The following is a 72,089-nucleotide window of genomic DNA, read 5'->3' as shown; positions in this document are numbered from 1 at the left end:
TAAATTACAGAAGTGACTCTAAACTTGCACTTTTCCTTCTTCACAGTAAGGCCTGAACGGGCCAGCCTACCCAACACCTCTCTACGAATTCTGTCATGTTCATCCAAAGTGCTACTGTGAACCAAAATGTCGTCTTGGAAGAATAAGACTCCCAAAGCCCCTTCCAAAACCTTCCTCATAATGCGTTGGAAACAGGCGGCCGCAGAGGCCAGCCCAAAGGGCATCCTAGGAAATTGGTAGGCTCCCAACGGCGTCACAAATTATGTGAGATGTCTGGAATCTGGGTGCAAAACAATTTGATGGTAGGCCGAGGACAAGTCTAGCACACTGAATACTTTAGAAACACCCAGACCTGACAATTCTTCCGAAATATTGGGTAAGGGTTGGTGATAAACCCATATATGCCTATTAAGGTCTCTAAGGTCCACACACATACGGATTTGTCTTCCATTGTCTTTTGGCGCTAAAACAATGGGAGCCACCCTTTCGGAGGACTCTATCTCCTCAATCACACCGGCGTTCAAGAGCTTGTTCAGCTCCGCCCTGAGGAGTTCTAACATCACTTGGAACTCTCCTCACCTTATGCACAGAAGGAATGGCAGTCTTCTTCAGAATAATTTTGTGCTCAAAATTGGACAAGCAACCGAATTACTCACTAAACACAGCAGGGAACTCCTTAAGAATAACAGTCAAAACGGGGAGCACCCTGTCTTCCATTCCAGCATTTGTGACCCCAAGGCATCATGGTAAATGCAGTCATTAGCACGAATTTGAATATAGTTTTGAAAGTTTTTCACCATAAGTTGGTGCGGCAAGTGCCGTATCTTCGGACATGTGTTTCTGGCTATTTGGCCGTCATCAGCGAAGAGCAACGCGTAGCTGCCGTGGTTGCTTGAAATGCCGCCTTGAAAGTATTCACAGGTTTAAGTACCACTCAAGAAGGCGCACAGGTGCTTCACCCGAGCTCGTCAGCTCAGAGGCTCACGGGAGCCTTAATTACAACAGTCAGTTTTGACTGTAACTCCTTAAGAATCTCGAGGTCCTCATTACTATAATTTACCACCATAACCTGGCACTTAGCGTTGGGGTCCAATTTAATTCCCATATCCTGTTGGTGATGCCAACCAAGTAGATTATTTCCTCGTTTTGCTACATAAACTTTTCCCACAGTTGCCTTACCCTGGAATTGAATGTGCATGACCTTGTTCCGAACCACTTCTATCTTGATGCCCCCATAACTGACAGGGTTGATATCAGGCTCGGTTAAGGAGTGAAAGTCCTCCCCAAAAATTGCCCGCCAATTCTTGTCCCCTACCATGGTATATGGAGATCCTGAGTCAGCTAACACCGTAACTGCTTTCCCATCAAGCTTAATAGTACACTCAGGCATGACAACAGGCCCAACATCTACCATTCCAACATTGCCCCCAATATGGTTAACATCAGGTTAAATACATAAGATCATTTTGTTAACACTCTGTGACAGAATCTATGTTACATTTGTCCCTATTGCAGACCTTGGCATAGTGACCCTTTTACCTGCACTTCCTGATGTGGGAATTGCGTGCAAAACAATTTGGACTGTTCGATGTGTGTCCAGAATTGCCACAGTGATAGCAATGCTGAAGTCTGGGTTCTTTGTTTTTCTCTTGAATAGTTACTGGTGTTTTACTGTCACTGTTGACTCTCAACTTCTTCCCGAAGTTGTGGTGCTTGTACCATGTACAAATTGTCCTCCCCACGGTCATTCATCGCCTTAATCCAACTGTTGGTGCTCTCCATTCCTTCAACAATGGCAATGGCTTCTCTCAAATCAGGGTTTTTCGTCAACAATTTTTCCTGAACTCTTTTGTTGTTCGTACAATGGACTAATTGGTCACAAATAAGGGAGTCCGTGATATCGCCAAAATCACACGTGCGTGCCAACTTGCATAAGACAGCGACATAGTTTCCCACACTTTCTGATTTCCCATGGGATCTCACAAAAAACTTGTCTTTCCAGAACAACATTGAGTTTGGATTCAAAATGTGCCGCAAAAATTGCTACTGACATTTCATAAATGTCTCTGGGTTCCCCTTCCGCCCCTCCAATAGGTAGGGTCTCAAGACTATCGTAAATATTCCTGCCTTCAATTCCCAAATTGTGTAATAAGACTGCTTGTTTCCTGGCTGGAGAGAACTACCCCCCCGCCCCATTGCTATCAGGTAGGAATCAAAAAGATTCTTCCAACGTTTCCACGGAAGAATCGGGTCCCCTTTATCTGATAAAAAGGGAGGTGGTTGAGACATCGTGTGGGTAGCCATAATGAGTTTACAATGAAATAGGCAATAACCTGTTGAAGTAATGGAAATGGACAGTGTATTTTCAGTAAGGACTTATAATATGTAAGTTGGTGAGAACCTTGCAGAATACAATGGTAGAAATAGAGATGAGCGTCTTGCAAAAAACTTCAATGTAGAAGGAAATCTTGGTACAAAATTGTAACCTCCGTGTGTATATCACACACGAATGTATGGCAAAAATCTGTATAGAGTTTGCGGTCTAGTTGTTAAGGGGAAACTACATACAACGTCGCCTCCGTGCACACGTGCTCGTATAGAGTCAGTAGGAGCGCGTTACTAGGGCCGCACATGCAGCTCCTTGCGGCCACACAGAACCAGCACGTTGCTGAGGCGGCGTACACCGCTCCTTGCGCAGAACCAGTTGGAGTGCGTCAGCAAGGCCGCGCGTGCAGCCTCTCGCGCTGGCAACTGAAACCGGCCAGAAGTCGAAAGAAAGGAAAAAAAACTGTCTCACGAAACCTGAAGCACCGGGAACAGCTTCAAGGAATCCCGAACCCCGGAACCGCCTGTATACTCTACCTCCACCCCAGTGGAGGTCGCTGTTGAACCACCTCCGCACACGTTGCTGCCGATGTCTCCGCTCCTGTGAGTAGGGCCAAGAAAGGGCTTCCCAGCTCCAATCGGGTCAGAATCACACAGCTGGGCGCCTAGGAACCGGCGGCTCCATCGGAGGGCAGAGAAGTGGAGGAAAATGTGTGGGTTCTGGGGTGGTGACACCTCGTTGCCAGTGTTAAGCTCAGACACAGGAAATATAGTAAAATGAGCTTTATTAATTCACCACCAACCCACACCGATGCATCGGCTCCTGTTCCCACCAACCGTCCAGTCTCTCTCCCCAGATTCCAAGCTCGAGTCATCTCACCTGGAACCTATGTGACAGATTCCAGACTGTGCCCAACATTCTTAGGTAGCCACAACAGTTCTCCAATACATGGACCAGTTTCAAGGGGAAGTTAAACCGAACTAGTCGCAGAAAGAACTTCCCATTGGCCTAGGTTGAATGCTTTTTCAGCATCCAACATAATTATGGCTGCCTTGGTTTCATTATTCAAGAAATAATCAATGGCCTGGAGTAAACAATTTGTGTCAGATGTGATATTCCTTCCAAGAAGGAAACCAGACTTATCTGGATGGATCACTGTTTGGGCCAGGAGAATTAGCCTAGAGGTTAAAATCTTTGAGAGCATTTTATAATTGCTGTTTAGGAGGCTAATAGGACGATAAGATCCTGGTCTTTTGGCCAGCTATCCTATTTTTAGAAGGCTGACAATCACTGCTTCCGTAAAAGAGCTTGGTATTGTTGCACCTTCCAGTATTTCAATAAAGAGTATAACTAGACATTTTGCAATTAGGGCCTTATTTACTTTGTAAATTTCAATGGGCAGCCCGTTACTCCTGCAGGCATTCCCGTTTGGAGATGATTTAATCGTGTCCTGTACTTCTAAAGTAATTGTTATGTTTACTATAGAATGAAGCTCATTACTAACCGTTGGTAATCTTAGAGTTCAAATACTCCAACTGTTCAAGAGGGGTCTGACATATAGTAGTATATAGATTGGTATGATGCTCGAGAAATACCCTGCTGATTTCCTCTGGTTGAGTCACTGTGCTACGTCCTGCCTTTGTTAAATATTGAATTAATTAATGGATTGTTTCTACTTTTCTTGACCGACCAAACTAAAATCCTCCCTATGCGCTTGTTTTCCTCATAGTACCTTTGAAAGCATGTATTATGATTTGTACGTTCTTGAGACGTATAATATTCTTTTAGCGCCTGTCTTGCTTACAGTAGCCTGGCACCCAACTTATGGGTATAGAGTAACATGTGGACCGCAGCCCCATGGTCTACTTCCTGCTGCTCCCCATATCGCGACTAGAGGTGCAGCTACTATTCCTGGCAAAATAAAAACTCCTCAAAGGATCCACATGATTGTCAGCCGGCTGGGATCGACTAGTAATTACTTCTTAAGTACCCTTCATGTCCTATCCTGCTCCCTTTTTGTGACCATTTTATCGAGTACAGGGACCAAGTGGTTGGAAAAATAATTAGTCCGTATTATAGGGTCTATCCTTGACATTTGTGTGGATATGAGAAAAGTCAATCCAAGATGCTGAATTAAATCGCTTGGAGAAGCAAGTGAATTCTCGTGCAGATGGATGTTCCTGATGCGATGGGTCGACTAGTGCTAAGTCCCTTACAATTTTGACTAGGAAGCTAGCTACTGTGGGTTTATTCTTAGTCTTGGTTCTGCAGGGAGACTTACTATTGACATCCTACAAAATATTAAAATCCCCCCCCCATCACAAAGAAGCCCTGCAATGTAGACAAGAGATCATAAACGTCGCAGAGAGAATTTGCATCATCTTCGACTGGCCCTTTAAAGCTAAGTGAAAGTGTTGATACTCAATCCATAAGCTGATTAGACTATATCTCACTTTGTTGTCACGAATCACCTGTTGTACTTGAGACCCCACCCTGTGTGAAATCAGAGCGGCCATGCCATGTACCGCTGCATTGGCCTAGGCAAAGTATGCACGGAAAATGAAATTGGGTAGCGTAGGGTCTTTAGCAAGGGCTTTGAGGTGTTTTTCCTGAAGCAGGGTCATTTGAGCACCCGACTCCTTAAGCCACTGGAGTGCTGATCTGAGCTTAGTTTTATCATTCCCTCCATTAATATTGCAGGAAGCAGTCTTTATCATTTGAGTACTCATCTTAGCAGAGGCTTCCATTCATGTGAGTGCGCCGTGCCACAATCAGTTCAGGTTCTTATCCATGACTTAGCCTTGCTGCCCGAGATTTCATTTTGGATCCAAAGCTTAACCTTTCTATCTGCCTTTTTTTTTTAATTATGCGACCCACCCTTAGCCCCCACCTTTGGTGCCCCTGGAGCCTCACCCATCATGGGCCCTCTCCCCAACACCACTACACCCCTCTAGTGCCTCTACCCCCTTTCCAAACTCCGCCCCCCCCACCCCAGTGCCCACCCCCTTGAATAATCGCCCTGAGGTGGCACTTGTTAACCTGCATTAGAGGAGCAGAATTAGCAAGGCTATATACATAGACAATCTTCCACCTATGCAAGAGACTGAGAGAAAAAACAGGCAAACACAAAAGAAAATTGAAAAAAGGAAAGTCCCTTAGTGAGCATTCCAGTAGGGTTCTCATAGACCTTTAAGTCAAAGCATGCTGTTGCAAGGTGGTGTTCGCCCCCTTCATCATCCTTCATATTCTGGAGGAACCTCTTTGCCTGGTCCACTGAATGAAATGTGTGCTTGCCCTTTGAAGAAAACCTTCAATTTGGATTGCTGGTCTGGGCCAGCCGGTGCACTCTGCCTTCTGAAGCTGTCAAAGAGGCCAATAAAATCTTTGCGTCATCGTGCTGCTGACATGTCCGAGAATTCACAGAATTTGAAATTATCTGAAGTAGCAAACTTTTTCATTCTAATAGCTTGAGTTAAAATCTGTTCGGGTATTTCAGGATCAAAGAAGTTGACCAGGATAGTTTAAGGGTATTTTGCATTTGTAGTCCTGATGGGTGGGACACGATGTGCTCACATATTTGTCAGATCAGAAGCAGCTAGCGTTTGGTTGGGGAGGACGCATTTATTCATCAGGTCAGAGATTAGTTTAGTTACTGTTCCTCCTACTCCTGGTCCTCAGGAATGCTCACAAATCAAAGATTTGTGCACCAAGACCTGTTCTCAACATCATTGAGCTTCATCTGTAGATCCTATAGCTCCACCTGAATTTTAGAGGATACTGAGCCCTGGTTGCTAGTTGAGTCCTCCAGGTCACTGACTTTGTTCAACCTGAGAGACCCAGGAGGCAAGCTGTTAGATATTAGTATTGATTTGCATCAAGTGTTCATTAGTTTTCCTATGGGCCTCTCCTTGTGATAGTCTCAAATCCTGCAGCTCTTTTAGGATCTGATTGTGTTTTTGATTGATGGACCAGATGGAGAGGCCTGGGTGATTAACCCTTCCTAGCTTGGGTTAGGCTCATTCCTGTTTGACTATCAATCGTATCCATACTTCCACTTGTCATCATAGTGGTTGCGGTACAGCCTGGAGGACGGGACTATAAGATGTTTCACTGGGGCTTGGCTGCAATGCTTCATCCTGCCCTGCTATAGATGTGAACATATCTATCCCGAACCCCCTTAATGGTTCTTTGGAGTTGCCCTTCCTGAACAATAGGTAAGTTAGCCTAGCATTGGAGAACTCTTTGGAGCACTCTTTGGAACCGTGAGGAAAGGACTCTGGGAAGCCCTCTCTTTGTGGTTCCTGTGTTGTCCTCTGGCTGCCTACTTGAGAGAGGAGGAGGGGTGCCTTCTCCCGCTACCTCTGTTTGAACAGAGATGATCGCTGAAGGCCTTGGCTCTAGGGCACTTCTTGTCCTCCTATCCAGGAGGCCTGATGCAGCTCCTTAACTGCCTGGACCTTAAACCTTAAGTTTCCAGCAGCACGTCGTCTCTGGATCTTGCTAGGTCTAACCATTTTTCTTGGGATGCACTTTCTCCTTGAGCCGTCTCAGGAGATCCACTTCATCTGCTATCCGATGAGCTTCTCGCTTCCTTGCTTTCCCTGCTTGGATGTACTTAGGGGGACTCTGAAGATTTCAAAGCAGGACCGCAAGCTGCATTCATGCTACATCAACCGCACCTCCTGATCTACTTCCCTGTAGAGGGACCTAGAGTCCTCTCCTCAAGTTGCTTCAACCCCCCAATGATTGCAGCAAGCTATAGTGGGTTATGTCAGTGTATGCGCTTATATATGTGGCCTGGTTTATATGCTACATGGAAAGCCGTATGATAGTCTGATATAGTGGGTGCTGAATATGATAAAGACCTGGAGACTTGCTGAACTCTTCAATTAGATGGCTCCTTCTGCATTCAACCATTCTGCCACTGCTATTCAGGCAGGCTCCTTGAGTGCAGCTGTGCCCCCTGCTCTCCTCTAAAAGCCTGGTAAACTTTCTGTGGGTCAGGGAGTGGGTACTAGAGGCATCAGAAGTGGGAGGAGAAATGTCTATTGATGCAAGAAAGATTATAGTGTGTAGCTCCTATTTTATATAAAGCTCCTGCAGGCTGTATGGTGAAATATTGAAAATCCTGAATGAAGCAAACAGCAAGTTAGCACATCAGTCGACTGACTAGCAGACTAGCAGGGCAAGGGCCACTATTGCCTATACTATTTCATAAATGCCGGCAGCAGTAAAATAACAGCGGAGAGCAGCATAAAGAGGAAGGAAGGCAAGGCAAGGCGTTCTGGCTCCTTCTTAGTCAAGCCTTTAATGAGCGCTCATACCGCTTACCGAGTACCGCGCACCGTGCTACAGTCATGGAAGTGGTAATGTTACCTACTGGCCCAGATTTGGTGTCAACCATTCCTCGCAGCCTCTCCTTGAATCCTCCCTGGAATGCGATGAGTGATATGTAGGAGGAGCGGGGCAAAGCCGTCAATGCCCACCGCTGTCAGGTGGTCGATGCTGTGAGGGCACTCTCCCCTGAAGTGCTCGTCCTCTGATGTAGTCCGATATCAGGGGTCTGAAAGGCGCCTCAACCCTGCTTCAGCGTTTCTTATTGATCTTTGTTTGCCTTCCGCCGCAACTGCCAAATCGCGTTCCCGTACTGCACCTCTTCGCTGAGTTTGTCGCTGTGTTCAGCACCTATCGCCGATCTTGCAAAGTGTACGTGACGCTGCTTCACTGAGAAGATTCAGCCATGTGGCTTAGCGGGAGCTCCGTGACATAGGAGATCCCAAACTGTCTTATTGTCATTGATATATAGAACCATAAGCCAGACCTCAAGTAAATACAAGACTTGGATCACTTTTAGGGAGCGTGAGTATGTCACTGCTTGGCTTTAAAGACATTTTTTAGATGGAGCCTACAGTGCAAGCTGTCTGGTTGCAAAAAAACATATTATGGGCTTGCCAAAACATAGACGGGCTTGCAGCCTGCCCATTGCTTACCATCGGTTTGCTTTACTGTCAGTCGTATTTGCCTGCTTCTGAAATTATGGCTTGCAGATTCCTGACAAATCTCCACAAAACTTTCCAAAAAACTGTTGCTGTTTTATAATTAGTTTGTGCAAGGAAAGTTTTGGGGTGAATTGTCAAGAGGGGGCTGAGAAAAAAGGGGGTGGGGTCCAAAACTTGTTTTCCACATTCATTTTTACATAGGAACTTTAAACACTGCTACAACCCAGACCGCTGATAGAATTTACGCCAAGTTTGGCAGAAAGTTAGATCCTGGCCCAGAATGGTCCAAGAATTGTTATTTTTCACACCACTGAGATCTGATTGGCTGCTACTACCTCAACCAGGAAGAGGTAGCAGACATTTTAGGACTTCTAAGAGAGAAACACATAAAGACATAGGAGGCAGGATCAATCAATCAATCACGTAATTTATAAAGCACGCTACTCACCCGTCAGGGTCTCAAGGCGCTGGGGGGGGGAGCTACTGGTCGAATAGCCATGTTTTGAGGCGTTTTCTGAAAGTCAGGAGGTCCTGGGTCTGGCGTTGGTGGAGCGGTAGGGAGTTCCAGGTCTTGGCGGCGAGGTGAGAGAAGGATCTTCTTCCAGCGGTGGTGCGGCGAATGCGGGGGACGGAGGCGAGGACGAGGCTGGCAGACGGGAGTGTGGAAGATGAGTCTATCATTGAGGTAGGCCGGACCTGTGTTGTGGAGGGCTTTGTGTGCGTAGGTGAGTAGTTTGAAGGTAATCCTCTTTGATACGGGTAGTCAGTGTAGGTCTTTGAGGTGGGCAGAGATGGGGTTGCGGCGTGGGATGTCGAGGATGAGTCGGGCAGAGGCGTTTTGGATATGTTGCATTTTCGTTTGTTTTTTGGCCGTGGTTCCTGCATAGAGTGCGTTGCCTTAGTCCAGTCAGCTGCTGACCAGGGCGTGGGTGACTGTCTTTCTGGTTTTGACGGTAATTCACTTGAACATCTAGTGGAGCATGCAAAAGGTGTTGTAGCAGGAGGAGGAGACTGCGTTGACCTGCTGAGTCCTGAGTCCAAGATGATTCCCAGGTTTCGTACTTGGGTGGTGGGTGAGGGTGCGGCTCCTCAGGAGGTGGGCCACCAGGAATCGTTCCAAGGGAGGGGTTGCTGCCAAAGATGAGGATCTCTGTTTTGTCCATGTTTAACTTGAGGCGGCTTGCTTCCATCCAGTTGGCGATGGCGTGAAGTCCATTGTGGAGGTTGTTTCTTGCGGTTGTAGGATCTTTCGTGAGGGAGATGATCAGCTGGGTGTCGTCTGCATAGGATACTATGTTGATGTGGTGGGATCTTGCGATGTTGGTGAGAGGAGCCATGTAAACGTTGAAAAGTGTTGGGCTGACGGAGGATCCCTGGGGGACGCCACAGATGGTTTTGGAGGATTCGAACAGGTAAGGCGGAAGGCGGACTCTCTGGGTTCTGCCGGAGAGGAATGAGGAGATCCATTCGAGGGCCTTGCCGCGGATCCCGGTGTTGTGGAGACGTGTTCGAAGGGTGTGGTGACAAACGGTGTCGAAGGCTTTGGAGGGGTCCAGGAGGATGAGCGCTGCGGTCTCACCTTCGTGGCGTCGGGGATACCTGACCGACTAGGCCTGGTGGTGAGGTCCTACAGAGAACCCCGCATGTAGCCAAATGCGTTTTTTTTAATTATTAAATAAATGTTGCTACAAACCTGTGGCAAGACCTTAAAAATAAAAATAAAAAATTTAATAAAAACACCCGGTGGACCAGGCCTTGGAGGGTCGGGATGAGGAGGAAGTTTTGGTGGTGGTGGGGGAGGGGGTTAATTTGCAGGCTCAGCATTTATTACAGGGAGAGGGCCTCCCTCCCCAACCCTCTGACATCCTGGGAACCACATCTCTCAGCTGTATTTTAAATAAAGGGGGACTACCCCCCCTGAGCTATACAATGGCCCCTAAGGCCCCATCCCATCGGGTCCAGCTCGGTGACAGAGTCCCAAACCCCAGGACACTGGGCAGGGAAAATGCAGAGTTGTTTGACTGGGTGGGAGCACAAAGGTGTTCTTGCCTGGTGGGAGAACAAAACATTTCCCTGCCTGTGCCCTGGGGCAGGGAAATGCTTTGAATGGTACCCCCACTGGAGCAAAAAAACAAAACGCTCCCGTAGGGTTGGAGCAATGCCCACTCCTGTTGCACTCATGATGGGTACATGCAGGTGGGCTAGCAGGCTAGGGGGGGGGGGGCGGGGGGAAACTGGCCCGCTGTTCACTTTTCCCAACGAGGAACTACTCAGGACGAGTCGCAGGTGAGCACTGAGAAAACCTACATTAAAACAATAAATGGGAATAGGTGTGGAATACCCCGGGTTGGCACTGGGGCACACCACTTTATTATTAATCTAAAAATATAGATGCCAGCGGGGATGCAGCCCCCAAAAATAATGGTGTGTGGCATTAGAGGTGGGCACTAAGGTACCCCATAGATAAATAAAAAAAGAAAAATGCTGTCTCTTGCATGGCCCTATGAAATGGTGCCGCACACAGGAATCCGACAGTGATGCAGGGGTCCCTCGGTCTCCTCCCATGCCCCCTTACAAAAATGATATATATTGGGTGTCTGGGGTGGGACTGGGACACGCAGGAAAACAAAAAGTGAATAATAAATGAATGACCACAGATGCTCATGTATCATTTACTGCTTCTTCAAGGAGTGCCCCATAATGCCCTAGGATGGCTTCTTCCATATAGTTTCTTTCCTGATGTCTCTAGAAGGGGCGGGGACATCACCTAAAACGTTTTTTTAAATAAATGTTAGGCAGGGCTGTAGAGAGATCTCCAGCTCCCCAGAAACGCTAGAAAAAAACATAAGTCTCCTGGATCATTGAAACCATGACCTCAGGACAACTTACCATATTTTTCTAAAGCATTTTGCAGGTTGTAACTTTTGCTATACAGCTAGCATTGCAGTGCCACCTAGGGGCTGGTTGAATTTAATATTTTAAATATATATCACAAAAAATGCAAACCCTTTATGTGTTTATTTCTACCACTGAATTTTATGGGGGTGTAAAACGTGAAGAGATGGAACAGATACATATTTGGTTTGTTTTTTTATTAAAGAAAAAATAATACATCCCTGACTATTTTTCACCCCAAAATTTAATAGTAAACACTATTTGAATAGAAAGTGTCACTAACGTTGGGGTTGGCCACATGCCAGGCCCTACTGCCATCCCCTATCAACGCACGGCCAAAGTTGGCTTTCCATGTGGTAATAAAATATTTATGTTTAAAAAAAAAAAAAAAAAAAAATCACTGGGGGAAAAAAAATATGCTATAGTTGGGTGAAATGTTCAGTAACAATGTAACATTGTAAACTCCAAAACCACAGAAATTCACCAGTTAGTTATCTAAGTAACTATAATTCGTGCCTAACTCGCACCCTTGCCATGTACTGCTAATTACTGCACATAGTACTTTATTAATGACATCTTCTAATGACATCATTGATAATATCACTGCAACATTTTTGGTTGCAAAATCAATTTAACGTGCTTCTCCATGCAATTCCCCCTCCTCGTGCACTGCGATGATGGTGGAATTGGGATCCTGAAAACACTAGGCTCCAGGGTTGTTGGCCCCACGTTAATACACAACCCATTTCCCCATGTATGGCTAGAGGACAAGCCCTTGAAATTGTGGCACCAGTGATATATGGTCTATAGTCCTCAAAACACTGGACCATTGTTCAGAGAAAAGTCACCATGTCAAGAAGCAGTGCTGACAACTGCATCTAAAACTTCATACGATTCCAAGAAGATGTGGTCTAGATCAGTGGTTCCCAACCTTTTGACTTCTGTGTACCCCCATTGTATCATTACTGGAACCTGGGGACCCCCCACTGAATCACTATTGGAATCCAGGGACCCCTCACTAAGTCATTACTGAAAGCTGGGGAGCACATCTGTTAATATTATTTCATTTTCTTAGCAGTGGCGGACCCCCTGAGGAGGCTTTGAGGACCCCCAGGGGTCCCCAGACCACAGGTTGGGAACCGCTGGTCTAGATGAATTAGTATCCTGACTTGCTGTATCTTTGAGAGGGCAGAAGGGAATGTGATGGAGACGAAATAACAGAACTGCTCTTAAGTCCAGGCATTTCTCGTATGGGGGTGTTCTCTACTTAGTGTTGACTCGCGCTCCATTACCACGGCCGTCTGATAGCAAATTCTGCAGTGAGATCCATCAGAGAGCCATCAGGATCCCCTCAGTCCCTCACGGAAAGCTAGCTGCCATCACTGAAGAACACCTACACTGCCTCTACTGATGAAATTGTCTAGGAACAGGACATTGACTTAGGTTTCCTGGCTGACAATATTGTTTTACTAGTAGGGGTGGGTGTTACTGGCATAATTCTCTCTAGCGTAATTATTCGTAATGACTGCAAAATTACTTGCAATTATGTTAAAGGCGTAATCCAGTATTTAGCTATATTTTCATAGTGCACAATGAGACCCAGGATGCATTTTGCACTAAGAAAATGGCACTAAATGCTACAGGACATGAACAGCCATCGCCAGCAGCCACTCGCTCTATACGTTTGTTGTTCCTGTGCTGCTGCAGTAGGACTTTTGCCCCAAATTACTCCTTATTTATCAAGATAGAGTAAATTCTGTAATTTCTCATCACAAGAATAATGCACATTTACTGAAATTACACAGATTACTCCGACATACAAAAAACTTTCACCCATGCCTTTTTATTAGCTCCTTGTTATTTTAGATGGGGGGGATATTACATACAGACCTGCAGAGAAAGCACAAATCCACAGTGATGGGTGTGCCCCCCAGTAGATAAAAGCTACGGATGTCCCAAACAGAATCCCTTGTCTATGGGTTGACTTTTTTGGAGGGGAAATGTTTATCCAGGGACGTCATCACAAGAAGCTTTATTATTTGTCGTCATCCACTCTTCTGGGCCATTTCTTCATACAGATGATTATACAGTTCATAAAATTTAGTTTAAAGAAAGTCTCTATGTATTTCTTAGGAACATCAACCAACTCAGGGTTTTAAGTTCCTCTCAGCCCTGCATTCTCTAGGATAGCATAGCACTTAAAGGATTGGTTTCCTGTATACCAGGAAAGGAGACAGGATATGGGAAATCAAGTGACATCCTTCCAACTCCACACCCTCCTTGATTCTACCCAATACCCCACCAGCTCCTCCCCAATGGTTCCACTTGCCAGGAAGGAGAGGGAAAAAGGGGAATCAACTGGTGGTCTGCCAGCCCGAATGCACCACACCCACTGGAGACCAGCCACATTAGATATAGTTGGTTATAGCAAATCACACCTACCTATGATTTTCCCCTAAACTGTTTGGATTGAACTCTGGGTGGGCAGCTCCTTGACTGAAAATGCTGTATATGGATGCATGAAGAGGGGTGGAGCTAAGGATAGCTCTTCCCACTGTGAAAAGATGACCCCACCCTTCTTTCTCCTGCATAAGGAAAGAAATAAAGGGGGTCACAACTCCTGATGAGGCTATATGGCGTTTATAGGTCCTATGACTCCTGAGAGTGAAGGTAGGGAAAGTGCACTTGACAGGGCTTCCCTGAAGACTTTATTTCTTCCAGTGCTCTCCTGTTCCTCACAGGGCACACTGGTCTTGGCAAGCAGGCAGGTGCTCCAGGGCAGGTGGTCTTGGAGTCCCTGGGTGATGTCCCCTGACCCAACAGGGAGGCTAGCGGACTTAGCCCCAGTCTTGGTCACCAGCAGAAGTCATGCATACCTTCCCCTCCTCACACAGCCCATCTGGCTGCTTGGCAAATTACAATTTGTGGTGTTTCAAACTCCTCTTCTAATAGTCCATTTACAGACGGCAGATATGACTTAAAGTCTGTCTTTGAAGTTTGATGTTGGGAGTCTGCTTCTTTTGAAGTGCTAACTCCTTTGCTATTTTTTATGGTGGGTGTCAGCCACAGTGACGTGTCAAAAGATTAGCCCAGGGCCCCAGCCCTGATTCTCTTATCAGCCCCATCTCCATCCTGAGATGTGCCCAGGCCCCTTTCTTGTGACCTCACAGTGAATCAAAAAGCATCCTTTGAAATGTACAGGGGAAGCCTGGCTCTTCCCTCTCTAGTTTGTCCCCCACCAAGCATACAGGATGCAGCAATACACAAAAATGTCTGGGTTGATTTCTCTACCTCATCTCCATGGTTCATCATGCAGGCCTGGATCTACCAAAAAGGAACCCAGTGCCCTCCATGTATGGTACCATCCACAGGCACACATACCAGTGCCTCTATACAACCTACATATACTGCATAGCACTGCATCCTTCATGTACTGTACCTCTCATGGACACATATACACCCAACACAAGCACTCACTGCTCAGAACTGCATTATCTCTGTATTGTATCCTACTCAGGCACACCCATACACACAGTGGAGTAGATACACCACTCCTGTGCTGAGCACCACTTCACAACAATCTGATGTAGGCTAAGGGTGAGTTAAACACAGTTGTGGAACTTTAAAATGAGTGCGTCTGTAGGACTCACTCCAGTGACAGTTTAGAAGGACATGTTCACTCCTACTGATCACTACACAGTATCCCACCACCACCGTGCTAATGAACTCCTGGTGAAGGCAGGGCTGTAGGGTAGCACTTTGGGTGTCTCTCCAAGTCTAACAAGACTGCACTTGGGGAGACAGGCCCATGAAATGGCACACATGCATGATCTGTGTTTGCCTTTGAGAACAAAAATCAGCATTAAGCCGAAAGCTAAACAAGATGGGCTCCAAAGGTGGGAAGGAGTTCCCCTGTAAACTTTTTTCTCTTTGATTAGCAAGTGTCCAGAAGTCAGCTAGTGAACCCTATAAAAGAGGTGCTTCCCTCCTAGTTGAACAGAACACAACTGGGCCACTTGTTTGTGACCTGAATGGAGGCCTGAAATGCTGGACCTGCTCATACCTGAACCCAAGACTGAAAGGTGAACTCTATGGGCCAGATGGCTAGCCTCCTGTATGGCTGTAGGGACACAGTACCTACAAAAAGAGTTTTCCTGGAGTGGCCAGCTGAAACGTAGTAACTGGACCCAGACTTCACTCTGTTGGTGGCCTCTACTGAAGCAAACCTGCCACTTAGGACTTAGAATAGAACAAGGGGAACTTCTCAAGAAGGTTTGAAAAGTTACAACCTGGAGACCTTTTGGACTTCCAAGACCTTCCAGGACTTCCAGACATTCAGGCCCTCATTTAGAGTCTGGCGGGCCTTGGACTGCCAGACTCGCGGTGGCAGTCTTGCCGGGCCGACGTTAAACACTGCCATATTACGATTATGTGGTTTGGCTAAAGCCGAAACACCGCCTGTCCTGCCAGGCTGCATGTGAGCACCTCCAGCCCGGCGGTAGATGCAATACAGACATCAGCATTATGGCCTGGCAGACCGCCACAAAATTTCTGGCGCTCATGCACCCAGCGACAGGAATCTGGCACACATACATGATCTGTTTTTCTCCATTCCTGTTGCCGGCAGACATACCCACACACAACCACACACCTACATTCACGCACCCCCACTCACCCATGCATTCACTTACAAACACTCCCACACACTTGCACCTAAACACTCACTCAGATACAATTCACTCGCACACACGCACTCGAACATACACTCACATGCACACACCCAGACATGCACATTCACCTGCATGCATGCACTCAGACATACACCCCCTCCCCCCGCATTCAAACAAACATACACACACTGACACACACACACACACACACACACACACACACACACGCGCGCATTAAATGGGAGTGTACTGAGAAAGTGAGACCTCCTCTTCTGTTATATCCACAGTGCCAAGGAGTGACATAAAACAATAGGGTACTGAGACCTCCAATGTAGGAGGCTGGCCTGGCTTATAGTGTGTACCAATGGTACTTACACCTTGTGCCAGGTCCAGTTATCCCTTATTAGTAGAGTAGTCGTGTTCTAGCAGCTTAGGCTGATAGAGGTAGCTATAGCAGAGCAGCCAAGGCTGGACTAGGAGACTTGCAAAGCTCCTACTATACCACTTAAATCATATAGGTACTATTTCATAAGAAAGACAATACTCAGAGTTACTAAAAATAAAGGTACTTTATTTTAGTGACAATGTGCCAAAAATATCTCAGAGGATATACTCCCTTAGGAGGTAAGTAAAATACACAAAATGTACACAGAAAACAAAATCAGGTAAGTAACACAGTCTGAAAGTAGTGCAAACACTGTAGAATACAATGGGATGCAATAGGCCTAGGGGCAACACAAACCATATACTAAGAAAGTGGAATGCGAACCACTAATGGACCCCTAGGCTAGTGTAGTGTGTAGAGGGTCACTGGGAGTGTAAGAAAACACTAAGGGTGTCCAAGATACCCCACCCCAAGACCCTGGAACGTAGGAGTAAAGTACTACTATTTCCCCAGAAACACACTAAAGTCGTGATAAAGGATTTTGCAAAGACCACAACAGACTGCAAAGCACTGAAGATGGATTCCTGGACCTGAGGACCTGCGAAGAAAGGGGACCAAGTCCAAGAGTTGCGAAAGTGTCCGGGGGGGCAGGAGCCCACTAAACTCCAGATGAAGGTGCAAAATGGCTGCCTCCGGATGGAAGAAGCTGAAGATTCTGCAACAACGAAAGGTGCCAGGAACTTCTCCTTTGTGCAGAAGATGTCCCACAGAGTGCTGGAGTTGTTTCCTTGGCAAAGTACCGCAAACAAACCTTCCTAGCTGCATGAGCCACGGTTGAAGAAAAGGGGTGCTGCCCGGGCCCAGGAAGGACCAGGATGTTGCCACTTGGGAGAGGATGCAGAGGGGGCCCTCGACAACGTAGAGAGCCCACGCACAAGAATGTAGCACCCACAGAAGTCCTTGAACATGGGTTCAAGAAGTCTGAACACAGCGGTCGTTGCAACACTGCAAAAGAGGGTCCCACGACACCGGAGATCAACTCAGGGAGCGCAGCATCGCAGGACAGAGTGCTGGGGACCTAGGCTCGGCTGTGCATGCCGGATTTCTTGGAAATGTGCACAGAAGCCCTTGTAGCTGCAGAACATGCGGTGCACAGGATTACTGTCTGCAGAGGGGAGGCAAGGACTTACCTCCTCCAAATGTGGACAGTTGGACCACTGGATAGTCTGTGTCAGTTGGGTCCACCACCTGTGTTCCAGGGGCCAAGCTTGTCAGGATGAGAGGGGTCCCAGAGTACTGGTGAAGCTGAAGTTTGGTGCCTGCTGGAGCAGGGGGAAGATTCAGTCGACCCACAGGAGATTTCTTCATGGCTTCCAGTGCAGGATGAAGGCAGGCAGCCCCCAAAGCATGCACCACCAGGAAACAGTTGACAAAGCCGGCAGGATTAGGCGCTACAATGTCACTGGTAGTCTTCTTGCTACTTTGTTGCAGTTTTGCAGGAGTCCTGGAGCAGTCAGCGGTCGATCCTTGGCCGAAGTCGAAGAGAGAGGTACAGAGGAACTCTGATGAATTCTTGCAAGTTGTTACCGGAGGAAAAGCCCACTGGAGAGACCCTAAATAGCCCTCAGGGGAGGATTGGCCACCTAGTCAGGTATGCACCTATCAGGAGGGGTCTTTGACGTCACCTGCAGGCACTGGCCTCTCAGAGGCCTCCAGAGTGCCCTCACACCTCTGGAAATAAGATTGCAGAGGTCTGGGACACACTGGAGGAGCTCTGAGAACCACCCCTGGGGTGGTGATGGACAGGAGAGTGGTCATTCCCCTTTCCTTTGTCCAGTTTTGTGCCAGAGCAGGGACTGGGGGTTCCCTAAACCGGTGTAGATTGGATTATGCAAGGAGGGCACCACATGTGCCCTTCAAAGCATTTCCAGAGGCTGGGAGAGGCTACCCCTCCCCAGCCTTTAACACCTATTTCCAAATGAAGAGGGTGTAACCCCCTCTCTCAGAGGAAATTCTTTGTTCCGCCTTACTGGGACTGGGCTGCTCAGACCCCAGGAGGGCAGAACCCTGTCTGTGGGTTGGCAGCAGCTATATAGTGGAGCCCCCAGGATGCATGTAATTGACTCCCCAATACCAGATTTGAATTGGGGGGGGGACAATTCCATGATCTTAGACATGTTACATGGCCATGTTCGGAGATACCATTGTGAAGCTACATATAGGTATTGACCTATATGTAGTGCACATGTGTAATGGTGTCCCCGCACTCACAAAGTCCAGGTAAATGGCCCTGAACCATGTGGGGGCACCTTTGCTAGTGCAAGGGTGCCCTCACACTTAGTAACTTTGCACCTAACCTTCAGCAAGTGAAGGTTAGACATATAGGTGACTTATAAGTTACTTAAGTGCAGTGAAAATGGCTGTGTGCATTATTTCACTCAGGCTGTAATGGCAGTCCTGTGTAAAGGTTTGTCTGAGCTCCCTATGGGTGGCAAAAGAAATGCTGTGGCCCATAGGGATCTCCTGGAACCCCAATACCCTAGGTACCATATACTAGGGAATTATAAGGGTGTTCCAATTGAAATTGGTAAAAGTGGTCAGTAGCCTATAGTGACAAATTTAAAGGCAGAGAGAGCATAAGCACTGAGGTTCTGGTTAGCAGAGCCTCAGTGACACAGTTAGTCACAACACAGGTATACACATTCAGTCCACAAACTATGAGCACTGGGGTCCTGGCTAGCAGGATCCCAGTGAGACAGGCGAAAACAAACTGACATACATGTAAAAATGGGGGTAACATGCCAGGCAAGATGGTACTTTCCCACATACCTCCTCTCCTGTTACACCCACAGTGCCATAAAATAGGAACACACACACACACACACACACACACACACACACACACACACACACACACACACACACACACACACACACACACACACACCCCCCCCCTCCCCACGTCCCCCCCCCCCCCCCCCCGCGCATTAAAGGGGATTGTACTGAGAAAGTGAGACATCCTCTTCTGTTATATCCACAGTGACAAATAGGAGGGTTCTGAGAGAGACCGACCTGCTCTCTTGTGAAGCCTAAAGTGTGCCTAGGAGGGCTCTGAGAGAGCAGGACCTCCTCTGCTTTTAAACCCAAAGAGACATAAAATAGGAGGGTACTGAGACCTCTCTGGTTACCCCCACAATGCCAAGGACTAGCATTAAATAGGAGGGTACTAGGAGAGTAAGACCCCCTCTCAGGTTACACCCATAGTGCCAAGGAGCGACTTAAAATAGGAAAGTACCGAGAGAATGAGACGTCCTCTCCTGTTACATCCACAGTGCCAAGGAGTGACATAAAATAGGAAGGTACTGACAGAGTGAGACCTACTCTCCTGTTACATCCACAGTGCCAAGGAGTAGTATAATGTAAGAGGGTACTGAGAGAGAAAGACATTCTCTTCTGTTACACCAACAGTGTCAATGAGTGACATAAAATAGGAGGGTACTGAGACCTCCTTTCCTGTTACACCCACAGGGCCAAGGACTAGCATTAAATAGGAGGGTACTGAGAGAGTGAGACCACCTTTCCTGTTACACCCACAGTGCTAAGGAGTGACATAAAATAGGAGGGTACTGAGCGAGTGAGACATCCTCTTCTGTTACACCAACAGTGTCAATGAGTGACATAAAATAGGAGGGTACTGAGACCTCCTTTCCTGTTACACCCACAGGGCCAAGGACTAGCATTAAATAGGAGGGTACTGAGAGAGTGAGACCACCTTTCCTGTTACACCCACAGTGCTAAGGAGTGACGTAAAATAGGAGGGTACTGAGCGAGTGAGACATCCTCTTCTGTTACACCCACAGTGCCAAGGAGTGACATAAAATAAGAGGGTACTTAGATGGTGAGACCTCCTCTCATGTTACACCCACAGTGCCAAGGAGTGACATAAAATAGGAGGGGGACTAAGAGAGTGAGACCTCCTCTCACACCCATAGTGCCAAAGAGTAGAATTTGTCTGCCATCTCATTGCCTACTCCACCCAGAGAGAACACAAACTAGATGCGCACTCCAGCCTTTATATTACGCTTCCAGAATAGCAGATTATAATCTGTAGACAGACAGGGTTTAGGGTGGAAAAGATTCTCTTCTAGACGCTTCAAACAGGGATGTGTTCTTATGCAGGGAATGATGCCTGGGCAGGAGGTGTGTGGATACCCCACCAGTTCATGGAATTTGTCGCTCTGCCTGGTTCTCTGCAGGCCCCAATGGCATCATCAGGCCTGACCCTGCAGTAGCATGGTTAGACTGTGACTGCTATTGTCTCCATGGTGGACACATGTATGCTGCTCATTTCCCTGCATGGTAGACAGAAAGTGGCGTGTATGCGTGTGCGCAAATACGACCGTGAGAGATGATGGGTATATGCGGGGTGTGGGCATGTGACAAATGCGAGCATTGTATTACAGAGGAATGTATCCATCTATCGTGGGCTCCACTATGTGGCAGTGAGGCGTGGGGCTTCCTACATCAAAGCAATATCTAAATATATTCAGGAGAGTCTTGACACGTTTGCCAAGATTTAGGGCCAGATGTACCAAAGGGTTTTTCCCATTCTGTGTCAATGGGAAAATGTGTTTGTACATATGACCCTTAATCCCATATCTTCGAGACCGGAGTTAATTTGCTTAAATGCCAGAATACACGCAGTCTTGCCTTTTTTTTTTGCTTAGCAAATTATTTTTTTGTTAAGGGTATAAACCAAAACATACACACCATGGCAAAGATGATGGCCCATAGCTGGTCCCTGAACCTCTGCTCCTGAATACCTACATATCCAAGGTTTACCATTGGTAGCATTGTATGACTTAAGGCAGATGAAGAAAAAGAAGGCCCACCTTCAAGATTGACAATTAACATTAATGATATTGATGCGGTTGCACTCTATTATATGAAAGCTTGAGAATTTTACAGTCTCTTATATGGGGCAGTAAGTAGTGCTTTGACCTAAGTATGCATGTAGATGCTTCTCATTGGAGACTCTTGTTCTTCCCACAATTTATACCTGAGTCAGAAGGCCTTAAGAGGCAATGTAGGACTGAGCCTGAACTGAAAGAGATGGGTTTTGGTTGTTGGTTGGGGAGCCTCTTCCTGCAAGAACAATTTGCAGGCCTTCAGGAGGGAGTGTAGGAGTGGGTGGAAACAACTTACTCATCAAGGAAGAGAACAGGCTGAAGGAGGAGTCCAGCTGTTCTTTTCCACCTTAACTCTTCACCCTGTAAGGCACATGTTTTAAACACTGCAACTATGATTTATTAGTTTTAAAGAAGCAGAAGAGGCTACAAAGGTGAGTCAGACTTGCTTATGTTTTTCTTGGTGTAGATGGCCTCAGTAAATTCACTGCAAATGTTTTGCTACTATTTTCTGCAGAATTGTCTTTTCCTTTCTTAACCATAAATTGTTTATTGTATATAAAAAGCACAAACCCCCGATTTAATAGACTTAAAAATATGTGCTTTTTGTCTACATATTTAGAATGTGGTAGCAATATGAAAGCCATCAACAATGCATACATTACATTTAGTGACTGTATGTAAAATGCTCTATTTGAATTTTTCAAAATGTTCTTGCAGGGAGATCTTCCCCCACCAACACCCACCTCTTTCAGTTCAGGCTTGCTCATACACAAGGTCTAAGTTTCGCCCCCCTCACTTTTAAAATCCCCCAGCCACCACTGCAATGAGTGGGTGTTTAGGAGACGGTGAGGTTGATAGAAGTGTGCATGGGGCAATAAGGGCGAGAAGAGTGTGCGTCTGTCAATAAGTGGGTGTTTAGAAGGCAGTGAGGGTGGGAGTGGAGCCCCATTGTGGCCCTGCACCTTGGTTTGCAGCTAAGAGACGAAGAAGGGAATGGCTGGATGGCCTGGACATGTCACCATTTGGAAACTGAGGTATGTGTGAAGATTCTCACACTGAAGGACAAGACTCCTCAACCATTAGCCACATGATGATTTACAAACTGGATGTTAAACTCTGATGCAAACTAGAGAACTTCAGGTGTTAATTATCTAAGTAAAACAAGATCATCGATCACTCGATCATTCATGCATTCACTCACTCACTCATTCTCCCACCCTCACCCGTCTCTCCCCACTCGCCCACCTCCTCCTCTCTCTATCCACCCCCTTCCCCTCGTACTCCTCACTTTTCAGCCCCTATCATCTTCTTTTCTCTTGTGTGTTCTTTTACTCTGACTCATTCATCTACAACCGAGGTACCTTAATCATTCACCACAACATCAAAAACCGCTCTGTCACAATACATACACTGATTAACTTCACTTCACCATTACAAACAATCCCACTAGAGTTGATGGTACCATGCCATGTATTGTTTCTTTTCATTTAATTTTCCTATTGTATAAAATCCCAATAAAACACTGTTGAAATAAAAAAATGATTTCAAACAGGAAGACATACAATGATTTCAAAATTATCAGACGTTTTGACACACTGAAAAGTTTGGGCATTTTACAAATGCAAAAGTGGTTAATGGCATGATTCTGAAACGTGGCCTTTCTATAATGTTGGTTGATTATATGATAAAATAATGCACCCAGAAATCGTTTTGGGCTTTATATGTTGTGTGAATAGCGCTATCAGTACAAATTATCTTCCCTCCCCCCACTCAAACCTACCCCCTCTTAATTTAATCTACCACAAAGAAACTGGAGTGAATATTTGGAATAGTCTGCCTGAGAGCACAAGACTAATCCCAAAAAACACCTCCACAAACAATTTACTAACCTTGGATTCCGGTGTAAAGTGTTTTAACGCTTCCCCCGTGGGTGGTAAGCGCTACATAAATACAATTACATTTACAGTTGAACGCGGTAACAACCGGTTTCATTGATATGAAAGAGGATGGGCAAGGACGTGAGGGTTATGGTTACGTCACTGAGGCTAGGGTTCCTGAAAGCGACAGGGTTATAGGGTTAGGGATTAACATCAGACTTCTTTGTAATGTCTCTTGATTTTGCTAAGGAGTAAATTCTGAATAAACTCCAAATGCACCGCTTCAGTACCCTCGTCCTCTTGCGAAATGTTAATAAACCACAAGATGGCGCCCCTTCTCCTCTTTTCGCAGTCCTAGGAACGTCCGGCTCCTGACAATGTGGTTCCTAAACGTAATTATGTTTGTTAGTTCATCGTACGTATGTGTCTCCCCCCCACCTTCATCTTTATTTGTTTTTCTCAACCTATTGCTGTTTCTCTTTCACTCTAGGTTTTTTCCTCTCCTCGGATTTCTGTTTCTACACGTCTTTCTTTCCTTCTTTCCATATCTCTCCCTCTATCGTCCTTCCCTATTAAGTCTTTCTCTGTATGACCCTGTCTCTCTCTCCTCAGCTCTTCCTGCCATTCACTGACTTTTTTTTCTCTTGCAGTTTCTCTCCCTCTCAGTCTGTCTCAATGGCTCCTGTCTCCCTCCCCATCTAGGCCTGTCTCTCTGCCACCACGTTCTCGTACTCAGAGTTTTATCTTTGTGTTGTAGGAGAACTAAAAACGTTCCTGGGCCATAGAACTGCAAGAGGCTTAGAGCCGGGTGAACAAGCATTTTAGCGATCTCAAGCCTCCAATTGACAGAATCAGGCCCTTTGTGATAACAAAGATGCATTTTGTTATGTACAAATCTCAAACTGCAATTCAGTAACAAGTCACAGTGTGGGTTTGTGACCTAATATCTGTTTGTATCTGGAAGAGGCATGCTTAAAGGCGTCCCTTCCAAATACAGAAGCGTAGTGGAATAAATGTTTTGAACAAATTCCAGTAAAAAAAAAAAAAAAGATTTTACCAGCTCCTCAAAGGATGTGGTAAGCCATTCACAAAGAGGTTAACGCAAATATTCTAAGAGTAGGCAGTGGTCTCATGGACCACTGCCTATTTCTAAAAAATGAAGCTTACACTTTTCATTTTTTTTTTTTTTTTAATCTGTTTTCCTTTGAGGAGCAAATTGCTTTATTTAAAAACAATCACTCGCATGGTGGTCTGCTGACCTCGTCAGGCCACCATTGCTGTGATGACTGCGATTCCTAGTGGGTCACAAGTCATGACCTACCACATTAATATTCATGAGATAGGTTGAATTGCGACCCACTACGACCTCATAGTATATGGGCCGGTTCGCAAATTACCACAGAAATTGCGACCAGTATTTTGCAATCAGTTCTTAGTATTTCTAGCTCTTAGGGACAGATGGAGGAAAATGCCAATTAGCGACCTGCAAATTGCGAGTCCCTGCGACTCGCAATTTGCAACTCGCAAATTGGTATGCAGAACGGTGTCTCAGACACCGTCTGCGAGTCGCTATGGGGTCGCAATGACCCACCTCATTAATATTAATGAGGTGGGTCGCAAATTGCGGCCCCATAGCGAGTCTAGGCACTCGCAAACATGGAGGCCTGCTGTCGTCAGCAGACCTCCATGTTCGTGACTGCTTTATCAATAAAGCAGTTTTTTTTTTAAGTGTAGCCCGTTTTCCTTAAAGGAAAACGAGCTGCACTTAAAAAAAAAACCGAAACCTTTAGTTTCGGTATTTTTTCAAGGCAGGTAGTGGTCCCTTGGACCACTACCTGCCCTGAAAAAATGTTTTTGGGTCCATTCGCAAAGGGGAAGGGGTCCCATGGGGACCCCTTCCAATTTGCGAGTGGGTTACCATCCACTTGAAGTGGATGGTAACTGCGATACCATTTGTGACCGCATAATGTAGTTGCATACCACTGCGACTTGCAAATAGGAAGGGAACACCCCTTCCTATTTGCGACTCTGAAATGCATTTTGCGAGTCGGTCCCGACTCGCAATATGCATTTCTGCATCGGGAAATGCGATTAGCGAGTCGCAAACGGCAATTTTTGCCGTTTGCGACTCGCTAATCGTTTCCTGCATCTGGCCCTTAGTGTTTTAAATCAGTGTTACACGCAGATTAAAAATCTTTGGCTATAAAATAGCCTGAATAGCCTGAGCTGTAGGACTGCACAGCGTTGGATGATTAGTGTTTTGTTTTCTGTGAAATGCTGTGAACATCTTTGGCTGTTTTTTTGTTTATCATTCATGGGGTGTCAGGTGCAGGACTGCCAACTCCAACGGCGGCGCCATGTGTCAGATGATAGCTCCTTTCACATGGTCACCCAGTGAGCAGCCAATACAACAATGTGTAAGGTAATATGTAAGGTAATATGAGCTAGAAACCCCTGCAAAGAGTGGTTTTCCAGCATCTTTGTGGCCTCTCTGCACAGTTTCCATGACTCTTCAGATGCCCGTCCACGCACTGAATGACAACAAATTATGCGAATCCCCTCCCCGTATCCAGACCCTGCCCATTCCAGGGCCCTTCTACCACCGCTCATTCTGAAAGAATTGTATTGCAGTTGGCACACCTGGAAGTGATCGGCCGGGACTGCGGGCAGGAGTATTTTTGGGTGCTTTCTTTTCGCGCATCTACAGAAGCGGTAGGCACTTTAAGGCTGATTTATGAAATTTTAGTGCAACAACCAAGTTGCATCGCGCCAGCAGGAGAGAGCATTCCCGAGCCATCACTACTAAGATATGCCGATGGCGCACAAACAGGCTGCCTTGCGCCACGCTCACACCTTTACACATTAGTACATAGGTAAGTGCATGATGTCCAGCATAGGTGTCGCCCTAAAAGTGTACACAAACACTTAGACTAACTCTTCATACATTAGATGTGTGCTATACAGTGCACCACACATGCAATTTGTGAAACGTTAGGAGAACCATTTCTCCTATTTAACGCCTGCCTCAAGGAGGATTTTTTTTGTTTTAGGTGCAACGCCCCATCTACCAAATGTAGCATGGGAATACCCATACCCATATACCCATGGGAATACCCATATACCACCCATGGGACCTAAAACATTCTACGCTAAGAGGGTGGTATGTGCTAATAGCATCTTCCTGAGGGCTATGCCAGTGATTAAACACTTTCTCTCCCAGTCACAGGGTGAGAGAAGAGCACTTTTAACAGCTAGTATAGCCCTTTGCAGGTGGCAATAATCCTATATTATATAGTTCTGGGTATGGGCTAACTTAGACGTATGAGGCTGAAGGTCTTATTTATTTTATTTATTTAGTATTTGATAAAGCGCATTTCGACCGCAGGTATCAAAGCGCTATGAGAAGGAAATGAGACCATGATACTGCGATCCGTCTATGATTAGGCTTGGAATAGCCAGGTTTTCAGTTGTTTACAAAATAGTTGAAGGGAAGGAATGTTCCTAATTTTCAAAGGTAAAGTATTCCATAATTTGGCCGCAGCTGTAGAAAAAGCTCGATTTCCCCCCATTTCACTTTCTTGGTCCTAAAGACGTAAGCTAACTTATGATCCGCTGAATGGAGCATCCTCCCAGGTATGTACCACTTAATGAAAGGAAGAGGTGAGGGGGGAACCTGTAAGTAAAGGGACTTCTGAACCACGCACAATGCTTTGAAGACATCGTTACCCTTACAGTTTACCATTTCATATTGATATGAATTGGCATACTCAAGCTTGGCCAACATGGATATCCTCAGCATGGACCCAACTGCCAAAATATGCAATTGTTTTTTACCCTACATTTCTTAAAAACTACTGGATTTTACCCCAAATTAAAAAAAAGTGTACTGTGGACCCAAATCTAACTTCCTGACAAATTTAATGTCATTTTGTTTAGCAGTCTTTTCTGTGGCCCATCTTAAATAAGTCTATGGAAAATTCATGGGGATTTTGCGTTTTGAGATCCTGCTTTTTTCTTGGCCCCCACTTCATGGATCACCCCAAAATTTCCAAGGAAAGAGCTGAGGTCGATTAACTTTTTTTGGAAAGTTTTGTGACGATTTGGCAAACAAGGTTAAACTTATTAGCAAACTAAAAAACACACTATCTATTGAAAAGCAGACCTAACGATAACTATCTAGTGGCCACTATCACTAGGTAATTTATATATGTACAAACACACATAGAAATTCACTGAAAAAAACAAAGGTTACAAGGGTTTTATAGTTGGGTTCTGAATTTACTCGCACAAAACCTTAGAAATTCAGTTTTCTGATCAATAATTTTATTGCAAATGTTGGAGTGATAATGTCAAAGATGCCAAAGAAGGTGTCATCAGTGATATAAAATGTGGAGTAATTAGCTGCGCATGGAGAAGGTGTGAGTTATAGTTACCTTAGGGCACAAGTTATAGTTACTTGAAATAATTCTAACTGTAACTGCTGAATTTCTAAGGTTTTGTGCGAATAAATTCAGAACCTAACTGTCCCTGTAACCTTTGTTTTTTTCAGTGAATTTGTGTTTTTTTTAACATGCACAGACGTGAATATAAGCATCGCCGCGCACAACCTTTGGCTGTGCGTGGTGGGATTTGGCCACAGGGCCTGGATGGCAAGGCCCAGCAGCCAACCCTCCTGAATGCACCCAAACCCAACCTGCGCACGGCCTTTGGCCGCGCGCAGCATGTGTTTGGATACAGTGGGTGTTTTGTTTTTTTTCAAATTTTTCTCTGGATTTGGGAATCCTCAAGTGGATTTGTGAATCTGGGATCCGTGGATCCATCCGTGGTCCACGGGTTCATGAATCGGATGAAAAAATAATAATTGGGCAATTTGTGCCCATGAGGGGTCCCTAAGGCTCCCCCCATGGTCCCCAACATTGAGGCTGGGTGCCCGGGGGGGGGGCAGCCAGGTCACATGTCCGGCCCCTGATGGATGGGGTCCCAAGGGTTGAGACCGGCCTGAGTAGGGGGGCCACGTGGACCCCACTCCCCCCAAAAAATAATTAGGCTGCATTCTGGGAGATGGTGACCCTGGGGCATAGGGGAGAGGGGCCATGGGGCCCACTTAAAAAAAAAAAATTTAGGTGGGGTCCCGGGGGATAGGGCCTCCGGGGCCAAGATTAGTCTGGGCAGGGGGGGGCACAAGGCCCCTTCAGCCCCCCCAAAACAAATTAGGCCATACCCTGGTGGAGGGGGTCCCCGGGCCTGAGATCAGCCTAGGGATGGGGCAGCAGGGCCTCACTCTCCCCCCCCCCCCAAAAATTAATATTTATGCCAAACCCATCGGGGATGGGGTCCTCGGGGCCAAGATCAACCTGGGGAGGGGAGCCTAACGCAGTGCGCAGTGGTGGTTGGATTAACGTATAGAGATAAAAATTACTATACATTAAATAAACCACAGAAATTCGCTGAAAACAACAAAAGTTACAGGGATGTTATAGTTAGGAAATAGAATTAGAAAAGAAAAACATGGATAATCACTAAAAAAAACCAAAGGTTACAGGGACGTTATAGTTAGGCTCACATTTTAAACGTATACAAACACAGAAATTCACCTGTTATAGTTACTTATCTCAAGAAACTATAACTCGTGCCCTAAGATAACTATAACTCATGCCCTCGCCATGGACTGCTAATTACCACCCTCATGACATCTCTGATAACATCATTGATAATATCAATGTATCATTTGCAGTAAAAATATTGATCAGATAACTGTGCATGGCGGGGGCGTGAGTTATAGTTACTTGAGATAACTCTGTAACAGGTGAATTTCTATGGTTTTGTACATTTAAAATGTGAGCCTAACTATAATGTCCTGGTAACCTTTGGTTTTTAAGCGAATATGTATCTATATGTGGTATTATTCAAGAAAGTGATCTGAGAAAAAAAGCTAACTCCATGCAAAAAAGTCCTGTTCAAAGTTCTTTTATTGTGTAAATGTCTTCAGATAGTTCCAAAGAATTGTTCACTAGCGATGAAACAAAACAGACAGCAAGTGTTTTGTGACTTTGTTTCTTCTTCAGGGCTGTTAAGGTCATAAAAAATATACAAAATAAATCAACAATTTAAGAGCGAGATATGAACTTGTTAAGCATAAACCAATAAGTTGTTGTATAACATTTCTAAAGACAATCTGAATATGAAGATGACTATTAATATTAGACAACTTGACTTCAATTACATATACATTTTACAGGTCAGAAAAAAATACAGAAAAAAACACAACAAACAACATAAGGAAGAAAACTACATTGAACCAGAGAAATAAACTCCTACAAAAAAACATAATCATTGTTTAACTTTTTCGATACATTTTGACAGTGACTAATAACATTGGGTTTCTATGCCCAATTTTAATTTATAGAATAAAACAAAATGTGGATGAGAATTATTTCAAGTGCCCCATAATTAAAAGATAAGAAGATGCAGACAATGAAGAACAAAAGCAAAAAAGAAGGAAACAAAAACGTAATGAGAAAGAAACCAGAGGAAAATCTCAAAGTAAGAAGCGAGCATTATAATGCATTGTGTAATCCAACAGAGTACGGGATATTAACATAATTCAAATTATAAAGCTTCCTAAAGCATACATCAGTAAAAATAACCATTTTAACAGTATAACATTCTTATGTAAGTTACCTGATATACAATATAAACCAAAAGAAATCAGTCTCAAACTGTCCAAGATTTTAACAAACTTTTGTTCAAGAAGAGATGATTCATGGTCCCTGCAGTATGGAGATACGGATAAAAGAAACAAGAGAACAACCCATGTGTATCCAACATATGACAAGTGTCTGTATTCTAATAACATTTGTGATGTTTCTATCATATTGGAAGGTAAACCTATGTTTTACCTGATACTCACTGTAATCCCGTTAATGTTAGGTTAAGCGTGTCTTATGTAGCGATTTCTAATGTATCATGTACCGAACAGTCAGTGACAATGTCCTTTGAATCCTATAACAGCTGTAACCAAAGTAACGAAACCTTTGCTAAAAACTGCATTATTCTTGACCCTCTTACCAACCCGGCTGATACATTTTCATATCATCATATTAAGGGGTACCCCCATATTTTACCTGATACGTTCTGTAATATAAAAAATAATAGCTTAAGTGTGTCATAGGTAGCAATTTCCAATATGTCATGTACCGAACATTCAGTCACTATGCCCATCGAGTCGTAGAACAACTGAAACCAAGAAAGCAAAAACCTTTACTGCATCATGCAATTATTCCCAAACCTCCCAACTCTCACTTAATCTTCTGAGATGCAAACACCAACAAGACACTCTGTATGAACGTCCACATTAACCATTCCGATATTATGTTCCTCAAACAGAAAAATACTTGAAATATCAGCTATTGCAACTTACTAAGTATGTAGCTGTAGCCAATGTACAGCATCCATTTTAGGACATCCTCACTCCTGCTTCTCATCCATCATCCCTACTTCTCATCACTCATACATCATCCCTACTTCTCATCCATCATACAGCATCCCTACTTCTTATCCATCATCCCTACTTCTCATCCATCATCCCTATTTCTCATCCCTGCTTCTCTTCCATAGTATTCATCCATCCTCCATCCTTACTTCTCATCTATCATCCCTACTTCTCACACATCATCCTTATTTCTCATCCACTATCCCCACTTCTTCTCCATCATCCCCACATCTCATCCTTACTTCTCATCCACCATTCCTACTTCTAATCTATCATACATCATCTCTACTTCTCATCCATCATCCCTACTTCTCATCCATCATACATCATGGCTACTTCTCATTCACCAACCTTACTTTTCTTCCATCATCCCTACTTCTCATCCCTGCTTTCTCATCATCCCTACTTTTCTTCCATCACTCCTACTTCTCATCCTCCATCCCTGCTCCTCATCCCTACTTTTCATCCATCTTCCATCATTCCTTCTTCTCATGCCTCAACCATCATCCCTACTCCTCATCCATCATCCCTACTCCTCATTCCTTATCTCTCAGTCCTACCAACACATTTTCAGTTTTGTGAAACACACCTTTACACTGATTGGATGGGAACAGCCAATCAGAGTTATGAGAGAGAGATGCATTCTATTTCACTGAAAAACAGCCTTTTCATTGCACTCCTGGGTGAAGAGGGAGGAGAGGAAATGCAACTGTGTGCTGGTTTGCAGTGAATTCAAGGCTGCACAAGATTTCATGTTATTTAACTAAATGTTTTTCTGTTTACACAGGCCTCTGCAGAAAGCTCTGTTGGTGTGGGAAATACAAGGAGCCCACAGCTTGGGCCATAAATCAGCTCTTGGAGAAAGGGTTATACAGGTCATCTACAGTTCAACCAAAAACCTTTCTGGTTTCAGTTTCATATGTAGAAAGACAGTGACAATCTAATTCATCCAAACCTTTTCTGGTTTCATTTTTATTTGTAACAAATACAATGTTTAAATCTGAGCATGCTTTTTAATTTGTAACAAATTTTTTTTTAAATCAGAGGCTGCTTTTATCTCTGAGAGGTGTTTTTTTTCTTTTCTGAAACCAGAAAGATTTTTAATGAACTGTCCCACGGTGGTGGGTTTTGTGGTGGTGGTGGTGGTAGTGACTCCTGTCTATACTTAGATAGGAGTCATATTTTGGCTGCTTGTGCATCAGAAAATTATGCTAGGCTGATTAGTAGCAGAAATTTTGCCCACTAGCGCCATTTCCCCTAACGCCATCCTCCACCGGCTAGCATCTTTTTTAGTGACTCCAGCCATTCCTTAGCGCCATTGTGTGTCATTTCATAAATATGGCGCATGGATGGCTTTATGGAATGGCGTTAAAAAAAATGATGCACAAGGTGTCTTAGAATCAAGATCGTGGATGTATCCTAATTCCAATCTACAGAGGGTTGCCTCCCGATTACCTCCCCGTTTGCTTGGTGGAACTGCACCCATAACAAAATAAGACACTTGTTTGACATCCCTGTTATGGTGTTCCGCACAGTGCCTTGCCACTGGATTTGTGAAGTCCCTGTTGGTAATTGCCTGCATATATGCTTGTGTACCTGAAGTACCGTACTTCCCCGCATACCTCAGATTACATTTACATGTGAGGACATATGCTGCAAGTGTCCTACTTTGTCTTATTGTGCATGGTAAGTTTCAGTGTGATTTGTCAAGCTGGGGCTAAGAAAAACAGGGGGGTGATAAAAAAAAAAAAGAATTGTTTCCCATGTTAATTCCCATAGGGATTTTGAACACAACTACAGCCCAAACCGCTGGATGGAATTACACCAAATTTGGGCGAAACCTAGCTCTTGGTCCAGAAAGTGGTGTGCTTTTTGTGATTTGGTGTAAATTTGTTAAGAAGGTTTTGAGATTTTAAAGGAAAAATAAATATAGATATCTGGGCAGAGCCTAAGCACAGATCTCATGGTGAGATCTGATTGGCTGCCAGCATGTCAACCAGAAAGTGCTGGCAGGCGTCTTGGGTCCAACATACACGATGGAACCTATTGAAATGCATTGTCATGAATGGCAGGTTTTGAGGGTCTCAAAAAGGAGAATGTATAAAGGGTGATAACAGATTTTAGTTACATATTTTCTGTACCTACACACTTTCATTCTCAGCCATATGAGAATGAAGTCCTGACCTTCTCAGTAAAACATGTACTTCCAACAGGAGCAGCCTATTAGTTGATTCCCTTGTGTTCTACTCAGGGCCGGCTTTAGTGCTGGTGGCTCCCGGTGCGACAGTCTTTTTTGGCACCCCACCACCTCAGACCACCTCCTCAGATTCTCTCACTACCACCTAGTAAATGTGCCCCTCATCTCTCCATAGCCCCCCTTTCACATGCATTCATTTGTTTCAGAGCACTTGTAAAGGCTGGCTTTACAAATCCACTCAGCTATCCACATAAAAATATTGTTCTGTTCTTTGCTGCATGCATATTAACCCTCTAGGCTACTTTATGGAGAGCCAAAGCTACTGCTAGACAAAACTCCCATCTCTCTCCCTAGCAGGAACATTAATTTCAAGACGTATCTTGACATTTTAATCACTTCTTGAAGGTTGGATGCACAAGGAACTTTTCAGCAGGTGCTTTTAAATCGCAAGTTTCTAAGTTATTGCTAAACACAGCGCCCTCCTTAGATCAGCACCCGGTGCGGCCGCACCGCTCCCACCGCCCTAAAGCCAGCCCTGGTTCTACTGCAGCCTCCAGAGTGTTCTAAAGAACAACTAGACCACTACCAGTCTGACTTATGATAAAAGTGTGCCACACCTGAAGCCATGTTGATTGAATCAAACTGGTGAAACTTAAAACATTTAATTTAGAAAGGAATAAAATGAGTGGGTTTGTTTTGTCATGGAAATTATGGTTAGTGCTGTAGAAAGAAAAATTAGGACACATTTTAAGTGAGTTCTCAAATATTTTCCTCTTCTATTTCATTAAATATTCTGATATGTAGACTGAAACATGCACTTTCAACACCAGCTGCAGACTGCCAGTTAACTCCCTGGTGATTAGCAGTTTACTACAGTGTTCTAATGAGAAACTAGAGTGCTAACATTCTGAATGAATTTATGCCAAAAGTATGGCACATCTGACCACAACCTTGATGGAATCGAATTGAAAAACTGAAAGCATTTTCTACTGAGGATACTGCAGTAAATAAGGTGACTAGGGAGCTTCATAACAAATAAGTCTCCCAAGAAGGCCACCAGAGAAAAAAAGAGCCCAAATGAAGCACACATCACCCAATTCATCCCAAGTATAGCCCAATAACAGAAGTGTGCAAAACACTTTTTTTGTTTTTTTTTGCAGTTTTATATAGCACAGACTTGACCCGAAGGAATTAGAGGGCTTTACATGAGCATCAGTTACATCACACAAGGACACATTCCTTTTGGGCTTTAGGCTTGGGAAGATTAAGGCCCTCATTACAACCCTGGCGGTTGGTGCAAAAGTGGCGGTAATACTGCCAACAGGCTGGCAGTAAGTACTGCCAAATTATGACCACGGCGGATAGATCTCTGATAGACAGCCACTTTACCACACCGACCACCAGGGTGGAAACAACAGGCACCACGGCGGTAGCCACCTACAGCCAGGCGGAAGTCAATGTACCGCCCACCATATTACAAGAATACAATCCACCACCTTTTCCGGGGCGGCACCAACAACATCAAAAGCCTGGCGGAAACTGAGCTCAGAAGGGAAAGGACTCACCATTGGAGACACAGGGAACAACCACGCCGCCATGGAGCCCGAGCTGCATGTCTTCCCCATGGTCTTCTACGTGCTGCTCCACCACGAACACCAATGACGGCGAAGATGACGACAGTGAGTACAGCCGCCTAGCACACAAGGGAGGGGGGAGGAAAAAGAGAGTGACACACACACACACAACACCCTCCCCCCAACACCATACATACAATCAGCTGCACTACTAAAACATTTTACCCTGTACCTCGGATGAATAATGCAAGGACAAAACGTTTTAGAAAATGTGAATGTAATGAGAGCAACACATCAAGATAAATAAGTGAGGCAAGATAATGGATATACATATGTACAGAAAAAGGGACACAGCCCAGTCCACAATGTACGTTGTCCACATGGCCACAAGCCAAATTTCAAGGCCACACATGGCACCAGCCTCAACATGGAGAGAACACTGCCGGGGCATCAGTTGGGAAATAGGCAGGCACCTCAGGGGGATGGGAGATGGGGGGCACCTCAGCCGGCAGATGGAACAACACCACTGGTTCTGGAGGGGGCAACATGCCCTGTGCTTGGTCCTGGGGTATGCAAGGCCACAGTCTCTCAAGTGGGTGACTTGCCCACATGCTCTGGAGGGGGCAACATGCCCTCTGCTCTTTGTCCTGGGGAGTGCAAGGTTACAGTCTCCCAAATGGGTGATTTGCCCACTGGTTCTGGAGGGGGCAACATGCCCTGTGCTCTTTGGCCTGGGGAGTGCAAGGCCACAGTCTCTCAAGTGGGTGATTTGCCCACGTGCTCTGGAGGGGACAACATGCCCTGTGCTTGGTCCTGGGGAGTGCAAGGCCACAGTCTCTCAGGTGGGTGACTTGCCCACATGCTCTGGAGGGGGCAACATGCCCTGTGCTCTTTGTCCTGGGGAGTGCAAGGCCACAGTCTCTCAAGTGGGTGACTTGCCCACTAGTTCTGGAGGGGGCAACATGCCCTGTGCTCTGTCCTGGGGAGTGCAAGGCCACAGTCTCTCAAGTGGGTGACTTGCCCACATGTTCTGGAGGGAGCAACATGCCCTGTGCTTGGTCCTGGAGAGTGCAAGGCCACAGTCTTCCAAGTGGGTGACTTGCCCACTGGTTCTGGAGGGGGCAAGACGCCCTGTGCTTGGTCCTGGGGAGTGCAAGACCACAGTCTCTCAAGTGGGTGACTTGTCCACATGCTCTCGAGGGAGCAACATGCCCTGTGCTCTTTGTCCTGGGGTGTGCAAGGCCACAGTCTCTCAAGTGGGTGACTTGCCCACATGCTCTGGAGGGGGCCACATGCCCTGTGCTCGTGATCCTGGGGAGGCTCGGGTAGGTGGGTGTCTTACCCACTGGTTCTGGAGGGGGCATCATGCCCCGTGCTCTTGCTCCTGGGGAGGCTGTGGTAGGTTGGTGTCATACCCACTGGTTCTGGAGGAGGCATTGTGCCCTCTGCTCTTGTTCCTTGGCAGGCTGGGGTAGGTGGGTGTCTTACCCACTGGTTCTGGAGGTTGTATCGTGCCCTGTGCTCTTGTTCCTGGGGAGGCTGGGGTAGGTGGGTGTCATACCCACTAGTTCTGGAGGGGGCAACATGCCCTGTGCTCTTTGTCCTGGGGAGAGCAAGGCCACAGTCTCTCAAGTGGGTGATTTGCCCACGTGCTCTGGAGGGGACAACATGCCCTGTGCTTGGTCCTGGGGAGTGCAAGGCCACAGTCTCTCAGGTGGGTGACTTGCCCACATGCTCTGGAGGGGGCAACATGCCCTGTGCTCTTTGTCCTGGGGAGTGCAAGGCCACAGTCTCTCAAGTGGGTGACTTGCCCACTAGTTCTGGAGGGGGCAACATGCCCTGTGCTCTGTCCTGGGGAGTGCAAGGCCACAGTCTCTCAAGTGGGTGACTTGCCCACATGTTCTGGAGGGAGCAACATGCCCTGTGCTTGGTCCTGGAGAGTGCAAGGCCACAGTCTTCCAAGTGGGTGACTTGCCCACTGGTTCTGGAGGGGGCAAGACGCCCTGTGCTTGGTCCTGGGGAGTGCAAGACCACAGTCTCTCAAGTGGGTGACTTGTCCACATGCTCTCGAGGGAGCAACATGCCCTGTGCTCTTTGTCCTGGGGAGTGCAAGGCCACAGTCTCTCAAGTGGGTGACTTGCCCACATGCTCTGGAGGGGGCCACATGCCCTGTGCTCGTGATCCTGGGGAGGCTCGGGTAGGTGGGTGTCTTACCCACTGGTTCTGGAGGGGGCATCATGCCCCGTGCTCTTGCTCCTGGGGAGGCTGTGGTAGGTTGGTGTCATACCCACTGGTTCTGGAGGAGGCATTGTGCCCTCTGCTCTTGTTACTTGGCAGGCTGGGGTAGGTGGGTGTCTTACCCACTGGTTCTGGAGGGGGTATCGTGCCCTGTGCTCTTGTTCCTGGGGAGGCTGGGGTAGGTGGGTGTCATACCCACTAGTTCTGGAGGGGGCAACATGCCCTGTGCTCTTTGTCCTGGGGAGAGCAAGGCCACAGTATCTCAAGTGGGTGAGTTGCCCACTGGTTCTGGAGGGGGCAACATGCCCTGTGCTCTTTGTCCTGGGGAGTGCAAGGCCACAGTCTCTCAAGTGGGTGACTTGCCCACATGGTCTGGAGGGGGCAACTTACCCTGTGCTTGGTCCTGGGGAGTGAATGGCCACAGTCTCTCAAGTGGGTGACGTGCCCACATGATCTGGAGGGGGCAACATGCCCTGTGCTCTTTGTGCTGGAGATTGCAAGGCCACAGTCTCTCATGTGGGTTCTTCACAATTTCTCAGGGGGGTGTCATACTCACTGGATTTGCAGGGGGCAGGCCGCACAGCAGCCCATGGAGGCAGGATTACATACTGTCTGCCGGCGGTGACGGCTGCTCAATGGTGGTGGTGGTGCTGCTGCTGCTGCTGGTGGGGGGAGGCTCCTGCCCATCCCCTGCAGCCTTGGACAGCTGCCCACTGGAGCTGGTGCTGCTGGTGGGGGGAGGCTCCTGCCCATCCCCTGCGACCTCAGCCGGCCACCCACTGGAGGTGGTGGTGCTGCTGCTGCTGGTGGAGGGAGGCTCCTGTCCATCCCCTGCAGCCTCGGACGGCTGCCCACTGGAGGTGGTGGTGCTGCTGCTGCTGGTGGGGGGAGGCTGCTGCACATCCCCTGCAACCTTGGATGGCTGCACAACCATGGTTTGTGGTGGGGGCTCCGTCACAGTTCCTGCCCCAGGCCCCTTGCCCTTCCTGCCTGCTGGCGCTGGCTCCTTGCTCTTCCTGGCAGCTGGGGCAGTCTCCTTAGTCTTCCTGGCAGCAGCTGGGAGAGGCTCCTTTAACTTCTTACCAGCAGCTGGGGCAGGCTCCTTAGTCTTCCTGGAAGCAGCTGGGACAGGCTCCTTAGTCTTCCTGGCAGCAGCTGGGGCAGGCTCCTTTGACTTCCTGGCAGCAGCTGGGGCAGGCTCCTTTCCCTTGAGGCTGCCTGGTGCAGGCTCCTTCACCCTCAGGACATGTGCCCTGGATCCTTTACCACTACAAGTGGGTATGGTGGACTGGATGGCTGAGGTGCTTGGCTGGGTTTTGCCACCCTGGCCAGACATGCAGGACGGGGTGGGGTGTAGGGAAGAGGTCAATGGTGGATAAGAAAAGTTTTTTAGGGACACTTGGGCGGGAAGAGGGAGAAGGTTCAGGAGTGGAGGAAGAGCGAGTGGTTGTAGGAGGTGTCTGCTGGGGGGGACAGACACAGTGGGAGAGGACACAGGGGAAATGTGCATGGATGTTGTGGAGGTGTCTGCCAGTGAGGTGTGTGTTCTGCTAGGTGCGGTGGTGATGCTGGTAGTGGTTGGTGGTGTAGTGCATGCAGGTGTGAGTGTAGACGGAACTGGGAGAGAGGTGGAGGAGGAGGAGAGGGACACAGTGGAAATAGTGGATGTTGGTATGTCTGCATCTGGATGGTGTTTGTGTGAGTGCCTGTGGGATGAAGTGTGGTGCTTGTGTTTGCCTGAACCACTCTTGTGTGTTGTCTTGTGTGCATGCTCGTCTGCCTGTGTGCTGGGGATAGGTTGAGGAAAATGGGTTTGGCAAGAGGAAGTTGGAGGGGGGAGGGTGGAAACAGGGACAATGGCTGCCATCAGAGAGGAGGCCACAGCCTGGATTGATCTCTGTTGGGCCGCCAAGCCAGTGTGAATGCCCTCCAGGAATGCATTAGTCTGTTGCATCTGAGCTGCCAGCCCCTGGATGGCATTCACAATGGTTGACGGCCCTACAGAGATGGATCTCAGGAGGTCAATAGCCTCCTCACTCAGGGCAGCACGGCTCACTGGGGCAGGGCCTGAGTTGCCAGGGGAGAAGGAGATGCCCACCCTCCTGGGTGAGCGGGCACGGGCAACTCGATGAGGGGCTGTTGGGAGGGCGGTGCTGTTACTGGGGTGGCGGCTGTACCTGTAGCTGGGGTGGTCACAGAGGTGTCCGCCACCACCAGGGAGCTTCCAGCGGAGAAGGTATCTGTGTCTGAACGGTCCCCTCCAGTCTCTGCCGTGGTGCTCCCCTCCCCCTCCATCCCACTGGTTCCCTCAGCGTCGATGGACTCTGCCTCCAGGGTCCTGTGGGATGCAGCTCCCTCCGTCGCCGGTGCCTCTGCTCCTACGCCAGATGATGCTAATGTACATAATGACAGGGTGACAAAATAAGAAGGGGGGGAAGAGACAAAGGATACACTTGGTCAGTGGCTGCACCAACACCACCGTTGGCGTGCATAGCACCCTCACACACAGGGAACAGGCCTAAGCAATATGCACTGTACTACCAGTGATATTGCTAGCCACCAAGGCATGGGGAGGGGTACACACCAGCAAATCCAGCACACCTGGGACCCACGCAGCCCTGACCAGTAGTGGATGCCTATGAGCTAGGTAGCAGGAATATCCCTTCAAAACCCTAGCCACCAGGGGACCTACGCTGCAATGTGAGGCCTGGCCTAGGGACACCCACTGACACACATACACCACCCGGATAACACCGCACCAGGTGTTAGTAATAATGATGGGCACTGTACTCACCCCCTTGTGGCTGCTGTGATGTCCTCAAGAGCCCATCCAGCTCTGGATAGGCCACCGCCTGTATGCGGGCCATCAGGAGGGTCAGGGTTCGATGGGCACCCCTTCCTCGTTGGGAGGCCATCCCCAGCTGGGCCTCTGCCATCTTCCCTGCCCAGCGTCTCAGGTCCTCCCACCGTTTCCGACAGTAGGTGCTCCGCCTGCCATTGACCCCCAGGGTCCGCACGTCCTTGGCAATGTGACACCATATCCCTTCTTTTGATGGGCGCTGACCTGCAGAGGAAATACACACAGGAAAATAATATTAGTCAGACAGTCCTGCCTGTTACACTTATGGCCCACAATACCCCTTCACATCACCATTTACACACACATGGCCCAGCACACAACCAATACGCCGCCCAGATGACATCCACCCACCCCCCTTACACGAGGCCTTCACACACACCACTCCATGCATTCATGCCACATGCATCTTGTCCACAGTGTACTCAACTGTTTGTCTGAAGGCCCATATAGGAGTCTGTACTGGGGTAGGACCCCATCCACCAGTCTCTCCAACTCCGCAGAAGTGAAGGCAGGGGCCCTTTCACGGGCCATGGTAGGCTCCAGACACAGGTCATAGCAGCACATGCAGTGTAGGTCCTCTCTTGTTGAAGGTCAGGTAGCCTGTGAGGTATCTGATATAAAATGGCGGTCACGTCCGCACTGGTGCATACTGTCACCCCCAGTGTATATCACCATTGGCCACTGTAACCCATAGGGCCCAATTATAACCAATGAGGAGTTGCACGGCGGTTCCCAACCGCCTCCTGCAACAGCGCACAACGTCAGCGGAATTACCTCAATTCCACCTGTCCCTCCACACAGGACAGGCAGACGCCATTTCAAGGGTGCGGGGGCAAGCCCTGGATAATTGCTGCATCACTGTTTAAATGTGGACATATTGGACAATCCACACTGACCCATTACAAGTTATCAGCATGCAAAGTTCTGTTGTAGCCCCATTGTTCAGTTTGTGACCGGCTCCTCACTCTTTTGCCCCATAGATTGCTACTGCTGCAGATGAATAGGAGATGGAGACATACCCCTGTGTACAGATCCCTGGTGGACTTGGCCACAGTGGAGGACAGGCACATAATACTCACCTATAGACTAGACAGGGCCACAATCACAGAACTGTGTGCCCAATTGGAGCCTGACCTGATATCTGCTATCCGTCACCCCACTGGGATCCCCTCTCTTGTGCAAGTTCTATCTGTGCTCCATTTCCTGGCAACTGGTTCTTTCCAAGTGACAGTGGGATTGGCAGCTGGCATGTGACAGCCAATATTCTCAATAGTGCTGACAAGAGTGTTGTCTACCCTGATTAAACACATGTGCAGCTACATTGTATTTCCCCAGTTTGAAGATTTGGCCACAGTGAAGGCCGAGTTCTATGCAATGGGACATATCCCCAACATAATTGGGGCGATTGATGGAAAACATATTGCATTTGTCCCCCCCATCAAAATGAACAGGTGTTCAGAAATCGTAAGAGTTTCCATTCTATGAATGTACAGATGGTGTGCTTGGTGGATCAGTACATCTCCCACGTCAATGCTAAGTATCCTGGGTCGGTGCATGATGCCTTTGTCCTAAGGAATGGCAGCATTCCAAATGTGATGACCCAACTACCGAGGCACAGGGTGCGGCTAATAGGTTAGCCCTGGTCCCCACCCAGTATATGTTGGTGTATGGGTATGGTGTGGGCCATATGGGATAGTGTGTAGCTAAATGTTGTCCCTCGATATTGCAGGTGACTCTGGTTACCCCAATCAATCTTGGCTGCTGACCCCTGTGAGGAATGCCAGGAGTGCCAGAAGAACGTTACAATGAGGCACATGGGCGAACCAGAAGGATTATAGAACAGACTTTTGGCCTCCTGAATGCCAGGTTCAGGTGCCTCCATCTAACAGGTGGATCCCTGTGCTACTCACCCAAGAAGGTCTGCCAGATAATAGTGGCATGCTGCATGTTGCACAACCTTGCCCTGAGACGCCATGTGCCTTTTCTGCAGGAGGAGGAGGCTGGAGATGCCAGTGTGGCAGCAGTGGACCCTTTGGACAGTGAGGATGAGGAGGCACAGGATGAGGATGAGGACAACAGAACAGCAGTCATCAGACAATACTTCCAATGACACACAGGCAAGACAGTGTTACTTCACATTTCATTATTATTATTTTGAATTTCTGTGGCACTGGCATGCTGTTATTTCCCACTTCTATGCCCACTTACTGTACCCTTTGTCAATTCATTTTACAGATGTTGGTGCCTCACAATAGTTTCTGGTGTGATCACTGCAGCCAGCTACAGGTCATTAACATATGCTTATTTACTGTACAGTTGAATTGCAATGTTTGAACCTGGTTAAATGAATACATACTTGAAAAATTTGACAAACTCCATACGTCTATTTTTCCAAGGGTGTTTATTGAAGTGCTAAGAAAAAGAGGGGCAAGTGCAATGGGATGGGGTGATGATGGAAGAAAGTCAAGGGTATTGTTCCAGTCTGTAGCACAGGTGCATTGTCCAAGGGGACATAGGAAGAGGCGCAATGGCAGTTCAAGGTAGACAGGGTGACTGTGAGGGACACAAGGGTGACAATCAGGAGAGTCTCATTTTCTGGTGGGGGTCTTGGAAAGTGTCTCTGGCTTCTGTCTGGATTGCTGGGAGGTGGAAGGCAGTACAGATGTCTGGCTAGTGGCAGGGACCCGCTGGTGTGAGACTGCCTCCCTCATAATATTGGCCATGTCTGCCAGCATCCCTACTATGGAGACCAGGGTGGTGTTGATGGCTTGCAAATCCTCCCTGATCCCCTGGTACTGTCCCTCCTGCAGCCGCCTGTTCTCCTGCATATTGTCCAGGATGTGGCCCATCGTGTCCTGGGAATGTTGATATGCTCCAAGGATCTCTGCAAATGCCTCCTGGACAGTCGGTTCCCTGTCCTCCCCCTGGCGCACAGCAGTCCTCCCAGTTTCCCTGTTGTCCTGTGCCTCTGTCCCCTGAACCGTGTGCCCACTGCCACTGACCCCAGGTCCCTGATTTTCTTTGGTATGAGGTGTGCCTGTAGAGGTGGACACACTGTTGATTGACATGTCCTGGGGACAGAGGTATGGGTATGCTGGGTGGGTACTGTGGTGGTGTTTCGTGATGGGGGAGGCTCTGTGGTGGTGTGTGACTGTGCCTGGGTAAGAGACTGTCCAGAGGTCCCTGATGGGCCAGGTTGTCCATCCAGATCCTGAAGACCAGAGTTGCTGTCATCATTGTGGGCCTCTTTAGTTGGGGGCAATGGACATTGCTGGCACCTCCTCTCCAGTGACATTGGCTGGGGTACCTGTGGGGATGTAAATGATGTGTTATGGTTTCTGTGTCTGACATATTGTGCATCTGTGGCTTGCCCTCTTTCTGTCAGCTGTCACTTGTGTACGTTGGTATGTGGTGGGATGGCTGATTCTCCCTAGTGTGCATGCTTTAGTGATAGGTGTCCATACAGGGCTGTGAGTGATGTCGATGCATTGGTATGGCATGCAGGGCTTGCATTGGAATGAGTGAGATGTGATGGTGGGGGGTGGGGGGACGTGGTGGTGTGATGGGAGTGAGGGTATGTGATGGCATGCAGGTAGGGGATGATAGAAGTAGAGAGTTGACTTACCAGTGTCCAGTCCTCCTCCTACTCTGGCCAGGCCCTCAGGATGCATGATTGCCAAGACTTGCTCCTCCCAAGCTGTTAGTTGTGGGGGAGGAGTTGGGGGTCCACCGCCAGTCATCTGTACAGCGAGCTGCTGTCTTGCTGCAATGGAACGTACCGTCCCCCGTAGGTCGTTCCACCTCTTCCTGATTTCATCCCTAGTTCTTGGGTGCTGTCCCACGGCGTTGAACCTGTCCACGATTCTCTGCCATGGCTCCATCTTCCTAGCAATCGATATCTGCTGCACCTGTGCTCCAAATAGCTGAGGTTCTACCCTGATGATTTCCTCCACCATGACCCTTAGCTCCTCCTCCTCTGAGAATCGGGGGTGTCTTTGTGGTGCCATGGGTGTTGTGTGAGGTGTGTAGCTGAGGGTGTGTAGGGTAATGTGTTGGGGTGTGTGATGTGCGTGGGTGGTGTATAGGTGTAGGTAGTGTGTGGCTCTGGTTGTGTCTGTTGTCTTGCTGTCTCTCTGGTGGCAATTGTTTGTAATGGTAAAGGGTTGTGGGTAATGTGGGTGTGTGTTTTATAGTGGTGTGAGTGTGTGGGTGTGGTGTGTGTATCAGTGTCAGGTGTGTGTTGTATGAATTGTCCTATGTGGTGTTGTTTTGTTTGTGTGTGTGTATTTTGAGCTCAGCGGTATGTACCGCCAATGGTTTACCGCCATTGAATGTCTGCAGTGGTGATTCGTGGGTCATAATGTGATGGGCGTAGTTCTGTTGGTGTAACAGTGTGGGTTTTGATACCGCCAGTTTATCACTGATATCCATCCACCATATTTTGACACAGAAACACCAATCCGTCACTATTCAGCCACATACACAAATCCGCCTAGCATTTTTTGTTTCGCTAATAACTTTGGCGCTGTTTGATGAATCTTCATAAAATGTTCCCCAAAAATATGATGCTCACTTCAGCGCCTGTCTGGGACGTTTTGGGGTGATCCGTCAGGCGGGGGCCGAGAAAAAGGGGATTTCCCTAAACGCTTTCTCACCATGCATTTTTCTATAGGGATTTTTAATAGAAATAGCATCAGAACCACTGGATGGAATGACACCAAATTTGCTGGAGAGGTAGCTCTTGGTCCAGAAAGCAACCTTTTTGTTATTTGGTGTGAATCCGCTCAGTAGTTTTTGAGTATTTAAAACAAAGAAATTATATCTATAGGGACGCGAAGGCTCCATGAACCCTCAAGATCTCGTGCGGAGATCTGATTGGCTTTCAACCCTTCAGCAAGGAAGCCATGTTTGGACTCGCCTTCAGATGAGTCCCAGAAAAAAATGTAAAAAATAAGAAAAGGGTCCAGGGTAGGGTCACCCTGACCCCTTAGCTCTAGTGCTGAGGTCCCAGAGTGACCCCCCCCCCCCCCACCCAGAGCAATAAAGCATTTTTTTAGAATTTTCGGCAGGAGCGTCAGCGGATCCTTGGAAAATTAAAGAAAAAATAAATAAATGAAAACAGGCGCAGGCTCCTGTGCTTGTTTTGGGTGCACCTCCCAGGTGGCCAGGTTCTGAGGGCATTTAAATTATCAAATGCCAGGGGCTGCCCGGCCCCCGCAGCCCCGGGGACAACCACAACCCCTGAGCATTTTTGTTTATGAAATGTGGGGGAAGGTGCTCGGATGCCACCTCCCTGGGTTACATATTGGTAATTCAATATGGTGGGGCTGTCCGCCCCCCCCCACAGCCCTGGGGCAGATATTTGTAGTTCAGTGTGGGGAGTGGCACCTGAACCTCCATAGGGCATTCTTTTATATGCATAAATGAAAATTAAAAAACAAAACAAAAACAAAACTATATAGTCTGGCGATTGTTAAACCATTAAATTGCCTTGCTCCTGTCCCAGTCCTAGGTGGAAAAGCATGTGTCCTGAAAGCCAGATAACCAGTCTGCCCTGCGGTACTTACATTTAGCCATATCCTTACAATTTGTGACATACTACATTTGTTTGTTTTGTTTTTCCACCATTTGTCTAGAACATTTTAACTAGTATTTGTGACTAAGGGCCTAATTTAGATGTTGGCAGTCACGCCGCCAAGCTTCGCCAGAAGTGGGCTCGAAAAGACCATCACGTCAACAGTCTTCCACCTGCCATATTTAGATGTTACAGTTATGCAAGCGGATTGACTGGAGGCGATTCGCTGACGGAGGGAGATGGCAGCAGGACTCAATGGACTTCGTACAGTGGAAGCGGTTTTGGAAGGGAGGTAAGTGACACACAATTCACACAATAACTCATTGCCATTCTAACACAACCTGTACATGCCAAAAACACACATTGACACACATCTATGCCAAAACATACAGACACCATTGAGATTGCACCCACACACAACAAAACCACAACACAACTACACACTCAGCTATACACAAACACACTCAGACACACACAACTACACACATCAAAATGACCAGAACACAACAACAATACTAACCTGAAAGTTACTCACTGCAACACAACCTACACAACATTGGTCTCCCATGCAAATGACACACATAAAGACACAACCACATCACCCACACCCGCCCCCTCCTCAGCCATCCAATCGCATTGCACATACTCATACACATACTGACTCACACACACAACTTGCAGCACAACATGACAGGTACAGGTCCCCTGGCAATGTGCACACATGGACAGATTGACAGGTGTGAATGTACCATCATTGTGGTGCCAGCATGCATTTGCCAGTGCATATTGGAACCATAATGACAGTTGTGTATGTGTGCGATATATGTTGGGTACCACTGTGTCCCCATCTGTGTCTGACCCACTTGTGTCCCCGACATATGCATTTCACAGTGATTAAAAATAGTTACTGTGACATGTATGTCTCCAGTGGTCCGACCTCCTGTGCAGTGCCCACCGTAGATACCCTGGCAAAGCGGCATCCCTGCCTTTGAGTCCTTTGACGAGTGGGGGGGGTTGTGTTTTCTCCATGGGTCGGTGGCAGCAGCAATGGCAGGTAATGTCCAGTCATGTCCAGTCGAAGACCGGGGGGGGGGGCGTATAATGGGAAAAAAGTGAGTTTTCACCCTCTTCCCCCCAATTTGCCTAGACAGTGGTTCGAATGAGGTCTTTCATCTGTGGGACTGCCAACATATAAATATGGCTGTCGGTCCGTCGCAGTGGTGGACAGGATTTCAATTGTAAAGTCGAAGGTGGGACCGTTACCGCCAGCATCTAAATCTGCCCCTTAGAGCCCCATGCTGCCTCTTACTAAATTAAAAAGGTGGATTCCCTTCTAACAATATTGGATAGATGCTATATAGCTCCTCTTACTGCTGCACCTCCTGTGCATATATACTGGTTAAGACCCAAGCTAGTTGACTTTAATTACTTTCAGTAGCTGAATGTAGTGAAAATAGGCCATGGCTTTCTCTTTTGTTACCCTAGGTATTCTCTAAATGCTAATAATTCTAACTTCTGGAACAAATGTGTACCCACAAGTCCCTCTCATCTCGTTTTGGAGGGCACATGGTCTATAGAACTGCACTCAGGCTGCATGTAACCAAGTGCAGTCCTGTGTGTTGCTCCTCTAGTTGTTAGAGGATACACTTTTGAGCGAATCTACCATGGTTGGCTTTCTATAGCCCACATTAACCTGGTAACAGCAATACTGTGCAAATATTGGTGGTATGAGCCCAACTAATTGCAAAGATGTGGCCAAAATCAGAAAGGATTTATGTTTGAACAGTGTTGTTATTAAGGAGGATTTCATTCACACTTTTTCAAAGAAATTCATGTCATTTAGCCACCGTGCTGTTTTGGCTTCTGCCACTTAGGCCCTGATGATGACCCTGTCATAAGTTATGTGTGGGGTTGAAACATCGTTTACAAGTGAAATGATGTTGATAATACACATTTCCACCAAATTAACTTTATTTTTGACTTTTTTAGTTGTAACCTTCCTTAACATCTGTTCGTAGACTATGCCCCTCATTAGGAGTTTGGCGGGTAGAAAAGGCCGCCCGCCAAACTCCTGCAGTTGAGTTACTGCCATTGTGGTCCCCTTCCGCTGGCCCAGCAGGAAACAGCCCACAACATTGACACCGGCTCATAATTGAGCCGGCGACAATGTTGCAGTGCATAGGTTGCACCAGCACCCGTCGTGCTTTTCACTGTCTGCAAAGTAGACAGTGAAAAGCGCGACAGGGCTGGCCATGGGGGCCCCTGCACTGGCCGACACCCCCTTTCGGTCCGACCGCCATGCAAAGGCATGCGGAGATGGGACTTGTAATTCCCAGGGCAGCGCTGCTTGCAGTGCTGCCTTGACGGATCAGGACTGCCAGCACCGTCAGGCAGTCCAACCGTGGCGCAACTACCATGGTCGTAATGTGACTACCGGACTGCCACATTGGTGGTGGTCCGACTGCCACCAAGGCCCTGGCGGTCTGACCGCCAGGTCGTAATGGCTGGCTATATATTTTGTAAATAAGCACTTGTGCACTTTATTCACATATGCCACTCTACACTGCACTGCTTTTTGACACACCTACAAACATGAACTTTCTACCACAACTTTACCATATTGATTCATTGTAAGATCAATACATTATATTCACACACCAATCTTAATTATTTTATGGTTCTCATTGGCCTAGTGTATCACTGTGTTGCGTAACTGATTCATTACCGAGATCTCCAGGATTACCGGGTTGTCTATTTAATATATAATCTACTTCAGTTAGTTTGCTCAAAGCTATCTCTAGAAAATAAATATTCTTCACATTAGCACTTTTTATATTGGCTTAGTGAAACATTATAGGAGCTGAAATGAAACTATTGGCAGGACCAACAAATTAATCTATTGAACCATCTCAATCTATATAAGCTTCTTCTAAATAAAAGATTCAGCTGCATTATTACTGAGTAATTTGCTGAACAAGACAACATATAGGAATAAAGGTAATTGTATGCAAGTCACACCTTCAGAATCTGAAGTAGGGAGATGTGTACAAACATCACTATTAGTAACATGTATGATTTCTCTATAATTCCATAAAAATGTATATATGTATTTTCTAAATAATCAATTTCATTATTTCCAGCATCCAATTCATCATTTTTAGGATTAATTTCTTTCTTCACTAGTATTATTTTCCTTGTTCGTGTTTGAGAGTTGCCCCACATGAGGAAATGCAGACACAGCACAATAACACAGCCAAAATTAAAACTATGAAAACTACTTTGAAAGCCATGCAAATCTTCTCTCTTTGTATGGACATATTCTCTTCCAATCTGTCTTTCAAAAATCAGTTCAAGGTATGAAACATTTTCAACAGTCAACAGTTACTTATTTCTCAGGAAAATTATTCCGAATTTGATGCTTTCTCAGTCTCTTTTCACTCTGCAGTGGTTCTTTTGGATCTTCAAAGAAAAGTTGAAGATTTTTCAAGTTAATATCTTCTTCTGAATCAATTCTTCCCAAGTACGCCCATTCAGGAGCTGTGAACTTCTTATTTGGCTTTCTCTGTCCTGTTGATTTAGTGTCACGTCTCCCTCTGAGAATATTTCACTGCTCACTTCTGGGTCTTCAGTAGCACTTACTCTAATTTCCTCAGCTACTTTTGCACCACCACATGCAGAACTCCTTTGCACAACTATGGTTTGGAAGCGCCCACCTCGTTTTCTGGAGTTTGATTTGGTGCAACTGAACTACCACTCAAACTCCAGTTTTTTTGTTTCCTTTTGAACTTGTGCTTGCCTCTTCTGTGCTCGAACTTTTTTTTTAATTTTTTTTTTAATTCTGCTTGCTTTTTCTGTCACCCCTCCTCTTCATCCAGATTGTATGTGTGGCTCTCAACAGCTCACGATAAGACTTTCTGGCACCAACACTCTGAGTGCGTAATGCATGAACCCAAGAAGGCACACCTTTACACGATCTGATGAGGCCTGCTCACCTTTCATGCGGACAATCCTTCCTTACATACTTCTTGACAAGTAACCATCCTCCCGGTTGTAGATCATGACTTGCAACTGAGGGTACCACAGGGGTGGCAAGCTACACCTGGTGAAAGATAAATCCCTCTTTATCAGCCAAACGCTTGCAACAGTCCAGGATCCATTTATCAGTAATACTGAGCAAGGCGACTGACAGAATATCAGTAATCCTCATCGACCTATCCATTAATGTCTCATAAGGCTTAGACCGGTTCTTGTGTTCGAAGTACACCTCGTATTAATATGAGACGGAGTGTATCTGAGCATTTCAAACACGTAGATGCGCACACTTTCGCCATTTCATTTTTCAAGATGCCATTCAGTCCCTCAAAAACCCCTGATAATTATGGGTAGTAGCTACAGTGAAATATTTGGTCAATGCCCAGTGCATCAGTGATCACCATCATTATATAATTCTTGAAGTGTTCACTCTTGTTTGTCTCAGATGTTAACGGCATCCCAAATCTAGGGATCAATTCCCTGAGCAACAATTTTGCACCAGTCAGTTTGTCATATTCCCTTCATGGTATGCCTCAGCCCACTTTGAAAATATGCACCTCCCTACTAAGAAGTACCTTAGATTTTGCATGGTGGCATTTCTACGAACGTAACCTCTAATTTAGTAAAAGGGCGTTATCCCTTTGACAGGTGGCTCATGACTACCTGAGTTCTCTTTCCAACATTGCTTTGCTGACACTGTGCACCTGTGACTATAGCTTTCTCCATTATTCCTAAAATAAGAGTTTAACCAGTAACGAGTACATGTATTGTTCATCTCATCTCTTCCAACATGTGAAGGTCCATGAAATTATCTAACCACCTGTTGTAAAAGTGAATTTGGCAAGACATCATTACTTTTCCAGAAACGATCCCAACTTTGTTTACATTCTACTTTTTCCCATTCTTCCTTTTCTGCATTTGACATTATGGCCCTCATTCTGACCTTGGCGGTCTTTTCGCAAGACCGCCGAGTTACCGCCGCGGTAAAGACCGCCGACCGCGGCGGTATGCCGCTGCGCGTATTCCGACCGCTGGGAGCGTTCCGCCGGAATACCGCCAGCAGCCACACTGGCGGTCGGCGGGAAAGTGGAGACTGGTCAACCTCCACCGCCACGCCAGCAGAACACCGCCCCCAGAATTACGACCCACATTTCTGTGTGGCGGTCTTCTGTTGGCGGTCTTCTGTTGGCGGTCACGTCCCTATGGCTCCCGTCGCCTCCCGGAGGACCAACGCACAAGGTAAGTTGATCGTCCGTGAGGGGAGGGGGTGGGGGGGTGTTGTGTGATGTGTGCGTGCATGGGGGTGTGCGTGTGAGTGTGTAGAGGGGGTGTGTGAGTGCGTGCATGCGGGCGGGGAGTGCTGCTGTGCCTATGGGCAATGTGTTTAGTTCGGCGGGTGTGCATGTCGGCATGTATGTGTGCGGGTATGTGTCCCCGTTGTGTATGTGTGTGTAGGGGGTGTGTATATGTGCATGTTGGGGGTGTGTGCATGTCGGGGTGCATGTATGTGCATGTCGGGGTGGGGGTGGGGAGGGGGTTCGTACCACCTCTGGGGGGTGGCAGGGGGGTGGAGGGTGTGGGGGGAGGACTCGGGTGGGTAGTGGGGGGTGGGGGAGACCCCTATCAGTGCCAGGGAAGGAATTCCCTGGCCCCGATAGTGCTTACCGCCATGGTTCGCACGGCGGTTCCCGCCCGCAAGAAACCGCGGCGGTAGGCAGGGTCATAATACCCTTGGCGGTCTTGGGACGGCCGCCGGGCCGGAGTGCGCAAACTCCAGCCCCGCGGTCATGACCGCCGCGGCGGTCGGAGTGGAGAAGTGGCGGTCGGTCGCGGCGGGGACCGCCGCGGTCAGAATGCCATTTTTAATACCGCCGGTCTGTTCGCGGTCCGACCGCCGTCTCTCCGCCGACCGCCAGGGTCAGAATGAGGGCCTATATCTTGTAGTTCCCTCAACTCATCTAATTGATACCCAAGTAAGAAGAGGTGATGGGTGGTTATCAACCTGCATTTCAATGCAGTTCCTGGTGCTGCATATTAGCATGCAACTACATCTGCATAATTATTTCCTTTTCTGGCATCATCACTTTCACGTCTATGTGCTGAACATTTCACAACTGCAATTTTAGATGGCAATCTCAAAGAATACAATAACTCAAGAATTCTTGGTCCATTTTAGATTGGTGCTCCAGTCATGAAACCATGGCATGACCACAACTGACCACAACCATGCATAACTTAGAGACTACTGACATTTGTGTCCGAGGAATACTCTAGTGCAAGTAATCATATCAGCAACCTGTGCAGAAAACACTTTGCAAAAGTCGATGTTTCAGCAAATTACAGTAATTTACAAACAGCATATGCTGCACGCAGATCTCCTTCAATGTCTCCTAAGCAAGAGCCATCAGCAAATAGAACCAAATCAGCTGAATTCAACGGCACATCTTGTATGTTTTGTGAGTAATATTTATACTTCCAAATAATCATGTTCTTATTCATCACTGTCAATATCAATTTCCACTTCTGGAAGAAGCAAAAGAGTACCTGGAATAAAAGTACCACATCTTCTGATTGACACATTTGGGGCTGCAAGAATTGTTAGCTCATTTTTAGTTAGTTATGCACTAGTTAGATGTTGGGTCCTGCTTCATGTCAAAAGAGTCTTCACTGAGTCTGGAAGAAATACAATTAATGTATGACCCCAAAAAATGTAACCAATTCAGGGAATGGCTACAGCTGTAGCTGCAACAGATTTCAAACATCCAGGTAAAGCAATGGCAACTTAATCTAATGTAAGGTAGAATAGTGGATCGCTGCTTGTCACCCGTGAGAGTCACCAGGCACTGAGTAAGTGAGAGTAGGCAAGTTGTGAGGCTGGACCTCAGCACAGGCATGTCTCAATGGTCCCACAAGAAGACTAATTGAAAAGCCAGGTTGTCAGCTTCTTACGGAATTGAAGAAAAGAGTAGGAGGCCCTAATGTGTTGGTGGAGGTCATTCAATAATTTGGCTGCTTAGTCGGAGAATGATCGGTGTCCCATTCTGCTTCTGTGGATGTGGGGTGTGTGTGCGAGTGAGAGTGATGCTAAGCAAAGTTGTCTGGTGGGTTGCTGTAAGTGAAGCCAGTGTTTGAGGTATCCAGGTCCTGTGTTTTGTAGTGAGTGGAATGCATGTGTGAGAAGTTCGAAATGGTGTTGCTTTTGGATGGGGAGCCAGTGGAGCTGTCTGAGAAGTGGTGTGGGTTCGGCATTGGAGGTTAAGGATGAGTCTGGTAGTGGCATTTCAGAGGGCTGGAAGTCTGTGAAGAAGATGTGTTACGATTGTGGCATATGGTGGGTTGGCGTAGTGTAATCTATTTGTGATTAGGACCTGTCTGATGGCACTTCTGAGGTACTTCGGAAGCCACTTGAAGATTTTAAGTAACATGCAGAGGATGTGAAAGGATGAGGAGGTGATGGGACTGACCTGGGACTTCATGGTGAGGTCCTCAGTTACTGGCATGGTCGGTTGGGGTGGGTGTGGGTCCGATCTCGGTGGGCCACACGGTAGAGTCCCAAGGTGAGGTCTTATTCCCGAAGAACAGCACTTCAGTTTTTGTCGGTGTTGAGCTCGAAGCAGTTTGCTTTCATCCAACTGGCCATGCTGATTGTCATGCATTGTTTGAAGATTGTCTTGAAGGTGACAACGTCATCTGAGAGGGAAAGAATGAGCTGGATGTCAGTGTAGGAGATGATGTTGATTCTGTGGGATCGGATTATGTTAGCAAGAAGAGTCATGTACATGTTGAAAAGTGTGGGGATGAGTGATGATACCTGTGGTACTCCACAGGTGAGGTACTTGGGTTCTGATGTGAACATTTTGAGCCTGACTCGTTGTGTTTTTCTGGAGGAAAGAAGCTATCTATTTGAGTGCCGGTCCTTGTACTCCCACTGTGTGTAGTCTGACAACGAGTGTGTGGTGGGAGATGCCGTTGGAAGTGGCGGAGAGGTCAAGGAGGATGAGGGCAGCAGCCTGTTCATGGTGGAGGATGGGTGTGTAAGTCGTCTGTGGCAGCGAGGAGGGCGGTTTTGGTGCTGTGGTTGTTTCAGAACCTTGATTGTGAGTCATCCAGGAGTTTGTGGTCGCTAGGTGTTCAGAGATTTGTCTGTTGATGGTCTTCTTGATGACTTTGGGTGGGAAGTATATCTTATGGGATTTCGACTTTGGCGGACAGGATATCTATTACCATTGTGACGGAGTAACTCACCCGCCAACATCTAAATCAGGCCATAAATCTCTACCCAGCAGGTTTACAGGACTTGTTGCACTAATCATAAACTTGTGCATATCTGTAACTGAGCCTATCTTCACTGGAATAGATGTTGAATTTTATGAATCACTTGCTTATTTGAAATGCCTACAGCTAGTACTTCTTTTCACAAGAGGGGTAGGTTAGGAACTTCCACCGTTCGAACTATGGAATGGGTAGCAACAGTATCAACTAGAAAGGATACGGGATAACCATTAACTGTACCTTACACATAAGGTTAATTCTGGTCTTCCTCGAGAATTGCACTAAGCATGCAGTCCTCCTCCTGCCTCAGGTACCATCAACAATGTGTCTGACTAGATCCTTGTGATACCCCTAGGGTGCTGCAAATTGCAGAAAGAAATCACTCATCACTGATATTTTCTCATGCATTTGGATTGAATAATATTTCACTTGTAGATTCTGTGGATATCAGGGTTTGCTCAGGTTCTCACTAACTAGAACACAAGCAATCTAGCACCACTTCTCTTTTTCCCTTTCACCCTCCTTCCCTCTTTGTTTCATACTGCATCACTTCAATACCTCGCTCAGTACAAAAAACCTCCAATATGACAAATGACTTTGCTCATAAAATCAACACATTCATGCACAATATTCAAACCAGAATCACTCCGATAGAGAAACCACCCATACCTTTTCGATATTTATCACCAATGGGCAATCCTTCCAACTCTTGGCCATTGAAACGTTAGAAGTGTCAACGGTCTAAAAAACGACGATGAAAACATGAAAACAGCCCATTATCATCCACCATCAGTAGTGACCTGCCTGGCTCTGTCTATGTCAGCATTGACAGCAGCTCTCTTTTAAAAAGCACATTCAACACCTTAATACAAAAGCTACATAGCCCAAGATCAAGAATCTGCATCTGACTGAGACACAAGGAACATTTATAACCCGTCAGCCACCTCCCATCTTATGAAAACTCTTTGAGAAAGTTGTAGCCATCCAGCTCCACGTATGCATCACCCACTCCTTCAGGTATACCACTACTAAATTTCACCCTGGCTGGAACAGCAAGTTTGAAGCAAGTCATCAGCACTCTTTGTATAACTGACAAGGCATACCCCTGTTTTCTAGCAGTCCTCAACCTGCCTGTAGCAGAATGGGCTATCAATACCAAATAACCACAGCCATCTTCAGCCTGGACTACTCTAGCACTGTTGTAGACCTGTACATCACTTTTCAGTTTGTATAAATGACATCAAATCATTCCTTCCCCTCTCAGTCAATGAGGTGGCCTTTCAAGGTTCGGTATCCCAATGGGCCACGTTGAAATATATAGAACTGCTACAAGTAATACCCCCCCCCCCCCATAGCTACAAGGAATTATACCTCAAAGTTTCTTCTGCCAAAGATATTTAGCAGCTCAATTCTTGATCAGGCACCATTTCAACCTGGATATCAGGCATATTTCGTAGGCCCAATCAGACCATGACAACATTCATGCTTATTAACAACTGATTCCTCTATTGTCATATCTAAGCATGGCTGTCAAAAAAGAGCTACAACACAAAAGGGTATCCCATAACCTAAACTGAAAGGAATGATTGCCACACATCGGAAAACCCTAAGGACGTTTTGTTAGACAACAAGCATGCTCCCTCCCTGGATCACAACCTATTTAAAAGCCCTTGCCATTCACATAGACATTGTCCATTCCTTCAAGGACCACATACAATAAAACTCCCAAATAACATTCTGCCAACTGAGCCTGCTCTACAAACTGTAACCTTTCCTACACTTGGCAACTTTTGTTACAATATCCATGCCCTTGTCTTGACCCGCATTGGTAGGATGCAATTCCTTGCTTCCTGATTTATCAGACACCACCCTGCCTGGACGGAAAGCTGTTCTGCAGACAGCTGCCAGCTTCATCACCAGTCAAAAGAACTTCAACTACAACTACCCCACCTTATGACAATAAGTATCCTTTGAGTAATACTGACATTGAAGACATTGACTTCATGGAAAGCCAGTAATGTGAGGGGAAATAAATAGAATAAAAACACTCTGATAGCTCCACTGGCATCACCTCTCAACCCACTCGACATCCAAACTCTACTACACATGCTGGATCAGTGCAGAAACAGACTACCATGTACCACAACCACATCTCTTCTCAGTACAGTGTTACCTCAGCACTTCAATTTATTCCTCAATATATTACTTCTAAAACATTGCTTCTCAAAAAAAATGTAAAATATTCAAGTTTTCGATGCAAAAAAATAAAACATTGGGAAAAATCTGCTAGGAAAGTATAAGTAAGACAGAGTAAAGCTGGTAGAAATTGACTGGGAAGGAAAAGTTCATGTGTTGGCAAGCCTGCACGTATTTTCTTTTTTGTTTTTGTGAACATCCATAGCCAGCCAGGTACCATTTTTCATGTCTTTCACCGATCTTCAGGTAATGGATTGGAATCTGCCAGGCTAGTTCAGATCCAGTTGGGGATTTTAGGAGAGGTGAGCAGTTGAATGTTTTTAGTTGTTTATCTTCCAGACGGACATATGCTCATCATTGGGTATCTGCTGAATCTTGATATTTGGCTTAAAGGCTTTATTGTTGTCATTCGCACCTGCCTGTATTTAGGACATCCTTCTGCATAAGAGCAATCTCCTACTCACTCAGGCCGTATTGGCTGCCGAGAAGGCTTTTAGTCCCCTTGTGGTGGCTTAGACATGGATGTCATTTAGAGGTCACCAGGGGTTGCAGCTGTGACTCCAGGCTTTTCCCTTGCAACCACTGGTGGCCTTAGTGGTGGCAAAAGCAACAGCAGGACAGAAGGTAAATAGTGCTGTGCTGTGTGCTGCTTACTTTCTGCAGCTCTGATTGTGACCTGATATTTTAAACCTGGGTTCTCCAACCAATTCTACTTCTACTTCTGATCAGTGAATATAGTCCCAAGACATTGATGGATTTGGCCTTTGTTCCAGTTGTTACAACATCAAATACATTCTGGATAGTGACCACACTTTACAGGATTACTAGTAGTCCATAGAGATGCATGAATTTCGAGTGACAAAATATTGTGTCATGACAAAATGTCATATCCAGAATATTGACTAATACAATATTATGAAAGTACATATATAAAAGTATAGATTCACTATTGTAACTCCACATTTATGCACTTTGAAGATACATATATCTTCAAGATAAACAGAGGTGGAGTTAAGAATGTAAATAAAATGAAAGATACTTAGAATACTTACCTTCTAGATATTGAGATAGTCCATAATCTGGACACAATAGTTTGGCTGGAAGATAATTAATACTCGATATTGTAGTGAAACACCCACCACTCCAATGCATAGGTCACGGTTACTAACAGCAATGTCAGGAAAAGTTTTATCAATATAAATTCCACATGATTGATAAAATAGCAGCCACAGTAGGAAATGCCCACTGCCACTAAGGCTATATTAACAGTATTAAAGTTTCTCTACTCGGTTGGAACGATCATTCAAAGAGCAGCTTTAAATGTGGTGCTTCGGATTTTTAATCCTCTTGTTTTCAAACATCAGCATATTGGTTTCCCAAAATGTTCTTCTATCACATATGCACATTTCATATTGGGGTAACATCCTCAAGGGAAATCGTGCCTTTTTCTAAAATAAAATAAAACTCAGTTTTCCAGGACAGGGGCATGTGCAGCACTGCTCTCTTTAAAACAGAACGTCTGAATTACTTACTGAATTGGGCTCCAGTAGAGGGTACCGGCGCGCTACCAGTAGCTCCTGAGCTACCTGTTGGAGACCTCTGCTTTAAACTGTTCGTCTGGAACACAAATAATTACATCAGTGCAATCTATACTCTCCTAAATAAAATACAAAGATTGTATTATTGTGGACACACTAGACAATTATATGTTTGAATGAAAAAACACACCTCTGTGCTTTGAATGATTACCAATGCTAAGGAATAATTTAAGTCTATTACATAGTTCACACTCAGTATATGGTCTTCATCAATGAATAGAGGTCGACAGACCCGCCACACCCCCTCCCCATTGTTTTTTTTTTTGTCTTTCTGTACCATACCAGTGCATTTTATGCACAGGCTATGTGCTTTCGAGTCTTTGGTAGGAGCTGCCCCTTACTTTAAGCACTTATTTTAAGAATTTAACAATATGCTCTGATTCGCCTTTCTGGGCTTGAGTCCCCCCCTTCCCATGACAGATCTTAAGGCCTTTTAGACAATGTTTGTTTATTTTAGGCCTTGGAAATGTGGGCTGAAACCTGTGACTCCCACTCGTAGCTGTTGGGAAGGTTCGCTCATTTCCAAGACGGATGCTATGAAGAGGGTCGTGCTGCCATCTGAGGTTCAGGAGTGTTCCTCTAGGGGAGTTGTGATGTCTTGCGTTTTGGCCTTAGGCGTTTCCCTTCTTAGTATCTGCGACTTGTGCCTCTTCATGTTTCTGAAAGACTTCTGTTTACATGTTCCTCACGCAGAAGTAGTGACTTTAGGTGTAGCTGTTTGTCTCCTGTCAGTGAGGGGTTAAAAGTTCAGGTGTTTTTATGCATTTCCAGATTCTTGGTGTGTCTTGTGTGAACTTCATTCCTCAGCCGCTGTTCCTTCTAATTTGGTATTTAGTCAAGTGATTATCTATATAACGAGGAACCATGATGTGGCTGCAATGTCTGGATTACATTCGATTCTCTTGATTATGCCTATTTTTCCGTTCCTAGTTATATTCATACCACATGATCCTGGGAGGTTGTGGGCTGATGTCTTGCTATCAGTGCTTAATTTGTGCTTGTTGTGTCTAGTGCTGAGCACCGGCACTTATTTTTGAGGGCCGGGGCTTATTCTTCTCCCTCAAGCATTTGCTGCGACCAAAAGACACAAATGGGAAAGATGGATGAAGGGAAAAACGAAAAACCGTCACAAAGGGAGAAAGTAGAAAGCTGCAAGAGTGAGCTGAAGGGGCAGGGAGTGGCTGTAAATGGATTGAAGAGGCCCGAGATGGCTTTAAGATTATGCTGCCTGAGTATTCCATGTTCACACATTTAATTGCAGCAGCTGCGTTTTTAAGAGGAGGGCTTTGGGCACCGGCACCTTTTTATTTACAAATTAAGCAATGCTTGCTATGTCTTTATGGAAAAGATACTGAAGAGTTTGGAGGAGTTTGAGCCCTGTGGGCAGGCTGCAGAGATAGATGCTGGGGACCTTGAATTGATTACCCTGGGCAATGAGAGTGCAGAGTTGACTGTTTTGTCGAACAGTATGGCCCTGATTTATACTTTTTTTGTGCCGCATTAGAATCATGTTTTGACGCAAAAGTGGCATAAACTTACAAAATACAATTGTACTTTGTAAGTTTGCGCCGCTTTTGCATCAAAACATGACGCTAATGCGGCACAAAAGAAGTATAAATCAGGGCCTAAATGTCTGGATAGTTTCTCACATCTCCCTGCCATCAGGATCAAGTCCCTACTAGGCAGGTGCCATTCCGGTTCATCTGATGACCACTGTCCTCCTAAAATCTTTCAGTTAGCGTCAGACTTGATTTCAGAAGGGCTTGAGAGGATCTATCAAGAGATCTTTCACTCTAGGGTATATCCCTCGGACTGGAAAAAGGCAGTAGTTATCCTTCTTAAGAAGAACCCAGATGCAAGTCCAAAGGAGCTAAAGAATTTGCGCCCAATTTCTCTGCTGGCTTGGCAGCTAAAACTTTGGAAAGGCACATCAATAAGGAACTGAGTTCCAACTTGATACTAACGTCCTGGATCCATCAAAATATGGCTTTTGGAAATATCATAATACAGAATCCACTCTTATCTCTGACGACTCTGATCCGGAGGCAAGTAGATCAGGGTGGTCAGCGATATTGGTGTTGCTAGACCTATCAGCGGGCTTTGACGCCATGTCACCTGCTCGGTTGAGGCAAAGGTTACTACAGGTTGGCTTGAGGGGTAAGGCCCTGAAGCTGATGGAGACCTTCCTTTTAGATAGGACCATCCCTGTAAGCTGTGGCGATTTCAGAGCCCCTTCCTTCCAGCTGCCCTGTGGGGTGGCACAAGGATCCTCTCTCAGCCCCACTCTATTTAATATTTACATCTCCCCTCTGGCGAAACCTATTTAATCTTTTGGTTCCCAGTTCTCTTCCTATGCTGACGATACCCAGATCATTGTGTCTATCCCTGGTGTTTGAGGAGGAGAGTATGACCGTTTTAGGTTGTGTATGATGGAGGTCAGCTGTTGGATGAGAAAGAACTGGTTAAGAATGCTGAGAAAACAGACATTATGCTGTTCGGAATGCACAGCACTATCTGGAATGATCGGTGATGGGCAGCCGAATGTGGTACCTTACCGGTACCTGCTAAAGTTGCCAAAAACCTGGGTGTTCTGTTTGATGACACCTTATCTTTCGAGGCCCAGGTAAACAGGACTGTGAGTTGTTGTATCTGGTTGATTAGCATGTAGAAGAAGGTTTTGGCCCTTCTACCGAGAGATTTGAGAGCTGCAGTTACCACTGCATTGATTAGATCTCGTTCGGATTACTGCAATGCTCTCTTTCTCAATGATAACCAACTTTCTATCAACAAGCTTCAAATCATTCAGAACGTGGATGCCCGGCTGGTACTGGGGCTTCCGAGACACTGCTCAGTGAGGGAAGGGCTTTAGTCCTTGCATAGGCTTCAGCAAAAAAGAGGGTGCTTTTTAAGGCCCTGTGTTTTACCCATGAAGCTATTCATGGACAGGGTTCGCATTACCTCAGGTTGGCTCTAAGTTGGTATGTACCGAGCAGAGCATTGAGATCTGCGGGACAGTAATGGTTGTACGCTACAGGAAAACTAGATGTGGTGCTTGGTCCTTCACGGTTACAGCTGCTAGGCTTTGGAATTCTCTTCTTTCTTACATTAGATCTGTAAGTATTCCTTTGCCGTTCGGCAAACAGATCAAGACATGGCTCTTTGCATCTGAATAGTCTACAGAATTGTGCTCTCATCAATCTGTTGCTATGGCCTGCCTGTTATGGGAGGCTCCTCTGCTTATCTCTTTCTTTCTTGTTGCCTCCCCTCGGGGTCTTTCCCTTGGGATACCTTTTTGGTTTAATGCACTTTATAAATCATAAATACAAATACAAATGTCAGGAGATGATTAAGGCTCACCTCCCATTTGTAGGAGGTACAAGGGGAGGAGCCAGTGCCCTAGGAAAAAATAGATACAGAAGAAAGACATCTGGACAGAACCTGGGGGCTTTTGCCGATCTGGGGAGAGGCAAAAACCTCTGATGGTTTAGAATATACAGAGGAACCAAAGAGTAGATATAATGAGCATAACCACAAGAAATCCAAACCTCAGACCATGGATTATAATCACCATTCTCATTAATAAATTTATATCAGGGGCCCACATTACACGTGGATTATCGAAACAGATTTGGATGGAAATAGGAGTTTCGCATGCCGTAACTTCTCTTTCTGTGTTACTGTGATGGAGTCACAGGCAAAAACCCACCAGGTCAAATTTAGTGAAATTTGTCCCCCCCAAAAATGCCTGAAATTTGGGAATATTGTGTGAAAATCAGTAAGAAGAAATCAGTGCAGTAACATCGATTTACCAATTTGCATTCCATCCAATTCAATCGGAGAACTATATGAGACTTCCTGCAATCAGTCATTTCATATATAGGTACTAGTGGACGTGATATTACTGCTCTACAATTAACACAGTAGTTTTAATGTGGGCCAGTCACTTGTACTAAATATATCCTCCCACTGCAAGTCATACTCTATCTACATCCCAGCAGAACACTTTTTTAGCCATGCTTTGGACCAAGCATCACACCATCTTTCCAGGCACTCAAAACTGGCACCACAGAAGATGCAAAAGCATCCGTCCTTCTGGCCACAGCCCCTTGCCCTCTGAAGCAAGCATCATCCTCTCTTCTTGTAAAAACCTCCAGTCACAGCCAGCAGACCAACAGTAGTGCAGACTAGTTGCTAAGTAGAGGCTCTCATGTGTCAGTATTCATTTCATTGCTAACGAACTTTTAATTCAGTGTACATTTGCATGGGTAATTGAATAGCATCACTTACAATTCCAGACAACACCCAGATCAACTCGGGTAACACCATAAGACGTTGGCCCATATTTATACTTTTTTTTAGCGCCGCATTCGCGTCACTTTTTGACGCAAAAGCGGCGCAAACTTATTACATACAAGTTTGCGCCGCTTTTGCGTCAAAAAGTGACGCAAATGCGACGCTAAAAAAGTATAAATATGGGCCGTTGTCTGAATACTATTGGATGAAAACTATCTTTGCACTGATAATGCCAAATTGGGTTGCAAATGAGACCGTGTGATGGCATTCTCATAGCCTTTAATACTAGGCAGACCCCAACGAACATGGACTTAGGGCCATATGTACGAACACATTTTCCCATAGACACAGAATGGATAAAACCCCTTCCTACATCTGGCCCATAATCTCTTAAATAACTGCACCAACATCCAACTATCAAAGCTTTTGCATATCTATCAACCTAATATGCCTGCAGCTCGGGCCCACGAGTATAACCGAGCCCTCGGGTACTTTGCAGGCCTCGTTAATGCAATAACGAAGCACGAGATTCTTGCTTGAAGCCATGAATTCATTTTAGCTTTAAGAATTATTTTTATCTAAATGAAAACATTTCTCTCGAGGGAAGCGCGTCTGTGAGGTCTAATTTTAGAAGCAACCTGACCTTGTAACCGGTTAGCTGTCTCGTTTCCATGAAGTCATTTATCCGCGTCCTGTGAAAGTTCACAATTCAAATCCCTGGAGTTTCAGGGAGAGAGAAGCTGCCATCGTTCTCACCGAAAGAATCCAACCCAGAAGGAAAGGTACGTTTACCACCACAGCGGAAGTGCATCTGGACACCGGAAGTGCATCTTGGCAGTGGTGAAGGGTGCAATGAAACTTAAGTACAGGTCCGAGTTGCAAAAGCATTAACCAGTTCGGGAAGTAGTAATACACGAATACTCTTCTACGTAATCTTCCATCCTTGCTATCTGTACAAATATTCTCTGGCAATAATTCACATTTTACTCCCATGTTAGAAATTTTGGGCCAGTTCACAGCATGTGAGAGTACCCAAAAGAGTACTGCGTGAGTACTCATTTACATACTCCAAAATGTCTTAATGAGTAGGCCCCTTTTCCTGGCTTGGCTCGCATTGCAAGTTTCAGGTAGTTACTTGTGAAATCTGCACATTTTTCAATTAATGTAGCAAATTATGTGGCAAATACGCTACATCCATAATTACGCAAGGAATGCAGCAGCGAAGGATTTGCATAAATCCTCTAGTCCTTTACATTGTTTTATCAACAATTTATTTATGAAAGGATTCGGTGCTTATTATTAGCTTCACCATGAAAAACAGTTTTTTTAACCTAACTATCTAAAACAGACGTGTAATATAAAAAGTGTATAAGTGGTAGCATGTGTTATATGATCCTGTATTGCCAGCTCGGGAATCTTGGTGTCGTTTATAAACAACTGTGTCATTTGTAAACAACTCAGCCGCAAGGTTAATGATGACACCAGAATTCCATACAGTTTAATATTTTAAGAATTCTGTGTAAAGTAATGTGCTACGGAGAAAAAAGTAATATATCTTGCCTGCGATACCTGTGATTCCCGAAGTAAGTGCCAAGACCCAGATACTTTCCAGGAACAGATGCCACCACTCACGCCCTCACCTTGGCAGAGAAGCCTTTCAAGCTAACTCAAGGGCGAACTGAGACAGAATGAAAGTAAGCGGGTAGGAAGCGTACACCAGGGAGTAGGTCTTTTTGAAAGAAAGTTGCTATCACTCGACTTGTCCAAACTGAAAGCTCAGTTGTTATTGTGAAAATTGGTAAACTCTCCTACCTGAGTGACTATGAGCCAGATGTATGAAACACTTTTACCAGTGGAAAGCGGCCCACTGGGCTGTTTGCAACCAGCAAAATGCTTTTTGGCATGTACCAACTCTATTTTGCGACTCTGTAACCTATCACCGACTCGCAAAATAGGATTCGCGACTCGCTATTAGGAAGGGGCGTGCCAAGGGATTCCCTTCCTAATAGCGTGTCATACTGATATGAAGGAATGTTTTGAGACGGGGAATGCGGTCGCAAGACATTTACAGGTACCACCAACTTCAAGTTCTCCACGGAAACCCTTTCCCTTTGCGAATGGGGGTGCAAACAATTATTAAGAGACCGTGGGACCACTACCTACTCTTAAAAAATGTAAAGAAAACTTTTAATTTTCCTTTTTGAAAACGGGCTGCATTTCAAAATAAAAAGATTGCTTTATTTAAAAAGCAATCACGCACATGGTGGTCTGCTGACCCCAGCAGGCCACCATCCCTGTGATTGTGGTCATTCCCAGAAGGTTTGCAAATTGCGCCCTTCCTCATGAATATTAATGAGGCAGGTCTCTTGCAACCCATTTGGTAATTGCAAACAGTGTTAAACACACTGTTCTACATAGCCGTTTGTGATTTCCTAATAGCGAATCGCAAAAATTCGCTATTGGGAAATCGCAAACCAATAGCTACATCAATCTGGCCCTATGTGTGTTGGCCTATAGCAGAGGATCTATCTTCCCAGGACCTTGGAGAGAGATTGCAAGAAGGAAAGGGAAAACAGTATTTTCTCAAGATTTTTCAACGTGTGCGCCTAATACTTTTATTCCAGTGACTCAATCTCTTTATTGCAGATCTTGGGGTCAACCTGGAAGCCTGATGTCTGACGTGCAACAAGTAGCATGTAGTTTGAAATCAAAGGGTTGCTGGTTTGATGTTGTCTTTTAGAGGAAGTCAAAAATATCCCCAAAGCCGTATTTCACTAGATCTCTATGGCCATGTCAGCGTTTGTCTATGGCCAATATTTTGATCAATTTCCTCTTTTTAGTCTAGCTTCACCATGGTCTTTAAACAGGTTCTAGGTTGAACACATAAAAAGTTTCTTAGATTACCAAAAAAAATCTTAATTGATCCAAGATTATAGCCTAAGTATATTTTCTCCAGCCCTCTCATGTCTTGAAAGGCTTAACTAAATGTTTCATGTAGTTCTTCCAAAGACCTCAGACTTCTTGCTGAAAACCACTGCTACCGCTGCTGACTTCTTCAAACAACCACATTGACTATGGCTACGAGATGGGCCAAGGGAGAGCAATGTTGGACACCACAGATTCTTCTGAAGCAAGTGTTTTTTGCACATCGACATTACCAACCAAAGTCCACAGTGCCATCTGATATTTAAAATGTTCACTGACATGTCTGGTACATAGAGTTATGACACCAAGGAGTCAATGAAGTCCAATGATTCAAAAGACGGAGACTCCTTTGAAGGACCTGGTGGATCCTGCCAGTAAGGCACCCAGTATAATGGTAGCATAACAATCTATGATACTGTGTACTGGCTTCAAATTTGTGCTACAAAGCAAGAAAACATTGATGTGCTCACTGAAAGCTATCTGAAGTCTAATCTAAACCATCAACATAAATAGTGGTATCCATAGAGCATACCAAAACCACAGTGTTAGTAATTTGAGGGTACTTGAAGGTGCTATGTCATAAGTACGTGTGGGCCTCATATAGGGGTTGCCTAAGATAGCAACTGTTACCCCTGGCATCTCCTTAAATCCCTGCCACTGCTCTTACTTGGCCTCAAAAGGGGAAAAAGTGTATCAAAAGCACAAGGTAAAAGGTTCCCCAATGCTTATCATGACTGAAAGTGCCTTACAAGTGAACACAGATCAAAATGCTTTAACAAAGCAAAGGAATCATTTAAGCCAGTAATAGTTCATGTTCCCTATGTGGTCCATAAGAACAAAATACAGGTGGACATAAAAACTATTAAAAAAAAAAAAATCTTTTTTGTGGGTCTCCTAATATATCAATAAATTGTCCAATTTATTTTACTCTAGAGGAAGCATTGAATCATGTCAGTTTGTGGTATAAATAATTTCGGTCACCGGTGTTATTCTGATATTCAGTGCGCTATATCATCCACTTTCACCAAACACACAATATTTTGTACACTACAAATAGAAATGAAAAGCATAAATGATTACCAGGTAAAGGATGTCAGCATCCCAATTAAAATATAGGTGGTGTCCAAAGTATTTATTTATTTGTGTTAGTAGCTGCTGTGCTTTTGTATTATTTGCGCACTACCTATGGGGCTCTTACCTTCAGATTCCAATGTCATATGATGTCACCTGTGATGTCATTGAGGTCAATGGTTGTGTGGTGTCACTTCTGCTTCTATTGGCACATTGGTGAATTGGCATCCATGTAAGCAGGGAAAAAATGTTCCATCAATAATATCAGAAATTGAGTTATTAATTTGGGAGGGGGTGACCAACTTAATAAACAGTGACAAGGTTGAAACACAAATCTGAGAGAATCTCTGCTCAACTCCTGATAGCTATGATGGAAGCAGCAGGCATGTCACAGAGAAGTGAATGTTAAATTCAAGCTTTACCAACAATTTTAAAATAACTCAAGCAACACAGTCCGTGTTCAGATGCAATTTCAGGCTAACCGCAATGGAGTTCAAGTTGGACACCTCAAATGTGTTGTCCCGGTCAAAGTTTTTTCCTTCGGACATAGCCTCTAGAATGGAGGTCATAATCTTCTGGTGGGGGCTGTGTACAAGCCTATGGCTGTGAGGATTCCTAAAAGTGGAATATGTCGCTATTGAGCTCCTTTTGAAGTCATCGTCTCAAAATGCTCTGAGAACAACAAAGCTGGATCTCATAGCCGTCAACGATAATTTTCCAATGGAATAGATTTGCTGCCTAACCCTGTTCCAAGGTTTACCTTCAGACTGTCTTTCTTTGAAAATCAAAATCCTTCAGCGTGGCAAGGCAGAAAGCTGTATCTGAGCAGTGCTCCAAGAGGCTGGATGCCTTTATCATGAGGTCCTACTAAATGTTTTTCCAGTGCCGTTAAAAGCTTCCAGCTGGATGAAGTGGGTTTTCTTGCCTGCCTAGGATGCATCCTAGGTTAGCATTGTCCCTGTCCTCTGGATGTGTAAAGAAGACATAGGGCCACATTTGGTGGATGCAGGTAGGCCTTCAAAACATTCCCTATTTACCCATCTGCAGCCATGGATGTCTGCCCATTCTGTTAAGAGAATGGCAGTCTGATGGACAAACGCCACACCCATGATGGAGTTCAAAGAGCATAAATGACTAAGCCCTGTCCACAGCACACCCTCTCAATCAACATGCCATTGCATTTCTAATCCCTGGGGCTGTAACTAGTAGTGGTGGATGAACAACAACACTAGGCACAACACAATAGAAAGTAAGTACAACTGTTTAAGCTTAGGTTTATATACAGCATATCATATCTAGCAGCAATTTACCCTGTCTGGCCACATGCCTCAAAATACATACCCCAAAAAGCATAATAGCCTAACCCAATTTTACTACCCCCCTCAAATCAGTACGTGAATGCATTTTTTGAAAAAAAAAAAGGCACAGACACACAAACATATAATTTTAACACTCTATAACTAAACTGTTTTTATTTTTTGTTCAAAATGCATGAATACTAAACTGAAGTGGGTTTGAATAAGTAGCACATTCATCACGAGGTTACCCTTGATCCCAGTTTATCCACTTACCTCATACTTCACAATGATATGATTCAACCATGTACCCCAAATGATATTACCACAACCTACACACTATTTTATGTTTTTAAGTATTATTGCACATACTAGCAAGAACAGGACACAAACTCACATGCCAGAAATTGTACTCAAATACCCATTCTAGGTGTAGGCACTTACAATGTATGGCATATACTCTTTGTGTGTATACCCCAACACCTGGAGGTGTTCTTACGATTTAGCACCTAAATAATGACTTTAAGACATGCACTCCCATTCTGAATGCCACACACACTAGCCCCTCACCACGCAACTCCCAGTTCCGTTAACACACATCGGAAAGGGATAGAATTACATCTCCCATGGTGCAACACAAGAAAATCACAGTAACTGAAAATAGAAGTAAATGGTTAACATAACCAACATACTGAAATGCACAATTCTATATGGCAATCATACCATTTTCAATAACAACCAGTATCTACAAGTAAACAATAGACACACAATGTTGAATATGAATGTTGGTATATTTCAGAAAAGGACAACAAAAATCTTCCTCCTCTGGGTCATTAAATGTTTTTTTATAAACAAATGGAGAAAAATACAAGTCTAGAAGTGGGGCAGAAAAAATAATGTCCTGTCACACCATCTGTCCAATAGCCTCCAGCCGTTGTGCTTGCCTCCAAATGTTTGCAGCAGTGTCCCCCCTGAGGGGGCTCTCCATCCTCCTAGAACAGATGGTAGTCCAGGCACCTACGTTTTAGGACAGAGGAGGATTTTAGATTTCTTTGAGGGTGCTAAGGCCTGGGTTTTTTGAGGAAGAATGTTTACAGGAATGATGAGTTTTATGGGTATGCTTCGTGGTGTGGGGTGTTTTAGGTATGGGTGGAATAGTTGATGGAAGTGGAAAAATTGGGTCAGCAGAGTAAACTGAGGTGGGTTTTGGAAAGGGGCAGGTGATGGAATGGGATCAGGAGGTGGAATGGTTCATGGGTTGGAATGGGGGCCATGGGATGAATCAGGCAGGTGTGCTGGAAGCACCGGTATCAGAGAAACCACTACCAGAGGCAGACCCGCTCTATTTTTCAGACAGGCCAGAGTGCAGGTCATCCAGGGTGCCAATGACTTGAGCCAGTTGCTGAATGACAGCCTGGATAACAAGTAGCCATGCCATCTGCCCATAGGAGGGGTTCCTAAGAACTTGTAGTGCATCTTATGATACCAGAGCGTGTGGGATGGGAGGAGGAAGAGAGAGGTCTGCAGTGAAGGAGATGCCAATCTGTTTATGGATTTGTTGCTCGCTTAGTACTAGGGGGATACGAGTGAGGGTGGTTCTGGTGGAAGGAGCTACAGGAGCTGACATAGTGACCTGTAATTTTTGAGCCACCACCTCAGAATCAGATGGTGATGTTGCCTACTGGCAATGCCCTCACACTCAGTGCCAATGGGTAATTCAGTGTTGGTGGCTCCACTTTCAAATTCCCAGTGGCCCTTCTTATGGTCACCTGAACACACAACAGAGTAAATTAACAAAATGTAAACATATCAAAGTAGTCCTTAATTTCTGCATGAAGGGTTAATATTCTAAAGAAAGGGCACATAATGTGACATCACAAAGAGTCTGACTTTAGAATTTGGCAGACCTGTTGCTCTGCCACAAACATCATAGATATCTCTTCTACCTTATTAAGAGTGCCATATATTATATAGCTATTATAGTAAGGTGAACATGATAGCTGGAGGATTTGTGACAGTCCACCATCTGCAGAACTCTAAATAAGACTAATAAATGTAGTTCCATGTATTAGAAATGCCACACTCTTTTAAATCTCTTGTAACTTGGTGAATGTGCATTTGTCCATGTTTGTAAAGCGGTATCTGTTATGCCTTTAAAGTATATGTTGGAATGTTATACTGATTTATGATCTCTTGTTGTTTATTGAATGTGGAGTTCCATGTCCAGCCAGTTGATTCCTGGCAGGTGTTCTGCTTGTTCCTACACAACATTTTCTGGCGATAAGTTGGCCAGGAAGATGTTCATTCAACCCTTAAGGTGGCCTGGATCCGATGGACCTTGCAGTAAAACACTCAAGACTGTTCAGCAGAGTGTTTAAGTTTTGCAAGCACAGATAAGTTTTGCTGTTACAATATGTACTTTTATGAAGATGGAACTTTCTAAATATCAAGTTTTCAGGTCTATTGATCTATTATCTGTTATTTGCTTAGGCCACAATGAACTAATAGCATGAACACTAGCCTCTTATGCACACTGTCAGCTGAGCATTGTTACACACCTCTTACCCAAGCCCGTAACCTACAAATGCCATAACACAGACTACCAGTGTGGACAGGTCTCTTGACAGCACTGCAACCTGATTTATTGTGCCAAATCCCATTGACATTAAGTGACTGGCCTGATAAAACAACAAGTCTTAACAAGTGTTGACTCACATATCCGTATCACCTTAACAAACCCTGTGGGTGCTAGCAGCTAGGACCGGGAGTAGTGTAATCCCTATACGAACTTTATTGCTCCCCGATTTGACCCCTTGCTATCTCTTAAAGACTCAGTAATGAACTAGGACTCTGATTTTCTCAATAATAATGGCAGACACAGGGTAAAGTTTGAAGGCTTTACATATAGAATTACTAGGCAATGTACATGAAATAGAGTTGGGCAGGTCAACAGCAAGAAAACGGACCATAAGTACAAAGAACTCATGAAATTTCAATCCTAAATCCAGCATAGATTCACCTTTTAAGAGTGGGAAAATGGGGGTTCCATCGATGTGGGAAATGCAAGTCCTTTCATAGGACATTAGACATGATTTCACACATTTCTATATGAACACACACTTCTCAGGATATGCACCAATGGGGAACAGGCTACAAGAAACATTTTGCTAGAGCACAGATTTGAATATTCTGTCATTGGAATCTTGTTGGATTCAGAGGCTCCCAGAGTCGATTCGTGTAGTGCGGCATCATTTCAAAATGGAAGACAGTACACCTTTGGTTATGCTAGCATAAGCTTAATTTTAAACACATTGGAAGCATAGAAAAGATAAAACAATGCTCACACAAGAGAGAGAGAGAGAATGCGAGAGAGAGAGAAAGAGAGAGAGAGAGAGAGAGAGAGACACCAATCAGATGTGCTCGCCTTTCCTACTGTGCAGTGCATAAGCGGCACACAGGTAGAAATTCCACCAAAGAAATCAAATATTCATTAAAAATTACTGACCATCTGATTCACTGCCTTGCTCTTCTCCTGACACAGTAAAGGAATGCAAAAATTGTCCAGATTAATAGAAAGTGCTAACAATGAGAAAGCCAAAAAAAACCAGCCAAGAGGGTACTTTCAATTGACTTCTCTGTGATCCCACAAGGGGATTTTATAGTTCAAGGCAGTATGTACAAAATTAATCAGATTTGATAAGTAGATATAAACAAACCATGGGAGCTGCATCTATTATTTTTCCTCCTCTTTGTCTGTTGCAATCTGCTTACCTCCAATAAAATGGAAGGGTTGGATAGATATATTTGAAAATTACATTGTGGCACTGGATGACCAAGATTTCCAAGCAGAGAGTAAAAAAGCTCTTTTCCTTAGTGCTTTAGGAAAAGAGGGTCAGCATGTTCAAGTTTTGACCAGAGTCCCACAATCTTAATGGTAAGTTAGCAACAGATGTGTATGAAGAGGCAAAGTTGAGAAAAGAGAGACATCAATTTGAGCAAAGATTCTTCATCTTTATCTAGTCCACTGGAAATGAAAAAGAGGATGGAGGAGCTGGAGCCATTCCAGTGCAGCACAAGATAAGGTGCGTACCCTTGACAGTCAGAGGAGAGGGAAAAGATTGCTTGAAGAAATAGCCAAGGAAGGAATAACCCCATAGAGATTTCTAGTTAAATTTCTCCAGTAGTTGTTACGGAGAAGGCTGATGGCCATTTGAGATTCTGCATGGACTTGAGAGGTTTAAACTAAAATATTGTAAGCGATAATGTCCCCTTCCAAATGTCAACAAACCCATTCTTTTGCTGAAGGGGGTATGTTTGAAACCTGATCTGAAAATATGTATCTCCGAACCCGATTGCACAAGGATTTTAAACAACTGACTGCCTTTGTCACCATGAAGGGCATGTAGAAGTTCTCAAGAATGGTCTTCAGTCTATCTTCAGCAGCCAGCATCTTCCAGAGAATATTGACAGTGATATTCAAAGGGATGAGTAATATCACATACATCCAAGATAGCATTGTGCTGTTTGGAGGATCTGAAAAACAATGTAATCTGGCACTTAAACAGGCTTTAGATAGGCTTTATGGAGCTGGTCACACCGTAAAAAAATAAAAGTATTGATTCTTGGTTAAGGGATTTGAATATCTGGATATAGGATATTAGTTGAAGGGGGAAAACCCTGAAAGGACGTGTTGAAAGTTATTAAACTGTCTCCTCCTCCACAAGATAAAGATCAGTTGAGATTGTTTATAGGCTTTGTTGAGTATTACTCTAAATTTGAAGAGGATATTGCTGACAAAACTAAATAATTAAGGGCCCTGTTGAGGAAAGGGATGCGATTTAGGTGGGATGTGGCTCAACAGAAATTAGTTGAAAGGATTAAAGAGTATATTTGTATTGTGTGAATACTAGTCTCTCTTAATACACGTCTTGGGTCTATTTTACCAGACGATGCAAGTACCACTGGGGTAGGAGCCATTCCATCCTAATTGCATGGTAAGGTTGAAAAGACTCTGACCTTTGCTTCATGCTCTTTGATGAATTCCGAACTGAACTATTCGGTCATAGAGCTGTTATGAATATTGCCTTTTCTCTCCTAGGCATTTCCCTTCCTGAATTGCAATGTCTAATCAAACAATCCAGAGTGAATACACATGATTAATAGATTAAAATAATTCATATTCAGTTTAAATTATTATGCTTTAAAAAGTACTGACAGTTCTGTTTTACATTACTTGTAATTGATTTCTGATGAGTTTCTAGAAGGTTGATATCTATGTGTCTTGTTTATTGTTGTTAAAAAAACATATTCTTGCATAATGAAAATAAGTGAATGGGCAACACTCCACTCTCTGTTTGCAAAAAGGCCAGGGCACACCAAAAACAGTTCTGTGTGGTTGATCCAAGTGGT

The 72,089-nt window shown here is 45.4% G+C and overlaps 1 long non-coding RNA gene across 1 annotated transcript; it reads right to left on the bottom strand.

The window, feature by feature from the left end:
- Positions 1–28,955: 28,955 nt before the first annotated feature.
- Positions 28,956–62,176, bottom strand: LOC138297223 (uncharacterized). Its single transcript, XR_011203943.1, has 3 exons — positions 62,033–62,176; positions 57,031–57,115; positions 28,956–29,129 (listed from the first exon to the last, which is right to left on the bottom strand). It is a non-coding gene; the product is annotated as an uncharacterized lncRNA (long non-coding RNA).
- Positions 62,177–72,089: the final 9,913 nt, after the last annotated feature.

This window comes from Pleurodeles waltl, chromosome 5, assembly GCF_031143425.1.
Source record: "Pleurodeles waltl isolate 20211129_DDA chromosome 5, aPleWal1.hap1.20221129, whole genome shotgun sequence".
NCBI classification, from domain to species: domain Eukaryota; kingdom Metazoa; phylum Chordata; class Amphibia; order Caudata; family Salamandridae; genus Pleurodeles; species Pleurodeles waltl.
Note: the sequence above shows the minus strand (reverse complement) of the source record. Positions and strands in the feature narration are given on the sequence as shown.